The sequence below is a fragment of the Elephas maximus genome, chromosome 12 (assembly GCF_024166365.1).
Source record: "Elephas maximus indicus isolate mEleMax1 chromosome 12, mEleMax1 primary haplotype, whole genome shotgun sequence".
NCBI lineage: Eukaryota > Metazoa > Chordata > Mammalia > Proboscidea > Elephantidae > Elephas > Elephas maximus.
In genome coordinates this window covers 59730741-59802829 of record NC_064830.1, presented here as the reverse complement: position 1 = coordinate 59802829, position 72089 = coordinate 59730741, and the positions used below count along the sequence as shown (strand labels likewise).

Genomic DNA, 72089 nt, shown 5'->3' with positions numbered 1-72089 from the left:
TACACCCGGCCCAGGTGGCCGTCCACGTGGGCAGCCAGAACCGCTCAGGCTGCAGCAGCTCCACCCTACCCGGCCATTGTGGGCGCTCGGGTCCCCGCCGTGGGCCCCTGGGTGGACGCCGTCCTTTGTGTGAACCCCCACTTGAAGCCTATGCCGGACAGGCAGAGGAGCCTGTACTGGCAGGTGGCGGACAGCAGCTGCTGGCCCACGACCGGCAGGTGGGCGCTGAACGCCAGGCCTGGAGGGCTCCCTAAGCTCACCTGGCGCCCCCTGCTGGTGCTCCGGAGCAGGTGCCCCACGCAGGCGCGGGCGCTGCCAGACACGGTGGTGGTGACGCGCTCGCCTGGCCACAGCAGCCGCTCCTGGGCGCGGCCGCCGGGGGTTCGGTACCGCGCGCTCCAGTGCGACCCGAACCGCAGCTGGATGCTGGGAAGACGGGCTTGGGTCACCCACTGGGAAGTCCTTCGCGCGCTCTACCCCCTTCCACGGCCGGACATTCCGTCCCTTCATCCCTCCAGAACAGCTGCTCTCTCCCTCTCCAGCTCCCGCGTTGCCTCCCTTGGCCTTCTCCCCAAAAGTGCAAGCGATCTCTCCACAGGTGCTGCTGGCCCCAGAGAGGTCAGCTGTCCTCTGACCCACCGTCACGGCTGCTCCCTCCAGCCTCTGCCTCTTTGGGACACGTACCCCCCTGAGTTCCCAGAGTCTCGCCCAGGGGTGGGTGTGGACCCCAATGTCCATTCCTGCGTGTCCGGTGGGCTGTGTGGTCTTCTGTGAGCTGGATGGGGAGAGGCCAGGCTGAGGCATGCTCTGGGCAGCGACGTGGTGCGCGGCCAGTGAGAAAAGAGCCTCCAGAGTGTTGGGCACCAAGTCCTGGGCTGCGCCTCCGCGGGTCGACCCAGGTCACCAGCTCCCCTTTCTGGAGACCACCCCTCTTTCCAGCCCACCCCGAGGAGCCCACAGTGGCCACACTGAGACCCTTTGGTGGCATCCCCTCCCCTAAGCTGAAAGGAGAAGTGGTGGGCCTGACCCAAGCATGTCCAGGCTGATTCTCAGGGCCAGAGACCATCGGGGCAGGCTCTGAGTGTGGCTGGTGCTGTGACGTGGAGATTGGAGTCAAGCACAGCTGGGTTCCAGGAGACTGGAGACGGCCCTGCCTGTCTTCCAGCCCGGTTCCAGAGTGTTCCAAAGCCCAGCTTATTCCTGCTCTTATTACATTCTAAGACACACCCGGAACAAGATTGCAGACAAAATGCAGGACACCAGCGAAATTACATTTTCAGATAAACAACAAATACATTTTTTTGTAAGATTATATCTCAAATATTGCCTTTTTTTACTGTATAGCTGAAAATACTTTTTTCTAGTATGAATATGTTTATATCCCAAAGATTGCACATTTTTGTGTAAGTATGTCTCAAATGGAGCTCTAGGTAGCACAAACCGTTAACAAACTCAGCTGCTGACTGAAAGGTTGGCGGTTCAAGTCCACCCAGAGGCACCTCGGAAGAAAGACCTGGAGATCTACTTCCAAGAAATCAGACATTGAAAACCCTGTGGAGCATAGTTCTACTCTGACCCACACAGGGTTGCTATGAGTCAGAGTCAACTCAGTGGCAACTGGTTAGGTTAGATGTCTCAAATATTGCTTTTTTTTTTTAAGTATGAGTATATCCCAAATACTGCATTTATTTAATGCAAATGGTGATGTGGTGGTTAAGTGCTCTGTTGGTAACCAAAAGGTAGATGGTTTGAACCTGCTAGCTGTTCCGCAGGAGAAAGATGTGGCAGTCTGCTTCCATAAAGATTGTTATTAGTTGCCATCAAGTCGGTTTCAACTCATAGCAACCCTATGTACAACAGAACAAAACACTGCCCCTCACAATCCTTGCTATGCTTGAGCCCATTGTTGCAGCCACTGTATCAGTCCATCTCATTGAGGGTCTTCCTCTCTTTCACTGACCCTCTACCAAGCATGATGTCCTGCTCCAGGGACTGACTGGTCCCTCCTGATAGCATGTCCAAAATACATGAGACAAAGTCTCGCCATCCTCACTTCTAAGGAGCATTCTGGCTGTACTTCTTCCAAGACAGATTTATTTGTTCTTCTGGCAGTCTGAGGTATATAAAAATCCAGCCTTGGAAACCCTATGGGGTAGTTCTACTCTGTCCTATAGGGTCAACATGAGTCAAAATCAACTTGATGGCAATGAGATGTTCCAAATATTGCACAGGTTATACTTATACTATATATATATATATATATATATATATATATATTGTTTATCTCAGGGAACCCCTGAGGGAGGAGGAGAGCAGTGGGATGCAGACCTCAAATTTTCACAAAAAAGACCAGACTTAATGGTCTGACTGAGACTAGAAGGACCCCGGAGGTCATGGTCCCCAGACCTTCTGTTAGCCCAAGACAGGAACCATTCCCAAAGCCAACTCTTCAGACAGGGATTGGACTGGACTGTGGGATAGAAAATGATACTGGTGAGGAGTGAGCTTCTTGGATCAAGTAGACACATGAGGCTATGTGGGCAGCTCCTGTCTGGATAGGAGATGAGAGGGCAGAGGGTGTTAGAAGCTGGCCAAATAGACACGAAAATAGAGAGTGGAAAGAAGAAGCGTGCTGTCTCATTAGGGGAAGAGCAACTAGGAGTATATAACAAGGCATATATAAATTTTTGTATGAGAGACTGACTTGATTTGTAAACCTTCACTTAAGGCACAAAAAAAATTAAAAATAAATTATTGTTTATCTGAAACTGAAATCTTAATAGGTGTATTGTAATTTTATTTGCTATATCTGGCAATCCTAGCACATCTGGCAACTCTCTAGGTGCTTTGGAAGAAGGATAGACAGATGCTGGCGGGAGCAGTCAGGAGGGGCTGCTCAGAGGAGAGATTGGCCCTCCTGGGACAGAGCCAGGGTTCTGGTTGGGGGGTGGGGGGACAGAATTGCAAGTTAGGAATTGGGAGAAGACCAAGGGAGATCTGAGCATGGGCTTTCTGGGGTGAGTTTCTGTCACTTACCACCAAGAGGCCCTAAACCAAAAAAACCAAACTCATTGCCATTGAGTCAATTCTGATTCGTAAGACCCTACAAGGCAGCAAGAAAGAAACTGGAGGAGGGAGGCCCAGTGTTCTCACCTGACATGCAGGTGATGTGGCCCTTACCTACCCAAAGCACCCTTAGCCTCACTCGGGACTCTCACCCACTGCAGGCCCCCCCCATGATTGAAACCGTCCACAGAGAAGTAGGGCCAAGACCGGGGGACAGCCCAGAAAACTGACTCCTACTCACCCCTTGATAAGGCCAGTGATTCCCACGAAGACCCATATGCCCTGGATCTCACCCTGCCCTTCACCCTGAACGTAGAAGTAGGAACCACCGCCCCAGCCCTGTATCTCTGCAGAGGAGGTTTGTGTTAGCGGGGAAGGAAGGCCCAGAAGGCAGGGGATCTGTGGGGGCTGGTCCCTGCACCATCAAGTGTTTGGTGCATGTCAGCCACCCGGCTGGGATGCCTGTAGAGCGGGACACGGAGGCCAGGGCAGGAGGACCAGGGAGGGCCTCACCCTGGGTGCGGCAGGCAGGACTCGTGAGGAGGACTAGGGTCAGGGCCAGCAGCATGGCACAGAGATGCCCAAGGACCTGGGCCTTGGGTCAGGAGGAGTGCAGGCAAGGGCAGCTCTGATGGAGGCTTGTGGGGAAGTGTCAGGTCTGGGGCCTCCTGGAGTTTGGGCAGGGGGACAAGAGGAAAGACAAGACATGTCCTACAGGAAACTAGCTCAGAGGCCCTCACCTGGTTAATGCCCTCTGCTGTGGCCATCTTGAAGTCTGTAATCATTTTAGAGCAGGGGCCCCTGATTTTCCTTTACATTGGGCCTGCCAAAGTGTGCAGCTGGTCCTGGAAGAGACTCCCTTTCATGAGGACATCTCTCCTCCCTGCTTCCTGATTCAGTCCCAGGTGAACCAACGCCCGCCTCCCTGACTCATTATCCCAGTGCCCTCCAGGGCCCACGAGCCCTGCCTTCCCTTACCTGCTCTGCTGTGGTCTGAGCCCCTAACCTGCTGCTTTATACCAGGGGCTGCCCAGTCAGGTCCACCATAAGTGGACCTCAGAGACTCCACCCTCTAGGGAGGATCAGGAACCCTCTTGTGTGTTGTGCTGTGTTTGCGTTCCTCTCCACAGCCCCCAGACAAGTGAGGCCAACAGCCCAGGCCAAGGTGTCAGGGCACTGCCCTGGGCTCACCTGGGCACCTGGGCCATCCCAGCCCACAGAGGTCTTGGGCTGGAAGAGCCACATATGGGGCAGATGGGGTGATGGTTGGCCTCCATGATGCTAACCAGCCAAGTCCAAGGACAGATCCAACACCAAGTGACCGGTGTTTGTTCTGAGCTCCAAAGATGCTCAGAGCCCTGGACTATGGGGAGGAGAAACCACCCTGCTCCTTCCCCACGATGGTACAAGGGACAAGGACACAGAATAACTGCCTGGGTGGGAGATGACCAGGTTAGAGAGCAGGCAAGACAGCCCCCACCTTCCCTCAGCTCAGTGTGTTGGAAGTAGAAGGAACAGTTAATAATAATGCCCTTTGAGGGAGCACTTTACTGAGGCCAGGGCTCTCGGCGAGTTGTCACATTTCATCCTCGCATCACCACTACTGCTGCTCCCATTTCACAGCTGAAGAAACTGAGACCGAGAGGTCAAGTGCCTTGCCCAAGTCAGGAGGGTCCTTAGTGGCCAAGGCCGGGCTCAGTTATGGGAAGCCTGGGTTCAGAGCTGGGCAGGAATCACCACACCACCTTGGACCCCCGCATCCCAGGCAATGCTGGAGGAGGGACACCCACTGTTGGGCCCCTCAGCTTCTTCCCAGTCACCATCACCTTTTCCTCTCTCCCTGGGCCCTGATTCTCCCAAATGCTCCTGCCAGTCCAGCTCACAGTCACATGCTTAGCTGGCCTACTCTGTGCTGCCTGGTACTGCACTGAGCCTGACAAGGCCACCATGGAAGGAGGACTGGCCACCACCATCTGGCACCTTGAGGCAGTCCTGGGCTCACCTCTGGGCCACAGCCCACTGGGTCCTCCTGAGCTGAGGCCTTTCTGCCCCAAAGCCTGGGAGAGACAGTGTCTGGAGAGCTGTGATGCCAGGGTGAGGACAGGGGTGCCAGCCTGGTAAGCCCTCAGCAAACAGCACTCCTTGGGGAAAGGGCACCAGGAAGGGCCAAACAAAGGGCTTGTGATTCAGGCTTAGTTGAGCCTGAGGCTGGGAAAGTTCATTGGTGGATTTAGCTTTAGGGTATGTTTCAAAATCGGGAAGTATGAGTCCTCCTACTTTGTTCTTCTTTTTCAAGGTTGCTTTGGCAACCAGTGTTCTGGTGGTGCAGTGTTTAAGAGCTATGCCTGCTAATCTAAAGGTGGGCAGTTCAAATCCACCAGCCACTCCCTGGAAACCCTGTGGGGCAGTTCTACTCTGTCCTATAGGGTGACTATGAGTCAGGATCAACTTGACGGAAACAGGTTTTTGGCTATTCAGCGCCCTTTGCTGTTCTATATAAATTTAAGGATTGGCTTTTCCATTTCTGCAAAGAACGCTGTTGGAATTTTGATGGGGGTTTTGTTGAATCTATAGATTGTTTGGGGTAGTATTTTTACAGTTTCCAGTGTACAAGTTTTTTACCCTCTTAGTTAAATTTTTTCCTAAGTGTTTTATTATTTTAGATGCTATTATAAATGGAGTTATTTGCTTATTTTCCTTTTCAGAATGCTCATCTCTGATGTGCCTGTTTTGTTTTTAAATTAACTTTATTGAGAAATAATTAACATACTATATGTTGGCTGTACAACTTAATGAGTTTTGATAAATGTGTACACCCAAGTAACCACCACCACCGTCAATATATAGAAAGTTTCCATCACCCCTAAAAGATCCCCTGGCCCCAAGCAATCACTGATCTACTTTCTATCATCTTTTATAAAATTAATTTCTTATAAATGAAATAATACAGTGCATACTCTTATGTGTCTGGCATCTTTCATTCAACATTATGTTTTTTGAGATTCATCTGTTATTTGTATTTCAGTAATTTTGTTCCACTTTATTGCTGATAAGTATTTCATTTTATTTATCCATTCACTAGTAGATGAACATTTGGGTTGTTTGCTTGGACCTATTATAAATAAAACTTCTATGAACATTTGTACATGGGTCTTTGTGTGGACGGAGGGATAGAAGGGTGGATGGATGGATGGAAGGCTGGATGAATGGATGGATGGGTGGATGGTTGGATGAATGGATGAGTGGATGGATGGGCGGATGGATGGACGGACGGATGGATGGATGGATGGACGGATGGAAGGGTGGATGCCTGAATGGATGAGTGGGTGAATGGAAGGGTGGACGCATGAATGGCTGGAAAGATAGATGGGTAGATAAGTGGATGAATGGATGAGTGGGTGGGTGGGTGGGAGGGTAGATGGATGGATGGAAGGGTAGATGGATAGATAGATGGATGGATAGATGGATGGATGGAGGAATGGAAGTGCAGATAGATAGATGGATGGAAGGGTAGGTCGATGAAAGGAACAAGCTCATGTTCATCTTGCACATATTCTGGGCCAGGCACAATGTTAGGTGCTTTCACAGTTGGTACTTCATTTAATCCTCAGAAACACCAGTGGGGTGGGCATTAATCTGCCATTTTTACAGATGAGAAAGCCAAGACTCAGAGAACTGAAGTAACTTACCCAGTGAGGAGTGGGATTTAAACCCAACTGCAAATCCTTCACACCTTCTACCAAACCTGCTGAAGTGCTGGCCCAGAGCCCACTACTGTGGGGAGTGTCCTCGCCTGGGTATCCTCCTTGCACCTCAAGTACTCAACTCCTGTTGCACTCCACAGGCCTTGAGGGTTTCCTGCAAGTTTCTCACCACTGCCCTGGAGACTCAGGGCCCAGGAGCAGGAAGTGCCATTGAAAGAGTCTGCTTGTTCCTGTGGATTCTTCTCAATAACTCATTATAAAGCCAGAGATGAGGCCATGCCAGACCCAACTCCCGGGTCCAGATTGAGGATGGGACTGTTTATCCGACCTTGGCTCCTACCTCTGGCCCTCCTCATCCTTGGCAAAACAACCCCCAGTCCTGGGTGACTCTGGACTTTGGACAGAGCCCTGTTAGGCTTCCGGAACATCTGAGTAAATTGTAACCACTTCCTTATCCATGCACTGGGTTAACCCTGGAGGAACATTTGCATGTTGGCCCTGAATCATTCTCTCTTGCACAGCCCTGAGCAGTGAGCCCCTGGCCTCTAGCCTGTTCCTGGGCAGGGTCACTTTGCTGGGGCTGCCTGAGGCCCACCAGGGTGAGAGGAAGGGCCAGCAGCTGGGGTGCCCTTGAAAAGACATTTGGTACAAGCCAGCTGTGCTATCAGAATGGGCCAGGCAACTGGGTACTGAGAGGGGTTGCTGGAGGGAGTAGGCAGTGCTGCCCACCCACATCTACACCCCCACCTCCCAGGCACCGGCCCCACACCTACCAGGCACCAGATGCACACATACCCCCTCTCCCACGTCCCAGGCACCAGGCCCACACCTACCTTCCCCCCACCTCCCAGGCACCAGACCCACACCTTCATCCCACCTCCCAGGCACCATGCCAGCCCTCTCTGTCTGGTGTAAGAAGTCGGGGAGGGGGGTACTTTATAAACAGAACCGCCAGTCTTCTAAATCCTCCACAAACACTGCCTCTGGAGGGGAGCCGGGAAGCGAAAGGGGCTTGAGTTTCTATTCTAATCAAGATGGAGCTGAGAACATCTTTCTGTGGGTTTTGCTGTTGATTTCAGCTCCTTTCTTCTAACTCACTGCTGGCAGACATGGGAGGCCCGGGGAGGGGAAAAGGGAGGGTCTTAGGAGGTGCCCGGGGCAGGGGGAGTAGTGTTTGTGCTGCACTGGGCCCCCCAGGCCTTCTATGCAGCGTGTCCAGGTGGCACTCCACTCTGGGCAGTGGCTCAGGGGACAAAAGCTCCACCCCAGTGGCAACGCCCATGCCGATCCCACATGTGGCTCCCCCATAAGCCTTGTGGATGGACAATTATAAGCTCAACCACCCTGTCTCAAAACTGGGGTGGAAGTTTATTAAACAGTGACTGAGAGAATACAAAGTCCCAAATTCGTCCCTCCCATGAAGTGCTGAGCCATCCTTGTGAGGCTTGGCCCATGCAATCAGGACACAGCCAGGGGGCGCTGGCCATCAATTTGACTACGGCCTCTGTTATCTGCCCTGGGGACTGTCCCAGAGTCACTTTAACTGCCCAGGGACGGCCCTCAAAGCCCCTATTTACTGCCCCCAGGGAAGCCCCAGAACTCCAGTTATCTGTCGCAGGGACAGCCCCCATGTCCTCTGTTAACTGACCCTGCATCACCAGTAGAGAGGGTGGGAGGTGACAGGTTCCTGCTGGGCAGAGGTTGGAGGAAAAGGCCTGTCACTGGCCAGTTGGTGCCCATGGCAAACATACAAGGAGGCCTGGGGTTGAAAACCATGTGGGCTTCAAATGGCTCAAGGACCTCTGGCTGGCTGAGCCTTGACTGGGGTGACCATATAAATTATCATCCAAATTTTGGGACACTTTTGAAAGGGAGAAGGAGTTTGCACTAATGATTACATCAGGATAGGCATCACCTAAGACTGTCCGAAGACAGCAAGACATATGGTGGCCCTGACCACAAACATACAGAGAAGAGAGACAAGCTCAAACTGTCCAAGGCAGTTCTTCTCAAACTTTCCATGGTGAATGACCTTTTTTTCAATCAACCATGGGCAGGTACTTTTGTAAAATACAATAAAATAAAAACGGATTATTATAAAATTGAAAAGAAAAAAAAAAAAAGGAAGGATGTATAAAGTATATACCTACATTTTTTATTACTAGATTGAACAACATAAAATTACTCTGTCATAAGAGTTGCAGCCAAAATAGTCTTACAACTCAATAATAAGATAAAACATTTTTAATGGGCAAAGGATTTGAACAGACACATCACAAGAGAAAACAGGTGAATAGCTAATAAGCTTATGAAAACATGCTCAACATTATTTGTTATTACGGAAATATTAATCAGAACCACAATAAGATACCACTTCATACCCACTAGGAGAGCTATAGTAAATAAGATGAAGTGTTGATGAGGTTGTGGAGAAACTGGAACCCTCATACACTGCTGGTGGGAATGTAATGTGGTACAACCACATTGGAAAGGAATTGGGAATTTCTTAAAAAGTTAAACATATATCTACTACTATATGATCCAGGCATTTCACTTCTAGGTGTTTGCTCAAAAGAAATGAAAATAGGAGGTGGGGCCAAGATGGCGGATTAAGTTAAATGATTATATATATGACAAGCTAGGAGCCCTGAACTTCAAAGGCAAATTTAGGAAATTGGACTGAGCAGCACAGGGTGGGAGAGACGGTTCAGAAGGGGCAAGGAGTTGCCAGACATGACTCAGCGGGAACCAGCTCCCCTTGGGGATGTTCCATTTGAGCGACTGCAGCGGAGCTGGAGGTAGCATGCGGGAAGCAGTTTCCTCAGGGAGAGACAGCAAGCTGCACAGTCTACTCACACCTCCAGAACCAGAGAAGAACAGCACTCTCAGCAAAAGAAAAGTGCTTACATTTATTTTACCATGCCCCAAGGCCCCAAGCCAGCTCCAATGGCTGTCAATTTTCCTGGGCCTGAGATAGGTCCTGCTGCGCACCCTGAGGTGTTCTCTCAGCCTTGGAGAAGGGATAAATTAATAATTGAGGGAAAAGATAATCTGCCAGCTCCACGAAGCTGGGAGTTCAGGACAGAAGCGGCTCTTCTCCAGGCACAAATGGTCCATGGACATTGAATACCTTTCACCACTGCATTGACCTATGTGGGCCCACTTCAGGAGATTAGGCCCTTGGCACACTATTTGAGATCTGACTTCAACTGTTTCAGCTGTGTGGTGGAAAGGTGGGTATTTGATGTTTGACACTTCTTTGTCTATTAAACAGGGTCCTCACCTACCCGCATCAGGGGCCTAAGGACTGGTGCTCCACCCACTTCACCTAGACATCCGTGACAATGGTCCAAGGATAAATGGTACCTCCCAGTCCTTACAACAAAAAGCATAGAGTGCCAATGGTTCAGCTTCAGAACCCATCCACCTGTGCACTCTAGGGAACAGGGACACACTTTCCCCACAGACACTTGGGGGATGGTTGTCAGCTCCTGCCTTGTTCAGAGCATGACCCCCTGCTCCAACCAGACACCTGCACCTACACCAATCATCCTTGTCCCTCTATGACTAAATGACAGCCTGTAACACACATTTGATCACCAAATACCTGGACACCTGAGCTGAATCTATACAAGAAAAGTGAATGGACTCCTAGGCTCATATACCTGGTAACAGCTCTAGCATCTGGTGACAGGACGTTAAAGCTTCAAAGGTGAAAATGATCAAGCTAGCTCACTCAATCAGCCTATTTGGGCATATCAAAACAAAACAAAGCAATAAGCTATGATACAGTAAGCAAACATAAAATAAACTAATACAATAACTCACTGATGGCTTGGAGACAACAGTCAATATCAAATCACATAAAGAAACAGCTGATGATTGCTTCAATAATCTCTCAAAACAAGGAATCTCCTGGGAGAAGGTGTCTTCCTGGAACTACCAGATGAAGAAGAAAAAAGACTAATATACAGAACTCTTCAAGACATCAAGAAAAACACAGAACGAGCCAAGGAACACGCAGATAAAGCAGTTGAAGAAATTAAAAAGGTTATTCAAGAACGTAATGAAAAATGTAATAGGCTGCAAGAATCCATAGAGAGACAGCAATCAGAAATTCAGAAGACTAACAACAAAATTACAGAATTAGACAACTTGATAGAAAGTCAGGAGAGCAGAATTGAGAAAATGGAAGTCAGGATTAGCAAGAATGCAGATAAAACACTTGGCACCAATATATTCGAAGAAAAATCAGATAAAAAAATTTTTTTTAATGAAGAAACCCTAAGATGTGGGACTCTACCAAGAGAAACAACCTACGAGTGATTAGAGTACCAGAATAGGGAGGGATAATAGAAAATACAAAGAGGATTGTTGAAGATTTGTTGGCAGAAAACTTCCCTGATATCATGAAAGATGAGAAGATATCCATCCAAGATGCTCATTGAACTCCACATAAGGTAGATCTCAAAAGAAAGTCACCAAGACATATTCTAATAAAACTTGCCAAAACCAAAGATGAAGAGAGAATTTTAAGAGTGGACAGGGATAAACAAAAAGTCACCTACAAAGGAGAGTAAATAAGAATAAGCTCAGACTATTCGGCAGAAACCACGCAGGCAACAAGGCAATGGGATGACTTATATAAAGCATTGAAGGAAAAAAATTGCCAGCCAAGAATCATATATCCAGCAAAACTGTCTCTCAAATATGAAGGTGAAATTAGGACATTTCCAGATAAACAGAAGTTTAGGGAATTTGTAAAAACCAAACCAAAACTACAAGAAATACTAAAGAGAGTTCTCTGGTAAGAAAATCAATAACATGGGATATCAACACAAGACTGCAACACAAGAGACAGCAACCAGATATCAACCCAGACAGAGAAATCACAAAAATAAATCAAGATATAGTAGATAAGAACTACTTTAGGTGAAGGGAAAGACAACACACAACACAAGAGAGGTCAGCACAACTGGACTAAACCAAAAGCAAAGAAGTTTCCTGTATAAACTGAATGCTTTGAAACCTAGCATTCCAGGGGTGCACGTTTGGAGACCATGGTTTCAGGGGACATCTAAGTCAATTGGCATAACAAAATCTATTAAGAAAACATTCTGCATGCCACTAAGGAGAATGGAGTCTGGGGTCTTAAACACTAGCAAGTGGCCATCTAAGGGGCATCAAATGGTCTCAAGCCACCTGGAGCAAAGGAGAATGAAGAACACCAAGCCCAACAGACAGAAAGGGCCAAGTAAATTAGAGACTACATCAACCTGAGACCAGTAGAACTAGATGGTGCCTGGCTACAACCGATGACTGCCCTGACAGGGAACACAACAGAGAACCCCTAAGGGAGCAGGAGAGCAGTGGGATGCAGACCCCGAATTCTTGTAAAAAGACAAGTCTTTGTGGTCTGACTGAGACTAGAATGACCCCGGTGGTCACGGTCCCCAGACCTTTTGTTAGTCCAAGACAGGAACCATTCCCAAAGCCAATTCTTCAGACAGGGATTGGACTGGACAATGGAATAGAAAAAGATGCTGGTGAAGAATGAGCTCCTTGGATCAAGTAGACACTTGAGACTTTGTTGGCATCTCCTATTGGGAGGTGAGATAAGAGGGTCAGAAGCTGGCAGAATGGACATGAAAAGAGAGAGTGGAGGAAAGGAGTGGGATGTTTCATTAGGGGGAGAGCAATTAGGAGTATATAAAAAAATTTTTTTTTTTTTTATATATAGCAAGGTGTATATAAATTTTTGTATGAGAGACTGGCTTGATTTGTAAACTTTCACTTAAAGCACAATAAAAATTAAAAAATAAATAAATAAAGATTAAAAAAATGCTCAAAACAGGAAACAGCAATGTCATTATGTAAAAGATGAAAACATTAAAACAATAAAGAGGGACTAAAAAAGTGTAGCCATAGGTCTTTCATATGGAGGGGAAATGAAGGCGATATAAAGAAATAAAAGTTAGGTTTAAACTTAGAAAAATAGGGGTAAAATATTAAGGTAACCACAAAGGAGACTAAGAATCCTACACATCAAAATGAAGTACAAGAAAAACATAAAGTCTCAGCAAAAACAAAATCAACGGCTATGAATAAGAGGAAAGGACAACATATAAAGATAAACTACTCAGCACAAAAAATTAAGTGGAAAAAAGAAACTCTCAAGAACACACACAAAAAAAGACATCAAAATAACAGCACAAAACTCATACCTCTCCACAATTCCTCTGAATGTAAACGGACTAAATGCATCAATAAAGAGACAGAGAGTGGCAGAATGGATTAAAAAAACATGACCCGTCTATATGCTGCCTACAAGAGACACACCTTAGACTTAAAGACACAAACAAACTAAAACTAAAAGGATGAAAAAAAATATATCTAGCAAACAACAATCAAAAAAGGCCAGGAGTGGCAATACTAACTTCTGACAAAATAGACTTTAAAGTTAAATCCACCACAAAGGATAAGGAAGGACACTATATAATGATTAAAGGGACAATATAACAGAAGGCTACGAGCATATTAAATATTTATCTCTCCAATGATAAGTCTTCAAGATACATAAAACAAACTCTAACAGCACTGAAAAGTAAGGTGGACGGCTTCACAATAATAGTAGGAGACTTCAATACACCACTTTTGGTGAAGGACAGAACATCCACAAAGAAGCTCAATAAAGACACGGAAGATCCGAATCCCACAGTCAAACAACTTGACCTCATTGAGAACACTCCACCCAGCAGCAGCCAGCTATACTTCCTTTTCTAGTGCACATGGAACATCCTCTAGAACAGACCACATATTAGGTCATAAAGCAAGTCTTAGCACAATCCAAAATATTGAAATATTACAGAGCATCTTCTCTAACTAAAAGGCCATAAAAGTAGAAATCAATAACAGAAAAAGCAGGGAAAAGAAATCAAACACTTGGAAACAGAACAATACCCTGTTCAAAAACAACTGGATTATAGAAGACATGAAGGATGGAATAAAGAAATTAATAGAATCCAATGAGAACGAAAACACTTCCTATCAGAACCTTTGCAACAGAGTGAAAGCAGAGCTCAGAGGTCAATTTATATCAATAAATGCACATGTACAAAAAGAAGAAAGGGCCAAAATCAAAGAATTATCCCTACAACTTGAACAAATATAAAGAGAGCAACAAAAGAAACCCTCAGGCACCAGAAGAAAGAAAATAATAAAAATTAGAGCAGAATTAAATGAAATAAAGAACAGAAAAACAATTGAAAGAGTTAACAAGACCAAAAGCTGGTTCTTTGAAAAAATTAACAAAATTGATAAACCACTGGCCAAACTGACAAAAGAAAAACAGAAGAGGAAGCAAATAACCCGACTATGAAATGAGATGGGCAATATTACAACAGACCCAACAGAAATTAAAAGAATCATATCAGGCTACTATGAAAAATGGAACTCTAACAAATTTGAAAACCTAGAAGAAATGGATGAATTCCTAGAAACACACTACCTACCTAAACTAACACAAACAGGGGTAGATCAACCAAATAGACCCATAACAAAAGAAGAGATTGAAAAGGTAATAAAAAAAACTCCCAACAACAACAACAAAAAAGCCCTGGCCCGGCTTCACTGGAGAGTTCTACCAAACTTTCAGAGAAGAATTAACACAATTACTACTAAATGTATTTAAGAACATGAAAAAGGACAGAACACTCCCAAACTCACGCTATGAAGCCAGCATATCCCTGATACCAAAATCAGGTAAAGGCACCACAAAAAAAGAAAATTACAGACCTATATCCCTTATGAACTTAGATGCAAAAATCCTCAACAAAATTCTAGCCAATAGAATTCAACAACATATCAAAAAATAATTCACCTTGACCAAGTGGGATTCATACCAGCTACCCAGGGATGGTTCAACATTAGAAAAACGATCAATGTAATCCATCATATAAATAAAAGACAAGAACCACATGGTCTTATCAATTGAAGAAAAGGCATTTGACAAAGTCCAACACCAATTCATGATAAAAACTCTCAGCAAAATAGGAACAGGAGGAAAATCCCACAACATAATAAAGGGCATTTATACAAAGCCAACAGCCAACTTCATCCTCAATGGAGGGATTCTGAAAGCATTCTCTTTGAGAACTGGAACCAGACAAGAATGCCCTTTATCATCACTCTTATTCGACATTATGCTGGAGCTCCTAGCCAGAGCAATTAGGCAAGGTAAAGAAATAAAGGGCATCCAGATTGGTAAAGAAGAAGTCAAGTGTCTCTATTTGCAGATGACATGATCTTATACACAGAAAACCTTAAAGAATTCTCAAAAAAAAAACTACTGAAACTAGTAGAAGAGTTCAGCAGAGCATCAGGATACACGATAAACATGCAAAAATCAGTGGGATTCCTCTACACCAACAAAAAGAACATCGAAGAGGAAATCACCAAATTAATACCATTTACAGTAGCCCCCAAGAAGATAAAATACTTAGGAATATATCTTACCAGAGATGTAAAAGACCTATACAAAGAAAAGTACAGGACAGTACTACAAGAAACCAAAAGAGACCTACATAAGTGGAAAAACATACCTTGGTCATGGATAGGAAGACTTAACATTGTAAAAAATGTCTATTCTACCAAAAGCAATCTATAGATACAATGCAATTCTAATCCAAATTCCAACGACATTTTTTAATGAGATGGAGAAACAAATCACCAACTTCATATGGAAGAGAAAGAGGCCCTGGATATGTAAAGCATTACTGAAAATGAAGAAAAAAGTGGGAGGCCTCACTCTACCTGATTTTAAAACCTATTATAGCACCGCAGCATTAGAACCTATTATACTGCCACAGTAGTCAAAACAGCCTCATACTGGTACAACAGATACATAGACCAACAGAACAGAATCGAGAATCCAGACATAAGTCCAACCACATATGAGCAGTTGATATTTGACAAAGGCCCAAAGTCAGTTAATTGGGGAAAAGACAGTCTTTTTGTGTGTGTGTGTGTTTTTTAATTTTTATTGTGCTTTGAGTGAAAGTTATAAATCAAGTTGGACTGTCATACAAAAGTTTATAAACACCTTGCTATATACTCCTAATTGCTCTCTCCCTAATGAGACAGCACATTCCTTCCCTCCTCTATTTCTTTTTGTGTCCACTTGTCCAGATTCTGACCCTCTTTACTCTCTCATCTCCCCTTCAGACAGGAGATGACAACATAGTCTCAGGTGTCTACTTGATCCAAGAACCTCATTCTTCACCAGTATCATTGTGTATCCCATAGTCTACTCCAATCCCTGTCTGAGAGTTAGCTTTAGGAATGGTTTCTGTCTTGGGCTAACAGAAGGTCTGGGGACCATGACCACCGGGGTCATTCTAGTCTCAGTCAGACCATTAAGTCTGGTCTTTTTATGAGAATTTGGAGTCTGCATCCCACTGCTCTCCTGCTCCCTCAGGGGTTCTTTATTGTGTTCCCTGTCAGGGCAGTCATTGGTTGTAGCCAGGCACCATCTAGTTCTTCTGGTCTCAGGATGATGTAGTCTCTGGTTCATGTGGCCCTTTCTGCCTCTTGGGCTCATAATTACCCTGTATCTTTGGTGTTCTTCATTCTCCTTTGCTCCAGATGGGTTGAGACCAATTGATGCATCTTAGATTGCCGCTTGCTGGCCTTTTAGACCCCAGACTCCACTCTCCAAAGTGGGATGCAGAATGTTTTCTTAATAGATTATATTATGCCAATTGACTTAAATGTGCCCTGAAATCATGGTCCCCAGACCTGCGCCCCTGCTATGCTGGCCTTCGAAGCATTCAGTTTATACAGGAAACTCCTTTGCTTTTGGTTTAGTCCAGTTGTGTTGACCTCTTCTGTATTGTGTATTGTCTTTCCCTTCACCTAAAATAGTTCTATCTACTATCTAATTAGTGAAAACTCCTCTCCCTTCTTCCCTCCCTCCCCCCTCTTATAACCATCAAAGAATATTTTCTTCTCTGTTTAAACTATTTCTCAAGTTCTTATGATAGTGGTCTTATACAGTATTTGTCCTTTTGCAGCTGACTATTTTCACTCAGCCTAATGCCTTCCAGATTCCTCCGTGTTATGAAATGTTTCACGGACTCATCATTGTTCTTTATCGATATGTAATATTCCATTGTGTGAGTATACCATAATTTATTTATCCATTCATCCGTTGATGGGCACCTTGGTTGCTTCCAACTTTTTGCTATTGTAAACAGTGCTGCAGTGAACATGGGTGTGCATATATCTGTTCGTGTAAAGGCTATTATTTCTCTAGGATATATTCCAAGGAGTGGGATTGCTGGATTGTATGGTAGTTCTATTTCTAGTTTTTTAAGGAAGTGCCAAATAGATTTTCAAAGTGGTTGTACCATTTTACATTCCCACCAGCAGTGTAGAAGTGTTCCAGTCTCTCCACAACCTCTCCAACATTGATTATTTTGTTTTTTGGATTAATGCCAGCCTTGTTGGAGTGAGATGGAATCTCAGTGTAGTTTTGATTTGCATTTCTCTAATGGCTAATGATCGTGAGCATTTCCTCATGTTATCTGTTAGCCACCTGAATATCTTCTTTAGTGAAGTAAGACAGTCTTTTTAACAAATGGTGCTGGCATAACAGGATATCCATATGCAAAAAAATGAAACAAGACCCATACCTCACACAATGCACAAAAACTAACTCAAAATGGATCAAAGACCTAAACACAAAATGTAAAATGGTAAAGATCATGGAAGAAAAAATAGGGACAATGCTAGAAGCCCTAATACATTGAAGCAACCTATTTGGGCATATCAAAACAAAACAAAGCAGGAAGCTAGGATATGGTAAGCAAACAAAATAAACTAATACAATAACTTATAGATGGCTCAGAGACAACAGTCAATATCAAATCACGTAAAGAAGCAGACCATGATTGCTTCAATAAGCTCTCAAAACAAAGAATCAAGGGATCTTCTGGATGAAGGTGTCTTCCTGGAACTACCAGATGCAGAATACAAAAGATTAATATACAGAACTCTTCAACACATCAGGAATGAGATCAGGAAGGAGACCAGGCAATACGTAGAACAACCCAAGGAACACACAGAAAAAGTAGTTGAAGAAATTAAAAAGATTATTCAAGAACATAATGAAAAGTGTAATAGGCTGCAAGAATCCATAGAGAGACAGCAATTCAGAAGATTAACAATAAACTTACAGAATTAGACAACTCCATAGAAGTTAAAAAAAAATTTTTTTTTTTTTTGATAGAAGTTAAAGGTAGCAGAATTGAGGAACTGGAAGGCAGAACTAGTGAGATTGAAGTTAAAATACTTGGCACCAATATATTTGAAGGAAAATCAGATAAAAGAATCTTAAAAAATGAAGAAACCCTAAGAATCATGTGGGACTCTACCAAGAGAAATAACCTATGAGTGATTGGAGTACCAGGACAGGGAGGCATAACAGAAAATACAGAGATAATTGTTGAAGATTTGTTGCCAGAAAAATTTCCTGATATCATGAAGGATGAGAAGATCTCTATCCAAGAGAAGCATCGGACTCCACATAAGGTAGATCTCAAAAGGAAGTCGCCAAGACATTATAATCAAACTTTCCAAAACTAAAGATAAAGAATTTTAAGACCAGCTAGGGATAAACAAAAAGTCACCTACAAAGGAGAGTCATTAAGAATAAGCTTCGATTACTGGGTAGAAACCATGCAGGGAAGAAGGCAATGAGATGACTTATTACATAAAGCATTGAAGAAGCAAGGATAGGAAGACTTTGTCTCACAGATTTTGGATATTGTTATGGATTGAATTGTGCCTCTGAAAATATCTGTCAACTTGGCTAGGCCGTGATTCCCAGCATTGTGTGATTGTCCACCATTTTGTCATCTGATGTGATTTTCCTATGTGTTGTAAATCCTATCTCTATGATGTTAATAAGGTGAGATTAGTGGCAATTATTTTAATGAGGCAGGACTCAATCTATAAAATTAGATTGTGTCTTAAGCCAATCTCTTTTGAGATATAAAAGAGAGAAGTGAGCAGAGAGACATTGGGACCTCATACTACCAAGAAGCAAGAGCCAGGAGAACAGTGAGTCCTTTGGACCCAGGGTCCCTGCACTGAGAAGCTTCTCAACTGAGCAATATCGATGACAAAGACCTTCCCCCAGAACCAACAGAGAGAGAAAGCCTTCCCCTGGAACCGGGGCCCTCAATTCAGACTTCTAGCCTCCTAAACTGTGCAAGAATAAACTTTTGTTTGTTAAAGCCATCCACCTGTGGTGTGTCTGTTATAGTAGCACTAGATGACCAAGAAGAATTGCTATCAGGAGGGACCAGTCCCTGGAGAAGGACATCATGCTTGGTAAAGTAGAGGGTCAGCGAAAGAGTGAAAGGCTCTCAATGAGATGGATTGATACAGTGTCTGCAACTACGGGCTCAAGCATTGCAATGATTATGAGGATGGCACAAAACCAGGCAGTATTCTGTTCTGTTGCACATGGGGTTGCTATGAGTTGGAATCAATTCGACAGCACCTAACAACAACAGCAACAATCACCCTGGAGTCACCCCCATGCCTGTAGAATGTAGCTTTTGTGCCATATATTCTAGGGGCCATGGTTCACAGAGGCCTGCATATCCCATCTCCAGCCAGTTTCTCCAAGGAGCTAGGGCTCAAATCCATCCACTAGGCTGGGTCATGGAGACCACACCAATCCTGCAGGCAGGTGGGAAGATCCCAGTGCTTCACTCATTTTGTTGGGGAGACATTGGCATCTTCACTCACTGCTAAGGGCCGCCTCACCCTCTCCTCCGCATCCCGCACCAGGGACTGTGTTGTCTGAATACCGACTAGCCTGTGACAGACAATTCCTCTTTCTCTGCAGAGGACACTGTGGCTCAGGGAGAGACCTCCCTTGGCCAACACTACTTAAGGGACAGGATCTTAGTCCAGCCTTGCCCATTGATATGGGAACAAACACAGCCAGGACTTTGTCCCCAAACCAGGAAGTGTCAATGCAGAAATACCCAGTTATTTTTCCAGGTATCATTTCTTCCTGCTGCTCTAAAACTTTGGACCCCACTCTAGGGACAGAAGCAGAGGAGGCCCAGGAAATGTGTGCCACGTCACCAAGCCTGCTGAGGACACCCGATGGGCTTGGTGTTCTTCAGGGCCCCAAGGAAACTGAAGGAGACACCATAATTCCATTCTGCCAGTGTAGACAGATCTCCTTCCCTCCCTTTTTCATGCCTTCTTTCTGTTTTCATCCTACTTCATTTTCTTCCTTGTGTTCTTTGATTATTTCTAGTATATTTGATGATATTCTACTAGGAATCCTATACCTTTCTGCCTTGTTATTTTTTAACTGAGCACGGGGGAGATAAAGAGGGAAGAGCCTGGACTCTGAAGTTGCCAGGAGCCAGTTATTCAGTTGTTGTTTCTCAGCTCCAAAATCACCCATCTACACTTGGCTTTGTGATGTTGAGGTTGCCATTCAGTCATCCTCATTTAGGCTTTGCCCATTGCTTTGCCAAGAGGAAGTGCTAGAGTGAGACAGTAAGCCTGCAGGGAGAAGAAGAGAATCACTCCTTCCTGTCTATTTCATAGAGATTTCCCACCAGCTTCCATTAGATTACCATCAGCTTCTGTCCGCTTGCAGTTCCTGTGAGCATCACCCCAAAGGCACATCTTTACCCAGGCAGGAACATTCCTATCCCATAATCAGTTGCTGTCCAGTCAATTCCGACTCATGGCAACCCCATGTGTGTCAGGGTAGAACTGTGCTGCATGGGGTTTTCAGTGGCTGATTTTTTGGAAGGAGATCGCCATGCCTTTTGTCGATTCCCTTCCCAGAGTAGTAGAAGATTCCAGTTTGGAATTTTTCCAGCACTTGGGGAACAAGCTTTATCATTCTCCATCTCAGAGACACCAGCGCCAGGCAGCCAGTGCCTTTTCTTTGCATCCCCTCTTCAGTACTCCTGGGTCCCATGCCCCTTGGCTCCTCTTTCAAGCCCAGACGCACCAGCAATAGCTGAGCAGTGCCTTCTCAGAGCTCTGAGTTTCAGCTCCACAAGGGTGGTATGTGCCAGCCAGCATTACCGATGGCCTATATGTGTGTCTCCTTTTTGGGCCTTCCTTTGAAGAGCTCTGGTGGCAGAATGGTTAAGCACTTGACAGCTAACCAAAAGGTTGGCGGTTCAAACCCACCGGACACTCCACAGAAGAAAAGACCTGGCGACCTGCTCCCATAAAGATTACAGCCTAGGAAACCTTACGGGGCAGTTCTATCCTGTCACATGGGTTCGCCATGAGTCGGAATCAACTCAACAACACACAACAACAACATATGTGTCTCCTTTTTTGGATCTTCCTTTGAACCAGTTGTAACAACTTACTGGTTCTCTCAATGTGTTCATTTTATATTTACATATATTATGATATTACCTTTTTAAAAAAACATTATCTTTTAACAATTTACATTCTGATTCAAACAAAAGAAAAAAATAAACAAGCACTGTGCAAAACATTAAAAAATTATCTGGGAAATATGAATGCTAATCATACCTGATATTAATGAATTACTGTGGGTTTTTTTTTAGTGATAATGGTATTGTAGGTATTTTTAGAGATACATACTAAAAATTTAAAATAAAAAAATTTCTAAATTGTTCTAAAAAGTCCAGAATGAAAATAGCCAGTCGCTGAGTCACCCAGTTATAGAGAAATAGAAATGAATGTTCAGGGAACTGCCTGGTGCTCACTCTTACCTGGAAGCGAGGTAGGTTGAGGTCACAGTCATGACAGTACCAGCGTCTTCTAGGATGACAAGTGGAAGCATGTGTCATGGGAAAGGAGGTTTCATTAGTTGAGGTACAATCACATGACCAGGCCCTCTTTGTTGTGCTAACATTAGACTAGTAAGCACCATTGTTCTGGGGAAAAGGTGTGGTGGGACCTTTTGTTCAAGGATGGTTAAAGCCTGAGCTGACCTTCTCAAGACCCCTTGATATGCAAATCTGAGTGATGAATTTTGAATTGCCAAGGAGCAATTCAAAAGGAACCCTCCTTGTCATTAAGCTTTACTGGGGTCCACTGTGGGATTGCCACTACTTCCTGGTATATGGATTACATACAGTATCTCTTGACTACAAACCATGACACACAGGCTGGAGACAAACAATGGCAGCACAGGTAAATATCAGCAGTATTTCCTAGCACCATATCATCACAGAGACCTGGTGGCAGAGTGGTTAAGAGCTACAGCTGCTAACCAAAAGGTTGGCAGTTGGAATGCACCAACTGCTCCTTAGAAATCCTATGGGGCAATTCTACTCTGTCCTATAGGGTCACTATGAGCAGCAGGTTTGATTTGGATAATGCCATCATCCATTTCCAGATTCTCTTTAGAGCCTTGATGGCACAGTGGTTAAGAACTGGGCTGCTAACCAAAAAGTCGGCAGTTCGAATCCACCAGCCGCTCCTTGGAAACTCAGTGGGGCAGTTCTACTCTGTCCTACACGGTCGCTATGAACTGGAATCAACTCGACGGCAATGCCTTTTTGTTTTCTTATATCATAATGGTACCACTGAGGGAACAGAGGCCCTCCAGACTCAATGGGTCCTTGTCTTTCTCTTGTAAGAATACACAGAGAAGGCAATTTTGGGTTCAGTTCTAACAGGTTTATTTTACTTGTGACAAGTAAAAGGAGTCAGCAGGGGCTTATACCTCTCCAAAAGACTGATTCGAAAAGGGGAGAAAGGCTAGGGCTTATATGGGTTCAGTGGAGACAATAGAGTAATGAATATTTAGTGGGTTTCTTTCAAGGGGCAGCTATTTCTCAGAACGGCAGTGCATACTAATTAGGTTGTGCAAACATCTAGAATTCAAGATGGGACCCACTGATATTCAAGATGGAGTCCTCTCAGCAGCCCTTGGCATCATTTATTATGGCATATAGCGCAAGTGCATTGATCTTCGGCACTACATCACCACCTTCAGAGGGCAAAGGAAGGTTAAACAGCAGTCACACTTTGTTCTTCTGCGCATGCAGAGCCTGTAAAGGGAGAAGGGGCTAGAAAATCACTACGAAGGAGATAGTAATTCACAGGTTGTTTCAACTTTATCTCATGTTGTGGTTCCTGTTCACCCAATTTCTAGATGGTAATCTTTTAACAACTCTTTTGTTCCGCCAGCATGGTTAACCTTATCAGTCTCGATAATAAGACAGGGCTAGAGCCCTTTCCTTAAAATCATTGTTTCCTCAGGATAGCCACTCACCCAGCCCATTTCCTGAAGTTGTTTTTCTCCTCAGAACTTCCTTGAAAAGAAACAGCTACCAGCTAGCCAGAACCAGCTAAAACGGGCCCTGCCCTCCATCTTGGCACTCCAGATAACCTTTAGCTCATTAACTACCTCATGCATGGTAAATTCTCCACCCCTGGGTAGAGAGCTAACATGCTAAAGAACAAAAATGGCTAACCTCTTCCTATGTGGGGAATCAAACCCCAGCCTTACTCATACAATGCTCACTCCTTCTAAAACACTTCTCGACTGCGTGCACGCCATTTTGTATTCCGAAACTGATCCTGCCTATATAAACCAGCCTCAGCAAGCTGCCTGCGAGGCAGTCTTGGAAGGCACTTAGCTCCAACTGTCTCTTTGCTTGGCCAACCAAAAAAGTTGCCTTTCATCCTCCCTAACTCGATCTCTGTCTTTCTGGCCCCAGACAGAGTTGTACCGATCAGAACCCAGAGTTCCCGGCAGCAACCACAGAACAGGCAAAGCATAAACTAGTTTAATTAAATAGGAGCATACCATGAAAGTAGAGTTTAGTGAGATTCACAATTAGTAGAATTTTTTTCTGACGGATTGGGATGGTTCCAACTAAGGTCCATTAAAAACAAGCTATTGTTTAGTGGATTCCAACTCGTGACAACCCCATGTGTGTCAGAGTAGAACTGTTCTCTGTGGGGTTTTTAATGGCTGAGTTTTCAGTAGCAGATCACTAGGCCTTCTTCTGAGGTGCCTCTGGGTGGACTCTTACCTCCAACCTTTTGGTTAGCAGCAAGTGTGTTAACTGTTTGGCCCACCCAGGGACTCCAAGGTCCATTAGCAGGAAGTACACCCAAGGACCCCAAAGGCAATTCTCCCTAAGTGATTCAAGCTTAATGTGAGTGCCTAAGGGCCCAAGCACAGCATGTGGCTGAGGCTAGAAGTCCTTTTGAACACTGTTACCCTGGCACTCTGCTATAGAGAAAAACGACTGGGCATGTGAGCATGACCATCAAGGCCTGCAGCCTTAGATTCCACATGTAGTACACCAGGGTAGTGCTATCAGCCAACTAGACCAGCAAGGGGATCATCGGAGCCCTGGAGGAGGGTCTAGCAGACTCAGGGGACTAGTGTTCATCAACACCACCATTTGACATTGACCAAAGCAACAGAACTGAACTGAAAGAATGACGTGACTTTTTTGTTCACTTTCTTCGCTGAAAGCTGCGCTAGTCTCTTTAGGCTAAATAAATCCTTAAGATCCTTGGCTAATTCATGGATGGAGTGGAGAGGCCCCAAGAGAAGAATTCTATGCTAATGAGGGAATGTGGGTGCTTGAGTGACTAATTAGAAAAACAGAATAGATGTGTCCACATTGTCCTCCAAACGGATGACACAGATCATATTACCGTGAACTCCAGAAACATTGATTAACACCTACTATTTTATTGGACACACACCAAGGTGCATAAGTCAACTCAGAATATTTCTGGGGAAAGAGTCAAGCAAATAGACGATAATAACAGAATACAATAAATGCATGGACAGAGGCTTACCTTTTAGGATGTGTGTTTGGGAGGGAATAATAATAAAAACAAAAACAAATAAAATATATTGTCTATATATACAGCAGGGAAGGACTAGGAAGGGAAGGGAGGGAACACTGATATTGTCACAGGGTCATGAGGGAAGACTGCTTTATGAGTGTGACATTTGAACAGAGATCTACAGGAGGTGATCTGGGGGAAAAGGAGGAGACGCATTTGGGACTTTTGGCCTCCAGGACTACGGGGACAGAGGAGGAGAGGCACAGAAGGGAGAGAAGAGAAGAACAGAGGGAGGGAGCCAGGGAGAAGGAGGAAAAAATGGGGTGCTCTCAGGGATGGAAAGTGGAGGGTGTGAGGAGAGCTTGGGTGGCAGGGAAGAGAGAAAAACCAAAACCAAGTCGTTGCTATCTAGTTAATTCAGACTCAACACGGGGTTACAGAGTAGAACTGCTCTGTAGTGTTTTCTTGGCTGTAATATTTACAGGAGCAGATCGACAGGCCCTTCTTCTGAGGTGCTGCTGGTGGGTTCGAACTGTCAACCTTTGCGTTAGCAGCCAAAAGAAAAATCAGAAGTCAATATGTTGCACAGTAGGTGGAAAACAAGGGTCTGCTTCAGCCCCATGTGGACAGGATGCCTGCGTCTCTAGCCAGGGCACCGTCCAACCTCATGGCCACCTCCCCCCGTTTAACCCTAACTGAACCTCCACTTCCCAATGTCCGTATACACGGGGAAAAAAAAAACAGGAACTGGGGAATAAATAATTTATTGAAACTGGGGAAATAAATAAGTGGGAAGGATTACAAATAACTGTAAAAAGCATTAATATTTATATACACAAACACGCTTCCTGCCCCGGGGGGGGGAGCCCAAGCCGCAGGGCGGGGGCGGGCCGGGGCCGGGACCACCTTCCAGCTGGAAATGATCCCTGCGACGGCACGCGGGCGCCCCCCAGAGGTAGATGGCTTATTTACAACCGAGAAGACACGTGGTCCAGTGGGCGGGGCACCCCTGGAGGCCTGGTCTCACCAGACCCCAAACCCAGACATCCCCAGCCGGTCCTAGAAGACCCTACGCAGCGGTCTCCGGGCCCCACTCTCCTGCGAGTGGCCGCGGAGCTGCACCCCTTGAACAATCCTCTGGATCCAGGAGCGGTGGGCGGTGAGGCTGATGTAGACGCCCGGGCGGTTGCGCTCTGCACAGCCCTCGCCCCAGCTTATGATGCCAGCCAGCAGCCAGGTCCCATCCACTTGGCACATCAGGGGCCCCCCGGAGTCACCCTGCCGGAGAGGGGTCGTTAGGTACCCACACGGGGAGGAGGGGTGGGCAAGGGATTGAGTGGCAGAGGGTTTCTTTCGGGGGAGCCCATTTCTCTTTCCTGAAGGCAGAGCAGGAGGCCAAGGAAGGACAGGGGTGAGGCGCATCTTGCATACCGTCTTCCCTGACAGTAGTGCCCCTGGAGTCTACCCAGGGGTGCCTTGGAAGAAAGGCTTGGCGATTGATCTACTTCCAAAAAATCAGCCACTGAAAAGCCTATGGAGCACAGTTCTACTATGACACATATGGGGCCTATGTGAGTCGGAATCGACTGGATGCCAACTGGATTTTTTTGGTTCTTCCCTCACAGCCCCGTGAAGCAGGATTATTGTTATTTCTGTTTTACAGATGAGGAAACAGAGGCTCAGAAATAAGGAATGTCTTGCTCCAGCTCTCAAAATGCATGAGGTTGAGCAGGAATTCAGTCAGGCCTTTACAATGCCAAAGCCCAGGCCTTAACCACTATGTTACCCTGCCTTCCCCACTGCATGCTGGAGCTGGAGCTGGGGGCCGGGTTTGGGAAGCCCCTCATGGAGATGTAGGTTCCCCATGAGTGGGGTCTATTTTGTTCCTGGCTGCATCCCAGTGCCTAGCACAGGGCCTGCCACAACTGAAATGTTGGATATATACATGAGGGATAAACAAATGAACCATGCGTAAGCCAGGCTGAGGCCTTGCTCTATTAGGGCCCAGGGCTGAGGGGTACGGCCAGGTCACAGCTGGTTCAGGATAGGAGTCCAGTGAGGTGGAGCCCAATGAGGACAGGGCTGATGCTGGCCAGGGTGGGGAGAAGGTGGGATACTCACCAGGCAGGCATCTCGCTCCCCTTCCAGGTACCCAGCACACAGCATGTCCTCAGTAATGGCTCCCTGCCCAGCTCCCTGCCAGTATAGGTGGCTGCAGACTTCCGAGCTGATGATGGGAACCTTCAGCTTCTGCAGGGCCTGAGGGTGGGGCAGGGGCACTGAGAGCAAGGAGAAGAGAGTCAACCATGGACCCTCTTAGTCACCGCCTCAAGGACCTGTTTCCCTCCATTCTCCTCAGCAGTGTTTATCAAAGGCTAATGCTCAGCCTGACTCTAATCAGAATTCCAGGGCCTCGGCCTCTGGACCCGCAGAATTACAATATGTGAACGTAGAGCCTGAGAATCTGCAACTTTAACGAGCCCTCAAATGCCCACAAAACGCTTACAACCAGTGGGCCAGCGTTCCCCATCTCAGGCCCTACTTTTTCCAGCTTGGGGGTTGCTACAGAATAAGTGTTCGATACCGTCCATTGAGGGCGGATGAACATGGATTTCTCTTGTCAGGACTTAAGGAACCTCCACACCCTTCCTAGGGCTGGTCTATAGACTCCCAGTCCGTAATTCTAGCTCCCACTGGCACCCCTTAGGATGACTGTGAAAAAGCTGGAACCTCAGAGGCAGTGAAATCCCCAGACACCCAAACTGGTGTCATTTCTCTGAACTTCTTCTGGAATTTGGTTAAAGTCCCATTTTCCTCCCACTTTTTCCTTACTTAGTCTCTCTTTCCCTCAGAATCTCTGTCTTCCAGATCTCCATCTTATCTCCTTCATCTCCTAGTTTCTGCTTGTCTGTTTCTTATTCTTGGCTCAATTTCTCTCTCACTTTCTACTTCTCTGCCTCTTGTGCTTTATTTAATCTGGCCTGTTTCTCGATCGTGTTTTCCAAACACCCAAACTTGGTTTGAAAATTATATTTAATGGTTATGGAGACAGCATTTTCTCCTGGGAAATTTTGCCTGCAATTGTGGCATGCTGACACCAGGGGATGCCTCTCCCCATTTTGGAATCTTAGGGCTGTTTTCATATTCACACCGCATTCAATTTGGCACTACACATGCCTTCTTTCAGCCATTCCTATATCACGCAATAGTTTGGTTTATCCAGCTGCTGTTGCCTTGGAACACACATCTTAAAATATAAGTGACCTAAAATTGTCCACCCAGGCTTCTGTGACACCATATCTCTAGATCGCAGCCTGTGTCTCAGTCATGCCACGCCTCTTGGCCTCGACCCGACCCTTTGATCCTCATGGTATCTGTGTCTCTGAGTGTCCACCACCTTCTGCTCCCCTCCATCCCCAACCACCTTGCTGGGGAAGAAGCCACACCTCCATCGTAGATACTCCCCCAGCCTGCAATCCAGCAGTCACTGTTGGGAGGGAAATGGACGGAGGAATCAGGGAGACAGATGGGCAGGATTCGCTCAGAGAACTGGATGGGGTGTTCAAGGAGCACCAGGGCGATGTCGGCACGGGCACCCTCCTTCCAGGAGTACACAGGGTGGGGCTGCACCCAGGCAATCCCCACCTTCTGGGACCGAAGGCCAGGGTTGCCCAGCTGCCAGATCCCCAGCAGCACGGAGAACTGGGATAGTTTGTTCAGATGGCTGGTGGAAAGAAAGAAGAGGGTGGGCTCAGCCAGGGACCACAGGGTGGCCAGGGACAGGGTGGGAGGGAATAACTGGGCAAAGAAACTTCTGGACAGAAGTAGGCTCTCCACCAGGGGGCGCCAAGATTGGACAGAGGCCTGCCGTGGAGCAGGAGGCCTGGACAATCAAGTGGAGGAGACTGGCTTACATACCCCTTGAAGCAGTGGGCAGCAGTGACCACCCAGCGGTTGGTGAGCAGGGAGCCCGCACAGTGGTGAGTCCTGTTCTTCTGGATGCTCACGACCCAAGGCCACTCGGCATCGGCACTGTCCTCGCCCCCCACAATGCGATTCAGCTGCTGTGGCTTCCCACAGGCTGGGGGTGCTGGGGAGGAAGGCCAAGTCTCTGTCATTCCCTCGGGCACTCTCTCCTCCTCCTTCTACTCCCTCAAATACTCAGGCCCACAGTTCCAGTCTTTTTACCCAGTTCCCCATTGCCTTTGCTCCCTCTGCCTTCCTGCATTGACTTACCCTCTTTCTTTGCTATTCCTTCCAAAGACCTTCTTAGCTGGCCTTTCCCCTCCACCTCTTTTCTTAACTCTTCCCTGTCTCTGTCCTGTTTATCTCCTTGAGTCCCTCTTTGACCTCCCCTGGAACCCTCTGGCCCACACCCAGGCTCTTTTCTGCTTTCTGAGTTTTGCTTCATGGAAGAAAGATGTGGCAGTCTGTTTCCGTGAAGATTACAGCCTTAGGAACTCTATGGGCCAGTTCTACTTTGTCCTGTAGGGTCACTATGAGTCAGAATCGACTCGATGGCAATGGATTTGGGTCTTCCTTCCTTCTTCCCTTCCCTCCCTCCTTCTTTCCCTTCTCTCCCTCCTTCCTTTCCAACGCTATCCCCACTTACCCCACTCCCCATCTGACCTGCCCCCACAAACGCAGACACACAGACATGGCCCCTCACTTCCAGCTTTCCTATCCCTCCTTCCCTCAGGACAGCCAGCTGGCACTCACCAGGCATCTTGGCAGCATCCAAGGTGGCTGAGGGGAGAGATGGAAAGAGTCAGGCTGGTGGGAGAAGTCCCTGGCCCAGTGGTGAAGGCACCTTCCAGGTATGGTACCTTCTCCAGGTGGCTCATTTCCCAGGCCTCCCAGGGCGGGCAATTCCTGGAGCCTCAAGCCCTCTCTGTGCAGCTGCAGCCTCGTCCTTACCTCCCACCACCTTCCTGTCCAGGCCCAGGCTCCATCCCACCTGCAGGGGTAGGACCAGGCCTGGAGCCTCTCTCACTGAGGGGCCAAGCTGGGGAGAGGGGAGGTTCAAGAAGCACAAACTTGGGCCCCTTGGGCATTATCCCCCAGGCCTGAGTCTGTGGCCCGCACATTTTCCACACACACAGTCTCTCTCATACACGTGTGCACACACATACACAGAGTATCTCTCTCACAGTGTCTCTCTCACACAGTGTCTCTCACAGAGTGTCTCTCACAAAACACAGAATGTTTCTCTCACACACACCGTGCCTCTCTCACAAACACATACACACAGTGTCTCACAAACACACTCTTTCACAAGCGCAGTGTGTTTTTCTCACACACAGTGTCGCTCACAAACACACACTGTCTCTCTCTCTCACACACACACACACACACACACACACACACACTGCCCCCTCCAGACCCAAGGCCCAGATGCTGCTGCCACCCTGTGCCCTCCCCCTCCCCCACCTGCCCCAGGGCCAAAACGTGCCTACTGACATGCCAAGAGAGGACAAGAGGTGGGGAGGAGGAGAGACAAGAGGGAGGGAGGAGATGGTGATGAAGATGGTAAGTAACAACTAGAGAGCTGGTGGGTCCTGAGCACTCAGTATGTGCTAGGCGCTGCCTTGGTGCTGACCTGTATTTTCTCATTTAGTGCTTACAGCTGTAGGGGAAACCGAGGCACAGAGCCAAAGTAAACAGAGAGAGAGAGAACACAAAAAGGAAAGGAAAGACCTGGATTTCCGGCCAGGAGGGAAGGAGGGAGGGAGGAAGGGATAGCAGGTCCCAGGACTCACCTGCCCAGGCCAGAAGCAGCAGAGTGGCTAAGATCCGGAGGCTGCCCCCAACCAGGGCCCGGGGACATCTGGAAACCACCATGGTGGGTAGGAATGGGGCACGGCCAGGCGGCAGGCAGTCTCAAGGGACCTGAGTGTTGTACCTACTAGGCAGACTTCCTTGCAGGTCAGCCCCACCAGGTTTTATCCCTGGTAGCGGAATGTGGTCAGACCTGTTCCCCAGTGGCTCAGTCCCTGCAACCCCAGGCTGTGGGTCATGGGAGGGAGTGGGGCTGTGGGGAGGAAATGAGCCGTTAGCAGCCTGGGAGCTCTGGTGAGACCCCCACCTGGGGCCTGGGGCCTGGGGGCTGTGGCTTTGGGGCTAGAGGCTCTGGCTCCAATGGGGGTCAAGGACTTGGACTTGACATTGACTCAGGGGCGGTGCAGAGAAAGGTCCCCACAGTGTTGAAAGGCAGGGGTCCAGGTGGGGAGAGGCTCAGACCCAGGTGCCTGGGTCTATGGTGGCTGAAATTTGGGCTTGGGATGTTGGAGGTCCCCAGGGCCTTGAGGTAATGGGACTGATGAGGAGGTGCCAGAGGGTGCAGTAACAGCTTCTGCCTCCAGGGGCTTCCACTGTGACTCAGGGAGCCTGGCCACCTGGGGCCCAGGAATCCCGTTAGCCCACTTCCTGGGAAGCCTGAGTCAGGTTTGAGGCCGCTTCTGGTGGATGGGCTGCCATCCCGTCCCAGCAGCACCTTCCCAGAAGGCGGAAACTCGCCTTCCTGTTGTGTCCCTGGGGCGGGGCTCAGCAAAATCATCCTTCACCTGGGCTCCCCAGCCAGCCTCAGGTGCCCCAGCAGCTGTCATGATGATGGCGGTCAGGGAAGGGCTGGGGTCTGCGACCAGGAACCCCCTTTCTGGACACCCATCCTGGGGCAGCTTCATCCTGCAGGTCCTTGCTGAGAGGTGTAAGCCCCCACCCCCACGGGCTCTGCAGCCAGCTCCCCTGGTCTACCTGGAGGTTGGTGGAGGCCACTCTGGTGCTTCCCTGACAGAGCCTGCCCTCTGGGATCCCAGGGACATCCCGCGGTGCTGAATCCTCCCTCACTGCCCACCACCACTCTTGCAACACACCCACCACAAGCAGGAGCTGACTTCCTCCTCTTCCGGGATAGACCTGGGAACTTTTGTCCATTCCCTTAATCAACAGACCTCCTGCGGGGCCCCTGGTGTGGCAGGATGAATAATAACAACAGTAACACCAGTAGCGAGTGATTAGTATGCCAGGTATCAGCTTGTTTAATTCCCTTATTATTATTGCCACTGTGCAGATGAGGAAACTAAGGTTTAGGGAGGCCAAAGGCTTTGCCCAAGCTCACCCAGCTGGAGTGGTGGAGCAAGAATTGTAACCCTGGTTCTGGAGATGCTCTTGACCACTGTCGGACTAGACTTGGGGAGGCCCTCAGGGCCACAGTCCTGTGGGGGAAGGAAGGAGAACAAACTGGCAATCATACAGGGTCCTAAGTGTTGGGATGGGGGTTTCGGGAGCCCATCAGAGGCACCTGACTCTGACTGGGGGTCAGGAGGGCTGCCCAGGAAAAGGAGGCATCCACACAGGCCTGGAGGGCAAGGTGAGCAGGGCTGGGGGAGGGTGACATGGTTACAGGCTGAAGGAAGAATGGGGCAGGGGCTCAGAGGTGGCTGCAGGCTGGCCGTCTGAGGCTGGAGCACAGAGACCGGGTTCTGGGGCTGCTGCAGGCTGGCCTTGCCTCCGTGGACCAAGTTCACTCTCTGGGCCCCGCTGGGCAGGTCTGACTGCCTTGCAGAGTTCAAATCGAGCTCCATCAAGACCTGTTCCCCCCAGAGCTGTCCAGAACCTGCCCTGGGAATGGACCCCTGCAGCCCACCTCCTCGCTGTTAGGGATTAACGTCTTCTGCAGGACCAGGCTAGCACACGCTGGAGCCCACCTCTTGGGCAGATCTTGCCCAAGAATTGTCACTATCAGAAAGAATCAGTGAGATGGCAGGAGCCCCGTGGCACAACGGTTAAGCTCCCAGATGCTAAATGAAATCTTGGTAGTTCGAACCTACCAGCTGCTCCTCGGGAGAAAGACCTGGCAATCTACTCCCATAAAGATTACAGTCGAGAAAACCCTGTGGGGCAATTGTGCTCCATCCCATGGGGTCGCTGTGAGTCAGAATTGACAGATGGCACACAACCACAGCAGGTGGGCTTGTGGTTAAACTACAGGCAACACCAACCTTCAGCTTTGAGGTGAGCCCCTTTGCCCTGCCCCCACCCAAAGATAAGCCAAAGAAGGGGGCTCAGGAGCTCTGAGAAGCCCCCCCAACACACCCACCCCAGTATAGAGCTGTGGGTAGAGGGGAGCTGCATGAAAAGACAGCACAGAATGGCCAAGTGGGGTAGTCTCGTGGGCACCTAGCAGCACTCCTCCTCACTGGTTCCCTCTCTTGGGGTCTGCCTCTGCACCCCAAGTCTCTCAGGCTTCCCCAACCTACTTCCTTCCTGAAACCAAGGTGGCTGGCCTCCCCAGGTTACTCACCAAGCATATACTGGGTGCCTGCCGTATACCAGGGCCTTTGCCGGTGCCAGGACACACAGTTGTGAGTAAGACTTAGGTTCTACCATCAGGAAGCACATGTCCTCTCAGGGATGGGAGGCTGGTGAGCAAGCCATGAAAGTGAGGTGTAGAGGAGGTGGGCAGGGGCCCTGGGACCCACCTGGGAAGGTTGTCATAGGAGGAGGAGGTGTGGGCAGGGACCCCAGAGGCCAACCTGACGGTGGGTGAGCTTTCTACACTCCTAGGTAAGGAGGGTGGGTTTGGGGCTAGTTTGGTGCCTGGTGCACATTGGGTCTCAACAGATTTTTTTTTAATAACTCTTTTTTTTTTTTAATTGTGCTTTAAGTGAAAGTTTACAAATCATGTCAGTTTCTCGTACAAAAACTTATATACACCTTGCTATGCACTCCTATCTGCTCTCCCCCTAATGAGACAGCACACTCCTTCTCTCTACCCTGTATTCCGCATATCCATCCAACCAGCTACGGTCGCCCTCTGCCTTCCCATCTTGCCTCCAGACAGGAGTTGCTCACATAGTCTCATGTGTCTACTTGAGCCAAGAAACTCACTCCTCACTGGTATCATTTTCTGTCTTATAGTCCAGTCTAATCCCTGTCTGAAGAGTTGGCTTTGAGAATGGTCCCAGTCTTGGGCTAATAAGGTTCTGGGGACCATGACCTCTGGGGTTCCTCCAGTCTCAGTCAGACCATTAAATCTGGTCTTTTTATGAGAATTTGAGATCTGTATCCCACTGTTCTCCTGCTCCATCAGGGATTCTCTGTAGTGTTCCCTGTCAGGGCAGTCGTTGGTGGTAGCATCTAGTTCTTCTGGTCTCAGGATGATGGAGTCTCTGGTTTATGTGGCCCTTTCTGTATGTTGGGCTCAGCTTTACCATATGTCTTTGGTGTTCTTCATTCTCCTTTGCTCCAAGTGGGTTGAGATCAATTGATGCATCTTAGATGGCCGCTTGCTAGCATTGAAGACCTCAGACATGACTCACCAAAGTGGGATGCAGAACCTTTTTTTAATACATTTTGTTTTGCTGATTGATCTAGATGTCTCCTGAAACCATGGTCCCCAAGCCCACAACCCTGCTACTCTGGCCTTCGAAGCATTCGGTTGTATTCAGGAAACTGCTTTGCTTTTGGTTTAGTCCAGTTGTGCGGACCTCTCCTGTATTGTGTGTTGTCTTTCCTTCACCTAAAACAGTTCTTGTCTACTATCTAGTGAATACCCCCTCTCTCCCTCCTTCCCCACCCTCGTAACCGTCAAAGAATATTTTCTTCTCTGTTTAAACTTTTTCTAGAGTTCTTATAATAGTGGTCTCGTACAATATTTGTCCTTTTGCTACTGACTAATTTCACTCAGCATAATGCCTTCCAGATTCCTCCGTGTTATGAGATGTTTCACAGATTCATTGTTGTTCTTAATCATTTCGTAGTATTCCATATGTGAATATACTGTAACTTATTTATCCATTCATCCGTTGATGGGCACCTAGGTTGCTTCCATCTTTTTGCTATTGTAAACAGTGCTGCAGTGAACATGGGTGTGCACATATCTTCAACAGATATTTGTTGAATGAATAAATGAGAGTGGAGGATGGGTGTCCAGAGGATCTCAACCTCCCCTCCTCCACTCCTCTCCTGTCTGCCTTCCTGCTTCCTCTCCATTCCTGCTTTCCCCACATTTCCTAGGTCCCAACCCACTGCCCGGATGACCCAAGGGTCAGGCACGTGCCCCCGACATGCTGCTACCCCAGGATGGGTGGCCGGGAAGGGGGTTCCAAGGAGAAGGGCCTGAAGGAGGCAGAGGAAGTTCTCGGAAGTGGAGGCGAAGCGGCTTCCTGCCACAAGTCTACCCTGGCATGGTTCAACATTCATTCAACAAAACATCAAGTGCTTACTGTATTCCAGACCCACACTGGGCATCCCAGTTGGACATCTCCTTACCTAGGTAAGAGATGGATGAGCCACCCATCCCTGCTGCCCACTCCACAGCCCCCCTGCCAGTAATTTATACTAAGGTGTTAATGACTGATAGGGCTGCAGGGGTATTTACATGTTAAAAGCAACTGGGGCTGGTAAGGCTTAACCCAATGAGATGAGTCACCAATGGTGGCATCTCAGACGTGGGCATGGGAGTCAGAGGAGGTCAAACATGAAGGCCCAGATGAACACTGGAAGGTCTGAACACTGGAGCCCTGCAGGATTTCCAGGGGGGCACTGAGATGCAGCTGTTTTCACAGGATCACTGGCTACTGCATTAGGAACCAATGGTGAGGAGGGCCAGGAGAGATGACGGAGATGTGGATGGATGAGGGCAGTGGCAGTGGGATGGAAAGAAGGGATAGATTCTAGATCTTTCTCTGAGGTTGAGTCAGCAGGACCGGGTGACGGTTTCACGTGGGCATGAGAGCGCAGCATGGAGCTTGATGTCGAGGGCTGGCCAGAGCAACTGGGCTGACAGCACTGCTGGCATGGGAAGTCTGGGCTGGCCTGGTGTGGGGCAGGATCCCAAGAGTGATGGGGAGTCTGGTTTGAGATGGAGGTGTGGCAGACCCCAAGTGGGGATGCCCAACAGGCAGGGGGAGTTCAGGGAAGGGGCTGGGCTGGGAGGGACCTGGGACCAGAGCACGTGGTGGATTCAAGGCCACGAGGCTGGCCAGGATGCCCGAGGCACAAGGGTAGGTCACAGATGAGAGAAGCTCAAGTAGGTGTCAGTCCAAGAACCTCATGCTCACTGCTGACCCCTCCCGCACATGCCAGAGGAGAGGTGCAGGGGCTGGGGGGCCTGACTCCCCAGGGCAGACCTCCCTGCTGTGGTGATAACCAAGCCAGGAATAGAGAACAGGTAGGAGAAGAAGTGGGAGCACTTTCGAGGCCAAGCTGCGACCAGCACAGGCAGGAAGCCCCTGGGAGCTGACAGTGTGGCTGGGTGCCCAGTGACATGGAGCTGGGCAGAAGCCACCAGACCACCAACGGCCCCGTGGAGGAAGCTGGCCTTTCCTTACAGGCAGGGGAAGCTACCGAGTTTTGGGTTGAATTGGTTGAATGGTGTTCCCCCAAATATATGTTGAAATCTTAAGCCCTGTACCTTTGAAAGTGAACTTGTTTGGAAATAGGGTCTTTGAAGACGTTGTCAGTTCAGTTGACTTGAGGTTGTGCGGGTCCCATCTGAGTGGTGTCCTCATGAAAGAGAAGACATAGAGAGGGAAGAAGGCCCTGTGACTACAGAGGCACAGCTGTAAGCCAAGGAACTGCAAGGATCGCTGGGGTCACCAGGAGCTAGGAAACAAGAAAGAATTCTTCCCTAGAGCCTTCAGAGAGTGCAGGGAGGGGGTGGGGAGGCAGGTGGGGAGGTGGCAGTCACGTCCACGTAGAGATATGAGATGGAGAGAGATGGACGGCCAGTGAGCCAGGCAGGTAGCAGGGTAACTGGCTGTCCTGCTTTGCCCAGGACAGTGGGGTTTCCTGGGACATGGGACTTTCAGTTCTAAAGTCGGGGCAGTGCTGGACAGACCAGGATGGGTGGTCAACCCCAGCCAACAATTCCCTCTCCCACTGGGGCTGAGGTGGGGTGTGGTCAACACAGCAGTCACAGACCTGAGGGTTCCATCGTTGGAAAGTCCAGGGTCCTTCCGGCCTCTAGAGGGTGCTAAGAAAGGCAGGTCCTCAGGTCCCTGTAATCCGTGGAGACTGAGACTAAGTGGGAGCTGTAGCCAGAGACTGGGTAGAAACTGTGCCCAGGGCGATGGCAGTGTGGAGTTGGCTCTGTCCTCCACAGCTCTGCTTTCTGCAAGGAGAGGCTGGGTCTCTCCAAGCTGGAGTGGTGGGAAGGCTGGGCCTGGGGCAAAGTTGGAAGCCTGGAAGGAATCCACTTTTTTGGGCATGTTGCTTCACTCAGCCTGTTTCATCTTAGTTCTGGCAGCTTGTCCTCAGAGCCCAGGGTTGCAAAGCACCTGAAACCAGTCTTTGCAGGTTTTGTTAGGCCTGCATGGTAGTGCAGTGTGTTTTGTTTCAGCTGGGCCAATGCACATAAAGAAATCTGCATTTCCAGTTTTTCAAGAAAAACTGGAAGCTCTGGCCACAGTGGGCTGCCTGGGCTGAGAAGCACAATCTACCGTACCCTCCGCTGTCCAACACTGGCCATTGACCCTTCCCATGCTCTTGGTGGCTGCAACAGTGGGCTCAAGCATAGCAACGATTGTGAGGATGATGTAGGACCGGGCAGTGTTTCCTTTTGTTGTACATAGGGTCACTATGAGTTGGAACTGCCTCGACAGCACCTAACAACAACAACTTGGAGAGCAGGGGCTGTGTCCTGCCTCCCACAGGGCCTGGGGCACAGAAGACTCTAAGCCCCCTCATTACTGCCTGAGAACCGAAGGAGGGAGTCTTAGCCTCCTGTTGTTGTTAGCTGCTGTCAGCTCATGCCCCAGCTTGCACAATGGGGCAAGATGCTGCCCGATCTTGCACTACGCCATGATGGGTTGCAGATTGGACTGTTGTGATCCATAGGGTTTCCGCTGGCTGATTTTTGGTCTTTCTGATAGCTAGATCTTTCCTCCTAGTTTGTCTTAGTCTGGAAGCTCCGCTGAAACCCGTTCAGCATTGTACCAAACAAACCAAACCAAACCTGTTGTCGTCAAGTTGATTTTGACTCATAGCAGCCCTATAGGACAGAGTAGAACTGCCCCATAGGGTTTCCAAAGACCAGCAGTGGATTTGAACTGCCAACCCTTTGGTTAGCAGCCAAGCTCTTAACCACTGTGCCACCAGGGCTCCATTCAGCACCACAGCAACACACAAACCTCCACTGACAGACAGGTGGTGGCTGTGCATGAGGTGCATTGGCCAGGAATTGAACCAGGTCTCGCACGTGGAAGGCAAGAAGTCTACCACTCAACCACCACTGTCTGTCTCTTAGTTTCCTGTGGCTGCCATAACAAATGCCACAGAGTGGGTGGCTTTAAAGAACTGAAATGTATTGTCTTATAGTTGGAAGGCTGGCCATTTGAATCAGGGTGTCAGCCGTGTCAGTTCTTTCTGAGGTTCTGAGGAAGAAGCTCTTCCATGCCTGCCTCCCAGCTTCTGGGGGTTGCTGCCAATCCCTGGCGTTCCTCTGCTCATTGTAGACATGTCTTCACATGGAGTCTGCCCTCCCCCTGTGTCTGACTCTGTTCTCTCCTTTTATACGACATCACTCAGAAGGGATTAGGACCCACCCTACTCTGGTATGACCTTGTTGACTTAACTGAAAACAAAACAAAAATTCTATTTCTAAACAAGGTCCTGTTCACCAGCACAGGGTTAGGACTTCAACATATCTTTTGGGGAACAAAGTACATTCCGTAGCAGACAGGCTTGAAGCTAAGCCCCCAGAATAGAGTGGCGCACTTTGGAGCTAAGTAAACAGTAGTTTCTTCCTCCCATCAGGCCTCAGTTTATTCATCTGTGAAAAGGATCCGTCAGCACCAGCCGGACCTGTCGTGACCTGCTGAAGGAAGGACCACTTGGGTGTGCAGAGCTGAGCAAAGACTGAGCAAGTGGCTGGGCCAGGCTCATCTGCGGGCAAGGTTTTCTGGGCACTAATGATTTTTACAGGCCTGGCTGGTTGACACGGGGGACACTGGAGGGCCTACTGTGGTGACACTGCTCATCGGCTGGTGGTCTGCCACCTCCCCAGGGGGAGGTCCTTCCTTCCATCTAACCAGACTCCTTAGCTGTCCTGGGAACCTGTTCTCCTGGTAAGTGGCATGTCACTTGGATCTTCCTTGCCTTTTGAAGACTTGGGTCAAACTTGGCTGCAACTTGGTCCTGGGTCTCAGGTCTCGGGTCCAAGGTCCCACTCAGAGCCCTCTGCCAGGTCCCCATTCTCCTTGATCTCACACTGTCCTTGGCCTCCACTCCAGGCACTTCCCGCCAGACTTCTCAGCTCTGGCCTATCTCAGTCCTGGCCCCAAACCTCAGCCCTTCCTCCCTCTGCCCCAAGAAACCCAGCCCCGCCTGGCATTTTGGATGCTCAGTAGCTCTGTTGGATCCCAAGTCTTCCCTCCATCTTCTCGCTGTCCTGCCTCTTCCCAAAACTGGGCTGTGTGGTCCGGGCCCTCTCCACCCCTAACCCACCATTTCTCTCCCAGGCAGCAGCCCCCCACCCAAAGCTAGCATGCTTGCCCATCTCCCCCCACCAAAAAAATTCTGGGGAATAAAGTCTTCTCCATCTTATAACAGCATTGCTCTTCCTCTTGACATTTATTTTAGGTAGAAGTCAAGCAACCCCCTTTCCTGTCCAGCCATCCCTTCTCTAGCCTTAAGGAATCCTCCTCCCCAGTCCCTTTCTCAACTCCAACACCTACTAGCCTTACTCTCTAAATGCAGCACCCCGCTTGCTCATTCTTTGAATGCTGGACTTCTAAGGTCCAGGTGTTCATTACATGACCCTATCAATCTTCACTCTGGCTAACATCTTCCTGAAATACAGAGTACTATTATTTCTTGTGGTCTACTAAGACCTTCAGGCTTTTTTTTTTTTTTTTTAAGCTTCACTTATACGTGCTCAGCCTCCCTTGCTGGTCTCTCTCTTTCTGACACCTTACTTGCCTGTAGCTCCGTGGTTATAGCACTCTTCTAGACACACCCACAACCTTTCCCTCCTTTAGAAAGTTGACTGTGCACTGGATTTCTATAAAGTTAATCACATTTTCTCCCCTGATTGCAGTTGTTCTTATAGAAAAATATCCCATCAGCCTCGACTAGGAATCTTTGGGGGAGAAAGCTGCCTAGTGCCCCACAAACATGTCATTGAACTGTCTGCCCACATCCCCACTCCATGCTCCCATCTATGCACTGCTTCTTCTGGTTCATGGGAAAGCCTCTCATTTTGGTGGACCCCCGCCATGGGAATTTTCTCCTTTTATGTGGCTAATTTGATTGCTCAAAGGTGAAGCTTGGAGCACCCTTGTGTCTGCTTATCTTTAAAATACCATGCTTACTAAAGGGACGTGTTCAAGCTGGGGCCTACTGACTAGCAAGAGCAGACTGTTAACTTTTCAGAATTTGACAAGCAACTGACATCATAGTAGTAGCTTAAAGTCCACCATCCCTGGTGGGAGTATTTACACCATGAAAATCAGCAAATCCTACAAAATGTGTTTTCTGGAGAACCAGCTGTTAAACATCAGGCAGCATACCCCTGAGTGTCAGAATGTTCTCAAGCCAGAGTCTTAACCACTCAAGTACACATCTCTCCCTTCTACCTGGGGCCAATTTGAGCCTACTCTCGGAACAACTCAAAATCCCAACACAGAGAAACCGATCTGGAAGGACAGGGCTTCCCCCGAGAAGGGAGTTCTAGAGTGGGAAGCAGGGAGCCAGGGAGGCCAGGCTATAGCTCAGACGCCAGCCGGGGGGAGTTGAGCTGGGAAGTAGGACAGAGGGAAACTGGCCATGGCCAGGCCTAGAGGCAAGGGCACACTTGTGAGGCACCAGTAACTCAAGAAGAGAGGAGGTGTGGGGTCGTGGAGTCTGAGGTCAGAGGTCACGGCCCAGGCTGTCCACCTGCCTCACCTAGGCCTGAGCTCATGGGAGAGAAAGTGGCTGGTACAGCCAGGCTGCCTGTTGGGGATTAGCCTGTCTAGGGGTGGGTGCCACCTAGGGGCTGTGCAGTTCCAGAGGTGAGCCACGCACATAGCTGGGACCTGTAGGGCCTCCAGGCTGGCCTTCAGGGGGACCTGCTGAGCTGTGACCTGGCTGGTCAGCCCCATCATGCCTGGCCCCGTGAGAGTAAGCGAAGGAGAAACTAGCTCCAGCCACCCCCGCAGGGTGAAGAGCCACCTCCAACCATGGTACTCCTCCCTTCTCATTCCCCCAGGGAAATAGATGAGAATGGCTCCTGGGTAAGTTATACTGCTGCTCGTTTCTCTAGCTGGGAGGACAGCCAGTGGACAAGCACAGGTGTGTGGAGAGTCCGTTAGCAGTTGGGATTGGGACAGGAGGGAGAGACCCAGAAAGGCCAGGGAGACACAAGCTACCCACTGCCATTCCTGGAGCTGTCTCTTCAAGCTATGACCTGGGCCCTGGGAACTTGGGCCTCCAACAAGCATCTCAAACTGGGGACTCTATCAAGTTTCTCAAATTCAGACAGTGCTCCAGGCTTCCCTGGGTCAGAAGATGCCCCAGTTGCTCGAGCCATAAGCCCAGGAGGCATCCTCAACTCATCCCTTTCCCCGCTACCTGACCAAGTCCATCTGCAAGTCGTGCCCATATATATGTCTGCTGTTCAGTTTCTCTTTTAAACCAGTTTTAACATCTTACTGTCTTCCTCATTCGGTAATGAGCTAAATCTTTGACACTTGTTCATTTTATATTTAGTCAAAAGTTATAATTTTACTTTTTTTTTTTAAAAGTCTACTTTTAACAGGCTACTAATATATACTCAGAAACCCTGGTGGCATGGTGGTTAAGAGCTACAAGCTGCTAACCAAAAGGTCGGCTGTTCGAATCCACCAGGCACTCCTTGGAAACCCTATGGGGCAATTCTACTCTGTCCTATAGGGTCGCCATGAGTCGGAATCTACTTGACAGCAATAGTTTTTTTTTTTTTTTTGGTATATCCTCACTGCCTGGCACATAGTGGCCTCTGATTTGGTTGAATTAATTGATTAGTTAATTAAATGAAACCCAGTTTACAAATTTTTACTTAATTAATGAAATGGGTTAGAGATGCAGTATTTGTTTTTGTATTATTTTAATCTTTTAAAATTTAGTGTATTTTGGCTATCTTTCCATGTCAGTAAGGAGCCTTGGTGGTGCAGTGGTTAAGCCCTTGATTGTTAACTGAAAAGTCAAGGGTTTGAACCCACCAGTCGTTCTTCAGGAGAAAGATGTGGCAGTCTGCTTTTATTGCTCTTTGCCTTTATGTACTGATGTGTTAGCTATGACAGCACACCTTGTATTTCTAGTAGTTCATGAATAATTCTTATCAATTTTATGTGACTATTAAGTATTAGTAGTGAAATGTCACCCATATCAAAATTAAGTTTGTTTTCAGTGAGTTTTATAGTATTAAGCTGGGAATTTTCTACTAAAAAAGGATTTTGAATCTCCCATTTAATATTTAAACAGTATGTTAGGAGTGTTTCTATCACAATACTTTTTTTTTTTTAATGTTTTATTGTGCATTAGGTGAAAGTTTATGGAGCGTATCAGTTTCCCATTCGATAGTTTGTACATAAAGTATTTCATAACACTGCTTTCATTCTCCACAATGACAATGACAATGGGTTTAATGAGTCCTATGTCAGCAAACCATTCATTCACAATGTGACTATTAATACTTGTATAATATTCCATTGTATAATGTACCATGATTCACCCAAGCTCATGTCCTCTGATTCTGGGCATTCAATGCTTTTTACTGTTGCACATGACACTTCAATAAACAAACTTCCTCATAAATCTTTGAAAACAAGGAGGCGGTGCCAAGATGGCAGAGTAGTCAGGTGCTTCCGGTGATCCCTCTTGCAACAAAGACCCCACCCAAAAAAATGAAACAATTATGACAAGCTAGGAGCCCTGAACATCAAAGGCAAAGTTAGAAAATGGACTGAGCGGCAGAGGAAGGGACAGACAGTTCGGAAGTGGAGAGGAGTTCCCAGACCTGAATCACTGGGAACCGCCAGGCACCATTCCCTGGAATGACTGTGGTGGGGCTGGCAGTAACGTTCTGGATGCAGTTTCCTCAGGGAGAAACAGCCAGCAGCACAGTCTACTCATACCTCCAGAATCAGAGAAGACGGCGCTCTCAGCAAAAGCTAAGTACTTGCATATATTTTACCATGCCCTGAGACCTCAAGCCAGCTTCAGTGGCTGTCGATTTCCCTGAGCCTGAGAGAGGCCCTGCTGAGCACCTGGAACCATTCTCTCAGCCTCGGAGAAGGAATAAATTCACAACTGGGGGGAAAGATAATCTGTCTGCTCCACTAAGCTGGGAGCTCAGGACAGAAGTGGCTCCTGTCCAGGCATAAACGGTCTGTGGACTTTGAATACCTTTCCTCCCTGCATGGACATGTGTGCACCTATTTCAGGAAAATAGGCCTTTGTTGGCAGAGTGCAACTGTTTCGGCTGTGTGGTAGAGAGGTGGGTGTCTGATGTTTGATACCACTTTGCCTATTAAACACGGTCCTCACCTAGCCAAATCAGGGGCCTAAGGACTGGTGGCTCCACCCATGTCACCTAGACACCTGCAACAGGGGTCCAAGGATAACTGGTACCTCTCAGTCCTTACAACCAAAAGCACTGGGTGCTGATGGTCCATCTGCAGAACTCACCCACGAGTGTGCTCTAGGGAACAGGAACGTGCTTTCCTCACAGACACTCGGGGGATGGTTGTCAGCCCTCTGCCTTGTTCAGAGCATGACCCCCTGCTACAACCTGCTACCTGTACCGACAACAATCACCCCTGACCCTCTAAGACTACATAACAGAGCCAGTACCACACACTCAATGAACAACTACCTGGACACCTGAGCTGAATCCATAGAAGAAAAGTGAATGGACTCCTAGGCTCATATACCTAATAACAGCTCTTGCCATCTGGTGACAGGATGTTAGAGCTTCAAAGGTGAAAATAATCAAGTGAGCTCACTCAAACAGCCTATTTGGGCATATCAAAACAAAACAAAGCAATAAGCTAGGATACAGTAAGCAAACATAAAATAAACTAATACAAAAACTTACAGGTGGCTCAGAGACAACAGTCAATATCAAATCACATAAAGAAGCAGACCATGATCACTTCAACAAGCTCTCAAAACAAAGAATCAAGGGGTCTTCTGGATGAAGGTGCTTTCCTGGAATTACCAGATGCAGAACATACAAGATTAATATACAGAACTCTTAAAGACATCAGCAACGAGATCAGGAAAAACACAGAACAAGCCAAGAAACACACAGATAAAGGAGTTGGAGAAATTAAAAAGGTTATTCAAGAACATAATGAAAAAATTTAATAAGCTGCAAGAATCCATAGAGAAACAGCAATCAGAAATTCAGAAGATTAACAATAAAATTAAAAATTAGACAACTCAATAGAAAGTCAGAGGACCAGAACTGAGAAAATGGAAGAAAAAAAAACACTTGGCACCAATATATTTGAAGAAAAATCACACAAAAGAATTAAAAAAAATGAAGAAACCCTAAAAATCACGTGGGAATTTATCAAGAGAAAAAACCTTAGAGTGACTGGAGTACCAGAACAGGGAGGGATAACAGAAAACACAGGGAGAATTGTTGAAGATTCGTTGGTAGAAAACTTCCCTGATATTGCAGAAGATTAGAAGATATTTATCCAAGATGCTCATTGAACTCCACATAAGGTAGATCGCAAAAGGAAGTCACCAAGACATTATAATCAAACTTGCCAGAACCAAAGATAGAGATTTTAAGACCACCAGGGATAAAGGAAAAATCACCTACAAAGGACAGCCAATAAGAATAAGCTCAGACTACTTGGCAGAAACCCTGCAGGCAAGAAGACAATGGGATGACAGAAGTTTAGGGAATTTGTAAAAACCAAACCAAAACTACAAGAAATACTAAAGAGAGTTCTCTGGTTGGAAAATCAATGATATCAGATATCAACCCAAGACTAGAACACTGGACAGAGCAACCAGATGCCAACCCAGATAGTGAAATCACAAAAATAAATCAAGATAAGAAAAAAAAAAAACGCTCAAAATAGGGAAACAGTAATGTGATTATGTAAAAGAAGACAACATTAAAAAAATAAAGAGGGACTAAGACATAGATCTTTCATATGGAAAGGAAGACAAAGCAATATAAAGAAATAAAAGTTAGGTTTAAACTTAGAAAAATAGGGGTAAATATTAAGGTAACGACAAAGGAGAGTATCAATACTACTCATCAAAATAAAATACAAGAAAAAAATAAAGACTCAGCAGAAACAAAGTCAACAACAACGAAAAAGAGGAAAAGACAATATATAAAGATAAACTACTCAGCAAAAAAAATTAAGTGGGAAAAAGAAACTGTCAACAACACACAAAAGGAGACATCAAAATGACAGCACTAAACTCATAACTATCCATAATTACATAGGATGTAAATACATTAAATGCACCAATAAAGAGACAGAGAGTGGCAGAATGGATAAAAAACATGATCCATCTATATGCTGCCTACAAGAGACACACCTTAGACTTAGAGACACAAACTAAAATTCAAAGGATGGAAAAAAAATATATCAAGCAAACAACAATCAAAAAAGAGCAGGAGGGGGCCAAGATGGCTGACTAGGTAGAAGCTACCTCAGATCCCTCTTGCAACAAAGACTCGGAAAAACAAGTGAATCGATCACATACATGACAATCTACGAACCCTGTCCATCAAACACAGATCTAAAGAGTTGACCTGAGTGACAGAGACTCAGCCAGCGCAAGCAGGCTGCACACTGACGCGGCTAACGAGAGAACGAGCAACCACGGGGAAGTGGCAACTGTTTTCGGAGCCTGGAGCCAGCGTCCCAGTCAGAAAACCTTGGCGCTGGGCTTTGGACCGGGCGCAGGGGAGCTAAGCAGGGCATCCTGAGAGAGCGCAAACACAGGACGCAGCCCTAGCCCCCAGAAGTGAACTCGGGGGAAGCTCAGCCAGTGCACACAGGCAGCGCAGCGAGGCGGCTGACAGGAGGAGAAGTCACCGGGAGGCAGCAACTGGTTTTGGAGCCTGGAGTGCGGTGTCCCAGCCAGGGAACCTTGGCACTGGGCTTTGGACTGGGAGTGGAGGGACTGACCACGGCTTCTGAGACAACACAAGCACAGGACATGGGCCTGACCCTCAGGGGCAATCTTGACCCAGCCAACGCACACAGGCTACACACCCCTCGGGAATCTCAGATAAAAAAGTCATCACCAAGCAAGATAAGTAACTTTGTCTATATTCCTGGGTGCTACTCTCTCCTATCTATCTGATCCCTCTCCTCCCCTTCCCAGGCAGCTTCATTAACATTGGAATTTCCTGAGCCAGAGAGTGAAATGCTCTGTGGGGTTTTTTTTTTTTTTTTTTGTCTTTTCCTAACCCATTCTCCTGGCCTGAGAGAAGCAGCTACAAAAAACCCAGGGACCAAAAATCCTTCCCTGACTTCCCAAAATTGGATTAAAAATACAGAACCAGCTCCAGCCAAGCATATGAGATCCACAGTCTTGGGCTTTCATCCCTACAGGGAACAAGGTGGCTATTATAATGCAAAGGCAATTCTGATAGGGATCTGACTATAATTGTTTTACCGGATTACTGGAAAGACAAGTTTCCCAGGTCTGATATCTCTGCCTATTAAACAGAGCCTTCACTGACCCACAATGGGGAACTGAGGGCTGAAGCTTCCCCCAGACCACCTAGCCTCCTGCCATAGGGGTCTGAGGATGGTGACACCTACCAATCTGTAGAGGTACATGCATTGGGTGCCTAAGGTACAGCTGCAGAGCCCATCCACCAAAGTGCTTTAGGAATAGAGACACACCTACCTCACTGGCACCTGGGGGAAGCCTGTCAGCATCCTGTCCCCCCTGGAGTGTGACCCCCTGCTCCTACTGGAATCTGGTGCACACAACTATCACCACTACTCCTCTAGGTGGATAGGTGACAGTCTGCACCACACACTTGGTGACCCAAAATCAGATTCTACTCAAGAATAGTGAATAGACTGTTAGGCTTATATATCTGGTAACAGCCCAGACCATCTGGTAATAGGACATAAGTGATTCAAGGGCTACAACGATCAAGACAACGCAATCTAGTAGCCCATCTATGCATACTGAAAGAAAACAAAACAAGATAAGACTCAGTGAGCAAATATAAAATAAATCATTAAAATATCTTATAGATGGCTTGGAGACAGCAGTCAATATCAAACCACATAAAGAAGCAGACCATGATTGCTTCTACAACTCCCCAAATTAAAGAATCAAAATCTTTCCCAAATGAAGATACAATCCTGGAATTGCCAGATTCAGAATATAAAAAACTAATTTACAGAATGCTTCAAGACATCAGGGATGACCTCAGAAATGAAATAAGGCAATCTACAGAAAAAGCCAAGGAACACACTGATAAAGCAGTTGAAGAAATCAAAAAGATTATTCAAGAACACAGTGGAAAAATTAATAAGCTGCAAGAATCCATAGAGAGACAGCATTCAGAAATCCAAAAGATTAACAGTAAAATTACAGAATTAGACAACTCAACATGAAGTCAGAGGAGCAGAATTGAGCAACTGGAATGCAGAGCGGGGGAGATGGAGGGTAAGGCAATTGACACCAATATAGTTGAAGAAAAATCAGATAAAAGAATTAAAAAAATGAAGAAACCCTAAGAATCATGTGGGACTCTATCAAGAAGAATAACTTGCGTGTGATTGGAGTCCCAGAACAGGGAGGGATAACAGAAAATACAGACAGAATAGTTGAAGATCTGTTGGCAGAAAACTTCCCTGACATCATGAAAGACAAAAGGATATCTATCCAAGATGCTCATCAAACCCCATATAAGATTGATCCAAAAAGAAAATCACCAAGACATATTATCATCAAACTTGCCAAAACCAAAGATAAAGGGAAAATTTTAAAAGCAGCCAGGGATAAAAGAAAGGTCTCCTACAAAGGAGAATCAATAAGAATAAGTTCAGACTACTCATCAGAAACCATTTAGTCAAGAAGGCAATGGGATGACATATATAGAGCACTGAAGGAGAAAAACTGCCAGCCAAGGATCATATATCCAGCAAAACTCTCTCTCAAATATGAAGGTGAAATTAAAACATTTACAGATAAACACGAGCTTAGAGAATTTACAAAAACCAAACCAAAGCTACAAGAAATACTAAAGGAAATTGTTTGGTCAGAAAATCAATAATATCAGATTCCAACACAACAAAAGGTCACAGAACAGAACATCCTGATATCAACTCAAACAGGGAAATCACAAAAACAAATTAAGATTAATTTTAAAAAGAAAAAAATGCTCAAAACAGGGAATCATTGAAGTCATTATGAAAAAGATCACAATAATCAAGAAGAGGGACTAAATATAGGAGGCATAGAACTGCCATATGGAGAGGAAAACAAGGTGATATAGGATGACACGAGTTAGGTTTTTACTTAGAAAAATAGGGGTAAATATTAAGGTAACCACAAAGAGGTATAACAACTCCATAACTCAAAATAAAAACCAAGAAAAACATAACGACTCAGCAAACATAAAGTCAAATACTATGAAAATGAGGAACACACAATTTACAAAGAAAAACATCTCAGCACAAAAAAGTAAGTGGAAAAATGAAATTGTCAACAACACACACAAAAAGCCATCAAAATGACAGCACTAAAAACACATACTTATCTATAATTACGCTGAATATAAATGGACTAAATGCACCAATAAAGAGACAAAGAGTCTCAGACTGGATAAAGAAACACGATCTGTCTATATGCTGCCTACAAGAGACACACCTTAGACTTAGAGACACAAACAAACTAAAACTCAAAGGATGGAAAAAAAAATATCAAGCAAACAATTAGCAAAAAAGAAGAGGAGTAGCAATATTAATTTCTGACAAAATAGACTTTAAAGTTAAATCCACCACAAAGGATAAAGAAGGACACTACATAATGATGAAAGGGACAATTGACCAGGAAGATATAACCGTATTAAATATTTATGCACCCAATGACAGGGCTGCAAGATACATAAAACAAACTTTAACAGAACTGAAAAGTGAGCTAGACACCTCCACAATTATAGTAGGAGACTTCAACACACCACTTTCGGAGAAGGACAGGGCTTCCAGTAAGAAGCTCAATAGAGACACGGAAGACCTAATTGCTACAATCTACCAACTTGACCTCATTGACTTATACAGAACACTCCACCCAACAGCTGCAAAGTATACTTTTTTTTCTAGTGCACATGGAACATTCTCTAGAATAGACCACATATTAGGTCATAAAACAAACCTTTGCAGAACCCAAAACATCGAAATATTACAAAGCATCTTCTCAGACCATAAGGCCATAAAAGTGGAAATCAATAACAGAAAAATCAGGGAAAAGAAATCAAATGCTTAGAAACTGAACAATACCCTGCTCAAAAAAGACTGGGTTATAGAAGACATTAAGGAGGGAATAAAGAGATTCATAGAAAGCAACAAGAATGAAAACATTTCCTATCAAAACCTCTGGGACACAGCAAAAGCAGTGCTCAGAGGTCAATTTATATCAATAAATGCACACATACATAAAGAAGAAAGAGCCAAAATCAGAGAACTGTCCCTACAACTTGAACAAATAGAAAGCGAACAACAAAAGAATCCATCAGACACCAGAAGAAAACAAATAATAAAAATTAGAGCTGAACTAAATGAATTAAAGAGCAGAAAAACAATTGAAAGAATTAACAAAGCCAAAAGCTCGTTCTTTCAAAAAATTAACAAAATTGATAAACCATTGGCCAGACTGACTAAAGAAATACAGGAAAGGAAACAAATAACCCGAATAAGAAACGAGATGGGCCATATCACAACAGACCCAACTGAAATTAAAAGAATAATATCAGATTATTACGAAAAATTGTACTCCAACAAATTCGCAAACCTAGAAGAAATGGATGAATTCCTAGAAAAACACTACCTACCTAAACTAACACAATCAGAAGTAGAACAACTAAATAGACCCATAACAAAAAAAGAGATTGAAAGGTTAATCAAAAAACTCCCAACAAAAAAAAGCCCTGGCCCGGATGGTTTCACTGCAGAGTTCTACCAAACTTTCAGAGAAGAGTTAACACCACTACTACTAAAGGTATTTCAAAGCATAGGAAATGATGGAATACTACCTAACTTATTCTATGAAGCCACCATATCCCTGATACCAAAACCAGGTAAAGACACCACAAAAAAAGAAAATTACAGGCCTATATCCCTCATGAACATAGATGCAAAAATCCTCAACAAAATTCTAGCCAATAGAATTCAACAACATATCAAAAAGATAATCCACCACGACCAAGTGGGATTTATCTGGTTTAATATTAGAAAAACCATTAATGTAATCCACCATATAAATAAAACAAAAGACAAAAACCACATGATCTTATCAATTGATGCAGAAAAGGCATTTGACAAAGTCCAACACCCATTCATGATAAAAACTCTCAGCAAAATAGGAATAGAAGGAAAATTCCTCAACATAATAAAGGGCATCTCTACAAAGCCAACAGCCAACATCATTCTAAATGGAGAGAGCCTGAAAGCATTTCCCTTGAGAACAGGAACCAGACAAGGATGCCCTTTATCACTGCTCTTATTCAACATTGTGCTAGAGGTCCTAGCCAGAGCAATTAGGCTAGACAAAGAAATAAAGGGCATCTGGATTGGCAAGGAAGAAGTAAAATTATCTCTAATTCCAGATAACATGATCTTATACACAGAAAACCCTAAGTAATCCTCCGGAAAACTACTGAAACTAACAGAAGAGTTCGGCAGAGTCTCAGGTTATAAGATAAACACACAAAAATCACTTGGATTCCTCTACCTCAACAAAAAGAACATCAAAGAGGAAATCGCCAAATCAATACCATTCACAGTAGCCCCCAAGAAGATAAAATACTTAGGAATAAATCTTACCAAAGATGTAAAAGACTCATACAAAGAAAACTACAAAGTACTAGTGCAACAAACTAAAAAGGACCTACATAAGTGGAAAAACATACCTTGCTCATGGATAGGAAGACTTAACATAGTAAAAATGTCTATTCTACCAAAAGCCATCTCTACATACAATGCACTTCCGATCCAAATTCCAATGACATTTTTTAATGTGATGGAGAAACATATCACCAACTTCATATGGAAGGGAAAGAAGCCTCAGATAAGTAAAGCATTACTGAAAAAGAAGAAGAAAGTGGGAGGCCTCACACTTACCTGATTTTAGAACCTATTATGCAGCCACAGTAGTCAAAACACCCTGGTACTGGTACAACAACAGGCACATAGACCAATGGAACAGAATTGAGAACCCAGATATAAATCCATGCACATATGAGCAGCTGATATTTGATAAAGGCCCAGTGTCAGTTAACTGGGGAAAAGATAGTCTTTTCAACAAATGGTGCTGGCATAACTGGATATCCATCTGCAAAAAAGATGAAACTGGACCCATACTTCACACCATGCACAAAAACTAACTCCAAGTGGATCAAAGACCTAAACATAAAGACTAAAACGATAAAGATCATGGAAGAACAAATAGGGACAACGTTAGGAGCCCTAATACAAGGCATAAACAGAATACAAAACATTACCAAAAATGACGAAGAGAAACGAGATAACTGGGAGCTCCTAAAAATCAAACACCTATGCTCATCTAAAGACTTCACCAAATGAGTAAAAAGACCACCTACAGATTGGGAAAAAAATTTCAGCTATGACATCTCCGACCAGCACCTGATCTCTAAAATCTATATGATTCTGTTAAAACTCAACCACAAAAAGACAAACAACCCAATTAAGAAGTGGGCAAAGGATATGAACACGCACTTCACTAAAGAAGATGTTCAGGCAGCTAACAGATACATGACAAAATGCTCTCGATCATTAGTCATTAGAGAAATGCAAATTAAAACTACGATGAGATTCCATCTCACATGACAAAATGCTCTCGATCATTAGTCATTAGAGAAATGCAAATTAAAACTACGATGAGATTCCATCTCACTCCAACAAGGCTGGCATTAATCCAAAAAACACAAAATAATAAACGTTGGAGAGGCTGTGGAGAGATTGGAACTCTTATACACTGCTGGTGGGAATGTCAAATGGTACAACCACTTTGGAGATCTATCTGGCGTTTTCTTAAAAAGTTAGAAATAGAACTACCATACAACCCAGAAATCCCACTCCTCGGAATATATCCTAGAGAAATAAGAGCATTTACACAAACAGATATATGCACACTCATGTTTATTGCACCGTTTACAATAGCAAAAAGCTGGAAGCAACCAAGGTGTCCATCAACGGATGAATGGTTAAATAAATTGTGGTATATTCACACAATGGAATACTACACATCGATAAAGAACAGTGACGAATCTGTGAAACATTTCATAACATGGAGGAACCTGGAAGGCATTATGCTGAGTGAAATTAGTCAGAGGCAAAAGGACAAATATTGTATAAGACCACTATTATAACATCTTGAGAGATAGTATAAACTGAGAAGAATACATTCTTTTGTGGTTATGAAGGGGGGAGAGAGAGAGGGTGGGAGAAGGTTATTTACTGATTAGTTAGTAGATAAGAACTACTTTAGGTGAAGGGAAGGACAATACTCAATACAGGGAAGGTCAGCTCAACTGGACTGGACCAAAAGCAAAGAAGTTTCCAGGATAAACTGAATGCTTCGAAGGTCAGCGGAGCAAGGGTGGGGGTTTGGGGACTATGGCTTAAGGGGACTTCTAAGTCAATTGGCAAAATAAACTCTATTATGAAAACATTCTGCATCCCACTTTGAAGTGTGGCGTCTGGGGTCTTAAATGCTAACAAGCAGCCATCTAAGATGCATCCATTGGTCTCAACCCACCTGGATCAAAGGAGAGTGAAGAACACCAAGGTCACACGATAACTATGAGCCCAAGAGACAGAAAGGGCCACATGAACTAGAGACTTACATCATCCTGACACCAGAAGAACTAGGTGGTGCCTGGTCACAACCGATGACTGCCCTGACAGGGAGCACAACAGAGAACCCCTGAGGGAGCAGGAGAACAGTGGGATGCAGACCTCAAGTTCTCATAAAAAGACCAGACTTAATGGTCTGACTGAGACTAGGAGAATCCCGGCAGTCACAGTCCCCAAACCTTCTGTTGGCCCAGGACAGGAACCATTCCTGAAGACAACTCATCAGACATGGAAGGGACTGGACAGTGGGTTGGGGAGAGATGCCGACGAAGAGTGAGCTACTTGTATCAGGTGGACACTTGAGACTGTGTTGGCATCTCCTGCCTGGAGGGAAGATGGAAGGGTAGAGAGAGTTAGAAACTGGCAAAACAGTCACAAAAGGAGAGGCTGGAAGGAGGGAGCGGGCTGACTCATTAGCGGGAGAGTAAATGGGAGTATGGAGTAAGGTGTATATAAGCTTATATATGATAGACTGACTTGATTTGTAAACTTTCACTTAAAGCACAATAAAAATTATTTTTAAAAAAAGGAGCAGGAATGGCAATATTAATTTCTGAGAAAATTGATTTTAAAGTTAAATCCACTATAAAGGATAAGGAAGGACACTATATAATGATTAAAGGGACAATATAGACAATATACAAGGAGGATATAACCATATTAAATATTTGTGCACCCAATGACAGCTTCAAGATACACAAAACAAACTCTAACAGCATTGAAAGGTGAGCTAGACAGTGCCACAATTACAGTCCAAGACTTCAACACACCACTTTTGGTGAAGGACAGAACATCCAGAAAGAAGCCCAATAAAGACACAGAAGATCTAAATGCCACAGTCAACCAACTTGACCTCATAGACATATACAGAACACCCAACAGCAGCCAAATGCACTTTCTTTTCTAGCACACATAGAACATTCTCTAAAAGAGACCACGTATTAGGCCATAAAGCAAGCCTTAGCAGAATCCAAAATATTGAAATATTACAAACATTTTCTCTGACCATAAGGCCATAAAAGTAGAAATCAATAACAGAAAAGGCAGGGAAAAGAAATCAAACACTTGGAAACTGAACAATACCCTGCTCAAAAACAACTGGGTCACAGAAGACATCAAGGATGAAATAAAGAAATTCATAGAATCCAATGAGAATGAAAACACTTCCTATCGGAACCTTTGGGAAACAGCTAAAGCAGTGCTCAGAGGTCAATTTATATCAATAAATGCACACATACAAAAAGAAGAAAGGGCCAAAGTCAAAAATAATCCCTACAACTTGAACAAATAGAAAGAGAGCAACAAAAGAAATCCTCAGGCACCAGAAGAAAGAAAATAATGAAAATTAGAGAAGAATTAAACGAACTAGAGAACAGAAAAACAACTGAAAGAGTTAACAAGACCAAAAGCTTGTTCTTTGAAAAAATTAACAAAATCGATAAATCATTGTCCAAACCGACAAAAGAAAAACAGGAGAGGAAGCAAATAACCTGGATAAGAAATGAGATGGGTGATAGCACAACAGACCCAACTGAAATTAAAAGAATCATATCAGATTACTATGAAAAATTAAACTCTAACAAATTTGAAAACCTAGAAGAAATGGATGAATTTGAGAAACACACTACCTACCTAACCTAACACAAACAGAGGTAGAACAACTAAATAAGTCCATAACAAAAGAAGAGATGGAAAAGGTAATTTAAAAACTCCCATCAAAAAAAAAAAGCCCTGGTCCAGATGGCTTCACTGCAGAGTTCTACCACACTTTCAGAGAAGAGTTAACACCATAGAAAAGGATGGAATACTCCCAAACTCATTCTGTGAAGCCAGCATATCCCTGATACCAAAACCAGGTAAACACTCCACAAAAATAGAAAATCACGACCTATATCTCTCAGGAACTTAAATGTAAAAATCCTCAACAAAATTCTAGCCAATAGAATTCAGCAACATATTTTTTTTTTTGATCATATAAATAATTCACCATGACCAAGTGGGATTCATACCAGGTATGTAGGGATGGTTCAACATCAGAAAAACAATTAATGTAATAAATAAAAGAACCACATGATCTCATCAATTGATGCAGAAAAGGCATTTGACAAAGTTCAACACCCATTCATGATAAAAACTCTCAGCAAAATAGGAATAGAAGGAAAATTCCTCAGCATAATAAAGGGCATTTATACAAAGCCAACAACCAACATCATCCTAAATGGAGAGAGTCTGAAAACATTCCCCTTGAGATCGGGAACCAGACAAGTATGCCCTTTATCACCACTCTTATTCAACATGCTGCTGGAGTTCCTAGCCAGAGCAATTAGGCTAGATAGAGAAATAAAGGCATCCAGATTGGTAAAGAAGAAGTCAAAGTTTCTCTATTTCCAGGTGACATGATCTTACACACAAAAAACCCTAAAGAACCCTCAAGAAAACTACTGAAAGTAATAGAAGAGTTCAGCAGAGTATGAGGATACAAGATAAACATACAAAAATCAGTGGGATTCCTCTACATCAACAAGGAGAATTTCGATGAGGAATTCACCAAATCAATACTATTTACAGTAGCCCCCCCAGAAGATAAAATACTTAGGAATAAATTTTACCAGAGACGTAAAAGATCTATACAAAGAAAACTAAAAGACACTACTGCAAGAAACCAAAAGAGACCTACGTAAGGGGAAAAACATACCTTGTTCATGGATAGGAAGACTTAACATTGTAAAAATGTCTATTCTACCAAAAGCCATCTATAGATACAATGCCATACTGATCCGAATTCCAACGACATTTTTTAATGAGATGGAGAAACAAATCACCAACTTCATATGGAAGGGAAGAGGCGCCAGATAAGTAAAGCATTACCAAAAAGAAGAACAAAGTGGGAGGCCTCACACTACCTGATTTTAGAGCCTATTATACCCCCACAGTAGTCAAAACAGCCTGGTACTGGTCCAACAACACATACATAGACCAAGGGAACAGAATTGAGAATCCAGACATAAATCCATGCACATATGAGCAGCTGATATTTGACAAAGGTCCAAAGTCTGTTAAATGGGGAAAAAACAGTCTTTTTAACAAATGGTGTTGGCATAACTGGATATCCATCTGCCAAAAAAAAAAAAAAAAAAAGGAACAAGAAACATACCTCACACCATGCACAAAAACTAACTCAAGATGGATCAAAGACCTAAATATAAAATCTAAAACAATAAAGATCATGGAAGAAAAAATAGGGACAATGCTAGGAGCCCTAATTCAGGGCATAAACAGTATACAAAACATTACCAACAATGCAGAAGAGAAACTAGATAACTGGGAGCTCCTAAAAATCAAACACCTATGCTCATCCAAAGACTTTTACCAAAAGAGTAAAAAGATTACCTACAGACTGGGAAAAAGATTTTAGCTATAACATTTCCGATCAGCGTCTGATCTCTAAAATCTACATGATACTGCAAAAACTCAACTACAAAAAGACAAACGACCCAATTAAAAAATGGGCAAAGGATATGAACAGACACTTCACTAAAGAAGACATTCAGGTAGCTAACAGATACATGAGGAAATGCTATTGATCATTAGCCATTACAGAAATGCAAATCAAAACTACACTGAGATTCTATCTCACTCCAACAAGGCTAGCATTAATCCAAAAACCACAAAATAATAAATGTTGGAGAGGCTGTGGAGAGACTGGAACACATACACTGCTGGTGGGAAAGTAAAATAGTACAGGCACTTTGGAAATGGATGAATGGTTAAATAAATTCTGGTATATTCACACAATGGAATACTACGCATTGATAAAGAACAGTGATGAATCTGTGAAACATTTCATAACATGGAGGAACCTGGAAGGCATCATGCTGAGTGAAATCAGTCAGTTGCAAAAGGACAAATATTGTATGAGACCAATATTATAAGAACTCAAAAAATAATTTAAACAGAGAAGAAAATATTCTTTGATGGTTATGAAAGTGGGGAGGCATTGAGGGAGAAGGGTTTTCACTAATTAGACAGTAGATAAGAACTATTTTAGATGAAGGGAAAGTCAACACACAATACAGGAGAGATCAGCACAACTGGACTAAACCAAAAGCAAAGAAGTTTCCTGAATAAACTGAACACTTCGAAGGCCAGCGTAGCAGGGGCGGGGGCTGGGGGACCATGGTTTCAGGCGACATCTAAGTCAACTGGCATAACAAAATCTATTACGAAAACATTCTGCATCCCACTTTGGTGAGTGGCATCTTGGGTCTTAAACCCTAGCAAACAGCCATCTAAGATGTATCAATTGGTCTCAACCCACTTGGAGCAAAGGAGAATGAAGAACACCAAAGACACAAGGTAATTATGAGCCCATGAGACAGAAAGGGCCACATAAACCAGAGACTGCACCAGTTTGAGAGCAGAAGAAGTGGATGGTGCCTGGCTACAACCGATGACTGCCCTGAAAGGGAACACAACAAAGAATCCCTGGGGGAGCAGGAGAGCAGTGGGATGCAGACCTCAAATTCTTGTAAAAAGACCAGACTTAATGGTCTGACTGAGACTAGAAGGACCCCGGAGGTCATGGTCCCCAGACCTTCTGTTAGCCCAAGACAGGAACCATTCCCAAAGCCAACTCTTCAGACAGGGATTGGACTGGATTATGGGATAGAAATTGGTACTGGTGAAGAGTGAGCTTCTTGGCTCAAGTAGACACATGAGACTATGTGGGCAGCTCCTGTCTGGAGAGGAGAGGAGAGGGCAGAAGGGGTCAGAAGCTGTCCAAATGGACACAAAAATAGAGAGTAGAGGGAAATAGTGTGCTGTCTCTTTAGAAGGAGAGCAACTAGGAGTATACAGCAAGGTGTATATAAGTTTTTGTATGAGAGACTGACTTGGTTTGTAAACTTTCACCTAAAGCACAATTAAAAAAAAACTAGGAAAGGTGTGTGTCAGGGCTGTATCCTTTCACCATACCTAATTCAATCTATATGCTGAGCAAACAATCCGAGAAGCTGGACTATATGAAGAAGAACATGGTGTCAAGATTGGAGGTAGACTCATTAACCACCTGAGATATGCAGACGACGCAACCTTTCTTGCTGAAAGCAAGGAGGTCTTGAAGCACTCACTGATGAAGATCAAAGACTATAGCCTTCAGTATGGATTACACCTCAACATAAAAAAAAAAACAAAAATCCTCACAACTGGGCCAATAAGCAACATCATGATAAACGGAGAAAAGATTGAAGTTGTCAAGGATTTCATTTTACTTGGATCCACAATCAACACCTGTGGAAGCAACAGTCAAGAATCAAATGACATGTTTACTGCATTGGGCAAATCTGCTGCAAAAGACCTCTTTCAAGTGTTAAAATTAAAAATGTTACTTTGAGGACTAAGGTGCCCCAACCCAAGCTATGGTATTTTCGATTGCCTCATATGCATGTGGAAGCTGGACAATGAATAAGGAAGACTGATGAATTGATGCCTTTGAATTACGGTGTTTACAAAGGATACTGAATATATCATGGACTCTCAGAAGAACAAACAAACCTGCCTTGGAAGAAGCACAGCCAGAATGCTCCTTAGAAGCAAGGATGGTGAGACCTCATCTCACGTACTTTGGACATGTTATCATGTTACCAGGATGGAGCACACCCTGGAGAAGGACATCATGCTTGGTAAAGTAGAGGGTCAGTGAAAAAGAGGAAGACCCTTAACAAGATAGATTGACACAGCGGCTGCATCAATGGGCTCAACTATAGCAAGGATCGTGAGGATGGCACAGGACTGAGCAGTGTTTAGTTCTGTTGTACAAAGGGTCACTATGAGTCACAATCAACTCCATGGCACCTAACAACAAGCATTTGACAAAGCGTACAGACCCCAGTGGGCTGAGGCCAGTCAGGATGGATGTCCAACAATGCAGAAAGGGGAATGGTTGTCAGCGTCTGCAGCAGAAACCAATGCCCAGGGGGTTAAACGCTTTGTGCAAGATCCCAGCAAGGAGCTGTCAGCAGATCTGCGAGGAGAATCCAGGCTTCCTCAACCAAACTCCACTGGAAACCTGGGTAGCTTCCTTCCCTGTATGTCCCCAGGCTTCCTCAGGGTGACTCAGGAGGAAACTCCTGTCCCCAGTCTCTCCACACTAATCCAGCCCGGGTCAGGACTACGGGAAAATACAAGCTAATTGCCCTGCGATTAATTAACACCAGCCAATTAACAACGTAGACTTCCTCAGTCCTGGCCAGCGGAAGTATGGTCACTACGTGAGGCTTGCTGGGATGCCTGGGCCTGGGCTGACTTCCGGCTACAAAGGCTGTTGGTTGGAGGCCAGTCAGCAAAGGCAGTCGCAGAGGTGCCCCTCAGCAGGCTCCAGAGGCCACGTGGGTATGGCGGGCTAAGAGCTCTAGTTTTCCAGACCAGGAGCCTGAGCTGGGAGGGGCCCATGCTCGCCTCCAGGCTCCTGCCCCCTTCCCTGGGCCGCGAGTAAACACGCCTGAAAGAGAAGGACAAACTCTACATTGTCCAAGGAGCAGAGGCGGGGCCGCATCCTCCCTACCCACCAACCTGGCCCGAGCTGCGTATTGACCTGTGTCTGCTTCCCCCTGGTGGCCATAGGAGGGACTGGAGCCAGGCTTTGCTTCTCCCTAGCGACTCGACGGCCCTGGGTTCTCTGGGTGGAGTGAACCTTGGGCTGCTAACAAAAAGGTCAGCAGTTCGAATCCGCCAGGTGCTCCTTGGAAACTCTACGGGGCAGTTCTACTCTGTCTTATAGGGTCGCTATGAGTCGGAATCGACTTGATGGCACTGGGCTTGGCTTGGCTTGGAGTGAACCCTGGTCACACAGTGATTAAGCACTTGGCTGCTAACCCAAAAGTTGTTGGTTGGAACACACCAGCCACCCTGCAGAAGACCTGGCGATCTGCTCCAAAAAAAATTGTTAGGTGCCGTGGATTTGGTTCTGACTTATAGCGACCTTATGTATAACAGAACAAAATGTTGCCGGGTCCTGGGCCATCCTCACAAGTCATTGCTGTGTTTGAGCTCGTTGTTGCAGCCACTGTGCCAGCCCATCTGGCTGAGGGTGTTCCTCTTTTTCGCTGACCCTCTACTTTGCCAAGCATGAGTCCTCTTCCAGAGTATGGTCCCTCTTGGTAACATGTCCAAAGTACATGAGAGGAAGTCTCACCATCCTCGCTTCCAAGGAGCACTCTGGCCATATTACTTCTAAGACAGATTTGATCATTCTTCTGGCAGTCCATGGTATATTCAATATTCTTTGCCAACACCATAATTTAAAGGCATCAATTCTGTCTTCCTTATTCATTGTCCAACTTTTGCATGCATAGCTTGGGTCAGGGGCATCCTAGTCCTCAAAGTGACGTCTTTGCTTTTTAACACTTGAAAAGAGGTCTTTTGCAGCAGATTTGCCCAATGCAATACATCATTTGATTCCTGGACTGCTGCTTCCATGAGTGTTGATTGTGGATCCAAGTAAAATGAAATCTTTGACAACTTCAATCTTTTCTCCATTTATCGTGATGTTGCTTATTGGCTCAGTTGTGAGGATTTTTGTTTTCTTTATGTTGAGGTGTAATCCATACTGAAGGCTATAGTCTTTGATCTTCATCAGTGAGTGCTTCAAGTCCTCCTTCCTTTCAGCAAGCAAGGTTGTGTCATCTGCATAATGCAGGTTGTTAATGAGCCTGCACCTTTTTTCTCAGCGTTCAGTGATATGCTGACAGCTTGAAATCAGTTCATGATGAGAGTATTTACACCACAGAAACTGGCAAACTCTAGAAATCAGGGCTTTTTTCACCCTCCCAGAGAGCTGGTTGTTAGACACTTACCAGCACACCACTGGACCCAGATAATGGCCAGGCAGGAGAGACGGGAGAGCAAGGCCTGTGTCTTTTATGGGTCAGCGTAGGAGCATAACTGTTTTGTTCTTTATTCAGGCCCAGCACAGGATCTGACACATGGTGCTCAGTGAGGGTTTGAGGAAGGAAGGGAAGGATGGAAGAAATTGTGCCATCAGGACTCTCTGTCAGTGTACTTAAGATCAGCTTACCTGGCCTTGACCGTGGCTGTGAGTCAGCCCTCATTGCAGGGCATGCAGGGTTTTGAATGCCAACAACTGAAAGAACTCCAAAGGCCAAGGAAGAAGTTTGAGTCGGGGTAATATAATCCAGGCTTTGCTCTCAGACAAGAATCAGACTTCTGTGTGCAGAAAGGGCTGGCGAGAGGAACCAACAAAAACAAGTACAGCCCATCATGAGACAAGACCTTGCTCATCACTTACTGTGATCAGGACCTATGTAGGACCTTAGAAGAGTTTAAGCCACAATCCGTGGCCCCAGGGAGTTCAGTCTTGTGGGTCAAGAGATAGGAAACATAACTGCTATGTGTGATAAGTGCATTGAAAAAGGCAGGTGTGGCGTCAAAGTGAGACTCATTTTGCCTGGGGTGGGCAAGTGGGGCTTGCAGGCAGAGGGAAGTTGTGGGAAGAAGGAAGACAGGTGGAGATCTCAGGCTGGGTGAATGATCTAGGTCTGTTTGGGGCGTGTGGAGGGCTCCAGGCTGTGTAGGAGACCATTGCTAGAATGGAAGGACCAAGGTTGGGGTGATGGGAGATGGATCTGGAAAGCTAGCAAATCCCAGCAGAATGTAGGGCTGTAGTTTCTCACTGCTGAGGCTGAGTAGGAATAGTCAACCAAACCCACTGCCCTCGAGTTGATTTCAACTCACAGCAACCCTATAGGACAGAGTAGCCCCATAAAGTTTCCAAGGCTGTAAATCTTTACGGAAGCAGACTGTCACATCTTTCTCCCAAGGAGAGGTTGGTAGGTTTGAACTGCTGTCCTTTTGATTGGCAGCCAAGTGCTTAACCACTGCACCACCAGGGCTTCCTAGGAATAGTCAGCCGGGACAAAGAACTTGACGGAATGGGGAGGATTTTTTTTATTTATTCTTGGGTGGTCCTGGAGCTCCTGTCCACAGGGACCCCGCTGGTGGCTCCCTGCATCAATAGTATTAATGAACACTAATTTACGAATCAATACATAGGCAGATAGGTATACCAAGAGGTGTGGGAGGGTGTCAGGGTACACACCCACCTACAGATATAGGTTTGGTGGTGGATATTTCTACATATGTAACTGTAGGTGCTGCTTATATATTAATATCGACAGAAGACCACACAAGGGCCACAGTCAGGGCAACTTCTTAGATATAACCAATCACCTCACGGGATGAAGTTCCTAAGCTTGAAAGCCAAGGACCGTAGACTCAGGGGACATCTACATCACTTGACATAACATAGTTCATAAAGATAAAGTTCTGCATCCTATCGTGATGAGTAGCATCTGGGGTCTTAAAGACTTGCAAGTGACCATCTAAGATACATCTGTTGGTCTCTTACTGTCTGGAGCAAAGGAGAGTAAAGAAAACCAAAGGCTCAAGAGAGCAATTTAGTTCAAAGGACCACATGAACCACAGCCTACAAGACCCTGAGACCAGAAGAACTAGATTGTGCCCGGCTACCACTACTGAGGGCTCTGACTGGAGTCACAACAAAGGGTCCCGGACAGAGCGGAAGAAAAAAATTGTACAACAAAAAATCAAACTCACAAAAAAGACCAGACTTACGGGTCTGACAGAGACTGGAGGAACCTCCAAGAATATGGCCCTAAGACACCCTGCTGACCTTGAACTGATGCCTTTCCTGGAAACCACCTTTCAGCCAAACAATAGACAGGCCCATAAAATAAACAATAACACCCAAGAGGAATGTGATCCTTAGAACAAATCCATTTTACAAGATCAAAAGGGCGACATTTGCCCAAAAGCAAAGATGAGAAGGTAGGAAGGGATAAAAAATCAGGACGAAACGGAACAGGAATCCAGGACCAAAATGAGGAGAACGCTGACACATTGTGGGGACTGAAACCAATGTTATGGAACACTTTTTTACAAACTATCGAGTGGGAAACTAATATGTTCTATAAACTTTCACCTAATGCACAATAAAAAATTTTAAAAATAGTAGGGGTCTGGGTATCATGATAAAAACACTCCTAATGTACTGTGTATATATTAAATTGAAGATTCAAAATACTTCTTTAGTAGGGAATTCTCAATTCAATCCTATAAGATACACTGAAAACAAACTTAGTTTTGATGTAAGTGACATTTCACTACTAGTACTTAATAATAGTCACGTAAAATTGGTAAGAATTTATTCATGAAATACTAGAAATATGAAATGTGCTATCATACCTAATACATCAATCTATAAAGGCAAAGAGCAATAAAATATTTACTATTCACCCCAGTTCTAAGCTGAAGAGTTGCCATAACATTACATAAAGTAAACATTTTATTACAAATATAGATTTAATTCATACACATTATACAATTCATTAAGAAAACATCATTGCAATAAACCTTAATTGCACCTGGTTAAAAGAATGGCCTCTAATATTTTTCATTTAAGCTATCCTTTCATTTCACAGGATGAATTTCAAACCTGAGAAAGCTCTCTAATGCTGACCTGAGTAGTTGGTGCACCCAAAACTACCACAGCAATTTCATACAAACTGGGGATATTGTGAATAGCTTTCTTCCCAAAATTCAAGAACACTTTTTTTTCCTCAATTCTTTGTACATCATCAAGGCTTGTTAATATAGAGTCAGTATTAACAGTACAGTTGTATGATCTCAATTTAATTTTTTTCTTTCATTTTGAGAAATATTCCCATCTTATCAATATCATCATTTGAAACGAGAGTATTCCCTGGTCTGCTTTCCTCTGTTGCACTTTCAGTATTGCTCTTTTTCAGATTTTCTATCATTTCCCAAACGCTTTTTAAATGCATGTGGCCTTCACATTAAGTTCAGAGCTAATTAGAATTTGATAGCGAGGATCTAGATAAACTGCTCCCAATATGCCATCATTTTCAACGGTAATTTTTCCCTGACGTTAAATTTTTCGATAAATGTGTCTCCAAATGTATTATTAAGAGTTCTTAATTTTAGCCTAATTTCCACCCATATACCAAAAACTTCACTCATGGTTAATTGTTCACTTTGCAATCTTACCGTCATTTTCTTTAAAGAAAGGTTTTAAAGTTTCCAGAATTAGTTTGACATGTGCCCGTTTGTCATTAGAAAAGCAATGTTTCGTATTATTCTCACCTAATACATTTCTGCATCTGAGTGAGGTTTGTAACTTGGTGTATATACTGTTCCATCTTGTTGGGCCATCCAGTACTGGTTTTCTTAAATTATTTTCCGAAAATTTGGCAGACAATGTCAGAACACGAAGTATTTGAATGAGTTCACCACACTCTCCTAAAAATTCTTCCAGGTCAGCATCCTTTACTGTGTCTTTAATAACTAACTGAAGTGGTGTGCAGCATGCTTTCTACCAGCCAACCTTCTCTTATAAACCTTGTGGCTCTCACTGCACTCTGCAATGGTTCGTGTCTGCAAGTCAGCACGCTAAGTCAGCTTCTGCAAAATTTGTCATTTTGCCAACATTTGCTATTCAATCTCAGTATTATTTCTGAGCAAATCAACAAATTTAATCATATTAGAGCCACTATCTGTGGTTACAGAATAAATCTGTTGAAAATCAATGTTTTATTTCCCTAAAATTTGATGTACTGTGGGGCTTTTTTTGTTTTAGTTTCTCATTCAAAAATTTATAACCAAAGTGTTTTGTGACATTGGCTGCAATTCCTGCAATGTGTCAGCATTCTTCCCCTTTCCACCCTGGGTTCCCCATGTCCATTTGCCCAGTTTTCCTGTCCTTTCCTGCCTTCTTATCTTTGCTTTTGGGCAGGAGTTGCCCATTTGGTCTCGTATACTTGATCAAGCTAAGAAACGCACTCCTCACGTGTGTTATTGTTTTGTTTTATAGGCCTGCCTAATCTTTGGCTGAAAGGTGGACTTCGGGAGCAGCTTTAGTTCCGAGTTAGCAAGGTGTCCAGGGGCTATAGTCTCAGGGCTTACTCCAGAAAGCCTGGTCTGTTTTTTGTGAATTTGAATTTTATACTACATTTTTCTCCCGCTCTGTCTGGGACCCTCAATTGTGATTCCTGTCAGAGCAGGTGGTGTTGGTAGACAGGCATCATCTAGTTCTTCTCGGCTCAGGCTGGTTGAGGCTGTGGTTCATGTGGTCCATTAGCTCTCTGGACTAATATTTTCCTTGTGTCTTTGGTTTTCTTCATTCTCCTTTGCTCTGAACATGATGGGAGCAATAGATGCATCTTAGATGACCACTCAAGAGCTCTTAAGACCCCAGATGCTACTCACCAAAGTAGGATGTAGAACATTTTCTTTATGAACTATGTTATGCTAACTGACCTAGATGTCCCACAAGACTATTGGCCCCAGTCCTTTGCCCCCAGTAACTTGTTCCCTCAAGGTGTTTGGATATGTCTAGGAAGCTTCTATGACTTTGCCTTGGTCACATTGTGCTGAATTCCCCTATATTGTGTGCTGTCTTTCCCTTCACCAAAGTTAACACTCGTCTACTATAGGGTCGCTATGAGTCGGAATCGACTCGACGGCACTGGGTTTGGTTTCGTTTTTTTACTATCTAGTTAGTGATTTTCCCTTTCCACTCTTCCTCTCCCTCATAACCATCAAAGATTGTTTCTTTTTGTATGTAAACCTTTTCTTAAGCTTTTATAATACTGGTCTCATACAGTATTTGTCCTTTTGTGATTGACTTATTTCACTCAGCATAGTGCCTTCCAGGTTCATCCATGTTGTGAGATGTTTTGCAGATTCATCATTGTTCTTTATCATTGCATAGTGTTCCATTGTGTGTGTGTACCATAGTTTGTTTATCCATTCGTCCATTGATGGACACTTAGGTTGTTTCCATCTCTTTGCTATCGTGAATAATGCTTCAATGAACATGCATGTGCATATATCTATTTGTGTGATGATTCTTATTTCTTTCCTTTCCATATAAAGTTGGTAGTTGGTATTTCTATTTCTAGCTTTTTGAGGAAGCCCCATAGCATTCTCCATATAGTGGTTGTACCAATTTACATTCCCACCAGCAATGCATGAGACTTCCAATCTCCCTGACACCTCTCCAACATTTATTATTTTCTGTTTGTTGAGTTAGTGCCAGTAACATCGGGGTGAGATGATATTATAGTTTTGATTTGCATTTCTCTAATAGCTAATGATCAAAAGCATTTTCTCATGTATCTGTTAGCCTCCTGAATGTCTTCTTTGGTGAAGTATCTGTTCATAGCCTTTGCCCATTTTTTAATTGGGTTATTTGTTTTTTCACTGTTGAGGTGTTGAAGTATTTTATAGATTAGACCCTTATTGAATATGTCATAGCCAAAAAATTTTTCCCAGTCTGGAGGTTCTCTTTTTACTCTTTTGGTGAAGTCTTTTGATGAGCATAATGCTTAATTTTTAAGCACTCCCAGTTATCTAGTTTATCTTCTGGTGTTTTTGCATTGTTAGCTATGGTTTGTATTGTATTTATGCCATGTATTAGGGCCCCTAGTGTTTTCTCTATTTTTTCCTCCATGATCTTTATACTTTTAGGTTTTGTATTTAGGTCTTTATCCATTTTGAGTTAGTTTTTGTGTATGGTGCAAGGTATGAGTTCTGTTTCATTTTTGTTACACATGAACATCCAGTTTTGCCAGCATCATTTGTTAAAAAGACTGCCTTTTCCCCCATTTAATGGACTTTGGTCCTTTGCCAAAGATCAGCTGATCATAGGTAGGTGGATTTACGTCTGGGTTCTCAATTCTGTTCCATTGGTCTATGTGTCTGTTGTTGTATCAGTACCGGGCTGTCTTGACTACGTGGTGGTATAGTAGGTTCTGTGATCAGGTAGTGTGAGGCCTCCTACTTTGTTTTTTTTTCTTCAGTAATGGTTTGCACATCTGGGGCCTCTTTCCTTTCCATATAAAGTTGGTAGTTAGTTTTTGCATCTCATTAAAAATGCTGTTGGTATTTGGATTGAGATTGCATTATATCTGTAGATCACTTTGGGTAGAATTGACATTTTCGCAATGTTGAGGATACACGTTGGTTTTTATGTACAGATTTATGTGTCTTTCTTTCAATTCTTTCAATCCCAGGGTCAGTGCATGTTTCTTACCATCTTGTGTGAACTGAGCATTAATTTCTAGAATTGACTGACTCAATCTACTGGCAACATCCACTTTCAAAGAAAATATTCATTTTTCTAGATTACTGCTAATTTTGGAGCTAAATTTTAAGGACAAGTGAGTTGTCATTTCCCTAATATTCTCTGAGTTGATTGAAAAATTTTGACCAATTGAAGCAATAATTGAATTTAAAGTTTTACAGAATCCTGAATGTTTAATTAACTCTGGAACAACAATTAACAATAACTAATTCAACACACACATCGACAATTGTTTGTTTATGAAATTTCTTCTTAAGGCATTCCGGAATGGCAAACTCACCTAATGCTTATTCAGAACACTCTGACACTTTCTTCAATCTTTATCTCCTTGCTTTGCACGGTATTACATTCTTCTATATGGTGACGCTTCAGGTGCCTCTCTGAATTTGCTGCAGTCTCCAACCTTATCTGCGTTGCAAATTTTACACATGTTTTTTACTTTCAGTCTTTTCCTACTTGAAAAATTCTCGACATGGATTTTTCTCTGGTTCATCCCATACTAGAATTCAAGAGATAAGAAGTAATATTAACACTAGGGCATATTTTATAGCTACAATATTACATTGCAGTAGAAACAAGCCTTAGACTTTGATAACATAAAGAAAATAGAATGCATAAATACATTTGTAGAAATGAGTTAGGGCCAGTACATATTAGAATGCTTCTAGGCATGTACCGTCAGTATATTAGAAAAACCAGAATAATTTTGATTTTACGTTTGCAGGGCCGCCGATTTCTTCCATTCCAAGTCCCACTTTACAACATTCTCGTACATTTATCCAGCACCTTTTGAAGAAAAATCTCACTTCACAGTGATGCCATCAAGTTGTTTTCAGTGAAATAATGCTATAACGCTGCTGAAAAATTAATTTTCTTCCCATTAGTTGCTGATGTTTGTTAACATTTCGAATCGTGAGCTAAACATCAAATTTAAACATATAAGTACAAACATTTAAATCAAGATCGAATAGAAGAATCGAATCATCAGAAAAGTATACGCTATTTTCTATTTCTTGAATTTAAATACCACATTTTAAAAATGTGAATAATGTACGTTTAAAATGTTAACATTCACCTGACGAATTTCTGTCCACATGAAAACCTGTCCAGAACTCTACGCGGTTTAACCAGGTCTTTCAGATTTCCTACTACAAGCGTTCTAACGTTGAGCAGTTCTCACATCTCCAGAAGGCACAGCCCATGCACAGTGTTGTGAGCTAGGTCAAGCACAGAGCGGAAACAGGGAACTTTGCCCGGCCTGTGAATCATCTTGCATAACAGCAGTCATCGCCTGCAGCGGTGGCTGTGCAATGTCTCTGGCCAAAGCAATCAATTGTGCCTTTACCAGCCATGTGCCAGAGAAGCATTTGGCACACATGGGCGCCAGAAGCAAATCAAACATAAATGGCCCTATGGTCTTGCTTACAACTTAAAAATTATCACTGAACTAAAAATAGTGGAGGGGAAAAAATAATAGTTTTCTATTCTGGTTCAGGTTCAGAAAAAATTTTTTTCCATTCAGGTTTCAGTTTCACTCTGGCTAAAATTTTGGTTTTTTTTTTTTTTTTTTTTCAGTTTCTTTGGTTCCATTCTGGTTCGAAGCACTGTCTCAAACTCACTGCAGTCCTCTCCCATGTTGTATTTGTGACTTGCCTTAACCAAAATGATGCAGCAGAAGTGACCTGTGCCAGTTCCAGGCCTAAACCTTAAGAATATCTGGAAGCTTCTGTTTTGGGACTTTTGGAAGCCCTGAGCTTCTATGTAAGAAGTCCAGCTAGAGAGACCATGCGCAGAGACACATGGAGAGGCCTGTGAAGAAACAGAAGTATAAGACTGCATGGAGAGAGATGTTACCGCAAATCACAAGTTTGAGCCGCTTGCCACAAAGCCAATACTGAGACAGGAGGAGGTGAGCAGTAAGAGGGTTTTATTGAATACCAGTGTTCAGGAGACAGAGGGGGTTAAATTTCTCCCAAATTCTGTATACCCTAAAGGGTTGATGGAAGAGTTTTATATGGGGAAGATCAGGGTTACCTAATGTTTTGAGCATGTAGTCCACAGATGGTCTTATACATCACAAAACAACTACAAAAAAACTCTTTATTAAACTAAAGATATGCATGTCAGGCATCCAGGCTCTAATCAACATATTTGTAACAGGCTGAAAAACTCACATAAGAATCTCTCAGCTAGTGGAATTGTTTTGCCAAGTCCGCTGTTGCTGAGATAGGGAGCAAGAAAGAAAGTTGCAGATTAAAAATGCCAGATAGCCTTCCTGTTGGTTTGCAGACTGAAGGCCATTTCTCAAGAGAACAAAAAAAAAAAGAAGAGAGACCAAGGCCACAGGAGCTGAGATAGCTCCGCACCCCTTTGGAAGAGACCGGTGCAGCTGGTGCAATCAAAAATGTTTAGAGATTACTTAGAGCATCATTATGGCGTTAGTCAAGTCAAGCTCTCCATCACCTGTTTTGAATAGGGGAAAACATGTTATAAGGTATTAGGATGTTTGTTATGTTTAAGAGTGGAACAGGCTGCTCAGCTATATTTTGAGCAGAGCCTGCACCATTTTCCAAGGACTAGAGATTAATCACAGCTTATACAGCTATACTAAAACAAATGAGAAAATGTATTCTCTCTAATATTAAAACACTAAAGAAAATGCATTTTCGCTACTTCAGAGAGAGGAAGAACCAGCAGCCCTGAGTGCTTTCAGAGCCAGGCCTTCTCGCTATCCCTGCCAAGGTGGTAGCCCTGTCATCACAACCATCATGTACATGGGCCCACAAGGAAGGCCAGCAGAAGAACCACCCAGCTGAGCACTGGCCAACCCACAGAGTCATGAGGAATAATAAATAACTGCTGTTTTAAGCTACTATGTGTGGGATGGGTGCAACAATAGATAACAGAAACAAACTCAGAGCCAGTTAGCTGTAGGGTTGCATGCTCTTATTCTGCATGCAAATTGTTTCCTCCCTTTTGAGGACGTTAGTTGGTTGATTGAGTCAAGGAACAAAACCAAAAAGAGGATTTACAAATGAGACAGGAGCCAGGACATCCTTTGGTCCCAGGATCCCTGCGCTGAGAAGCTCCTGGAACTAGGAGACAGAGAAAGAGCTGTAATACTGAAGGCAGCAAGAAGCAGCAGCAGAGACTCAGCAGCAGAGACTCAGCAGCAGAGACCTGGCAGCAGGAGGCAGCATGATGGATTTCCTGGCCCACGGAGAGAGAAAGCCAAGTGCCTTTGGGCAGAGGCTGAGAGCCAGGGAAAGGTGAGCCTGCAAGCATGGCTGGGAAGAAGCTGTCCTGATGGAAGAACTATATCCTGGGTGTTCCTGAGCCTGAATGGTAACTGTTACTTCCCTAATAATAATAATACTCATAATCGTGAGTATCGTCTGTGAGTTCTGTGTGGCCACTGCAATGAATTATCAAAGCCAGCAGAGAAGTAGAGAGTGCTGTAGGAGGGATGGTTGGTGTCAGAATTGGTAAAGATGGCAGAGAGGAGAGGCATGTCTGACCTCCACCTCATAGGAATAAGCCTTGGGCTGTTGATCTTGATTCTCCTTCCCTCTTGTGAAGTTAGGGGACATCAGACGCCACCTTCGTGCCATTTTTACAGGAAGGGATAGCCTTTTCAATAAATAGTGCTTAACAATTAGATATCTACATAGAAGAAGAGGTATCTTGACCCTTATCTAACATCACACACAAACATTAATTCAAAATGGATCATAGATATAAACATACAAGCTGGAACTACAAAACTTAGATAAGAGAACTTAGGAGAAAATCTTCCTAGCCTGGGCACAAAAAGAACTATGGATACAAGAAAATGGACATAGACTCTCATTTTTACAGAATGGAGAAAGAGGAAGAGATAAAGGAAGGCAGAAGCTTATGCATGCATAGAGAAGGGTCTGGAAGGAGGAACAGTGGTCATATCAGGCAGCAGCAGTGAGGTGCAGTAGCTCAGTTACAGAGGTAACCACGAGGTGGCCCCCCAGTATTCACATCTGTTACGGATTGAATTATGTCCCCCCAAAATACATGCTGAAGTCCTTACTCCTGGTACCTGTGAATGTGACCTTATTTGGAAATAAAAGTCTTGGAAGATATTATCAGTTAACATAAGGCCATACTGGAATAGACTGAGTCCCAGCTGAGTGGTGTCCTTACCTTATAAAAGACGAGAAGAGACACAGAGGAACACAACATCCCCGGAGGGGATGATGGCCATGTGAAGTTAGAGGCAAACATTGGAGTAATCCATCTACAAGCCAAGGAAGGCCAAGGATCGCTGGCCATCATCAGAAGCTAGGACACAGACATGGAACAGATTCTCCCTCAGAGCCCTCAGAAGGAATCAACATGGCTAATAACCCTGATTTCAGGCTCCCAGACCCCAGGACTGTGAGACAATAAATTTCTGTTCTTATAAGCCACCCAGTTTGTGGTACTTTATTTTGACAGCCCCACCTTGTGTGGTTCCTTTCAGAATGTGTCTGGGCTGACACCATGTAACTTGTTTTAACCAATAAAATGCAGCAGAAATGACACTGTCCCTGCTCCAGGCCTAAGATCTGGAAGCTTCTGCTCTTATGCTCTTGGGATCTCCAAGTTGTTGTGAAAGAGGTCTGGCTACCCTGCTGAAGAAACCATATGAAAAGGCCTCAAGAAGAAAAAGAGACCCTAAAAGTGCATGGGAAGAGAGAAAGGCCTAGTTATCTTAGCATCTCAACTGAGCCACAGCACAAATGAGCCAAGGTGCCAGGCATGAATAAGCCATCTTGAACATTCCAGCCCAGGCGAGCCTCCGAGTGACTGCAGCCACCATCGCACAGGGCAGAAGAACTGCCCATCTGACAGAGCATGAGTGAATCAGAGCATCTTTTCAGAGCAGAAGAAGAGTGGAAGAGGTCAGGTGTTACAAATCTAATCAATGTATATTATACAATGATACATAGAGACAGAAAGTAGGTTAGTAGTTACCAGAGGCTGGGAGGAGGGGGCATGGGTGTTATTGCTTAATGGGTACAGAGTTTCTGTTTGGAAGGAATGGAAAAGTTCGGGGAGCAAGTAGTGGTATGGTGGCACAACATCGTGGGTGTGATTGATGCCACTGGATTGTACACTTGAAAAGTTAAAATGGCAAAATTTATGTTGTGTATATTTTACCAATTTAAAAAAAAAAAAAAAAGCTAA

At 44.9% G+C, this 72089-nt stretch overlaps 1 protein-coding gene and 1 long non-coding RNA gene across 2 annotated transcripts; one reads left to right on the top strand and one right to left on the bottom strand.

The window, feature by feature from the left end:
- Nucleotides 1-25374: 25374 nt before the first annotated feature.
- On the bottom strand, nt 25375-30547 carry PRSS22 (serine protease 22). The gene is made up of 6 exons (XM_049904153.1): nt 30380-30547; nt 29340-29366; nt 28539-28710; nt 28067-28344; nt 26742-26899; nt 25375-25898 (listed from the first exon to the last, which is right to left on the bottom strand). The coding sequence occupies exons 1-6, from the start codon at nt 30459-30461 to the stop codon at nt 25680-25682; spliced, it is 936 nt and encodes a 311-aa protein (XP_049760110.1). The 5' UTR covers nt 30462-30547; the 3' UTR covers nt 25375-25679.
- LOC126087105 (uncharacterized) lies at nt 30305-71826 on the top strand. Its single transcript, XR_007519642.1, has 4 exons — nt 30305-30462; nt 34638-34896; nt 38379-38689; nt 68463-71826. It is a non-coding gene; the product is annotated as an uncharacterized LOC126087105 (long non-coding RNA).
- Nucleotides 71827-72089: the final 263 nt, after the last annotated feature.

Bases quoted from the DNA above. Each gene is read 5' to 3' on its own strand.
- PRSS22 (XM_049904153.1), bottom strand. From the start codon at position 30,461: ATGGTGGTTTCCAGATGTCCCCGGGCCCTGGTTGGGGGCAGCCTCCGG. The intron at 28,711-29,339 runs GTGAGTGCCAGC...CTTCCTCCCCAG, and splicing joins GGATGCTGCCAAGATGCCTG to CACCCCCAGCCTGTGGGAAG. The intron at 26,900-28,066 runs GTGTGGCTTCTT...CCTTGCTCTCAG, and splicing joins GGGGAGTATCTACGATGGAG to TGCCCCTGCCCCACCCTCAG.